Source organism: Vigna umbellata, chromosome 7 (genome assembly GCF_029865625.1).
Source record: "Vigna umbellata cultivar VRB3 chromosome 7, Vumbellata_1.0, whole genome shotgun sequence".
In the NCBI taxonomy this organism is placed as follows: Eukaryota; Viridiplantae; Streptophyta; class Magnoliopsida; order Fabales; family Fabaceae; genus Vigna; species Vigna umbellata.
In genome coordinates this window covers 36,584,804-36,656,892 of record NC_142171.1, presented here as the reverse complement: position 1 = coordinate 36,656,892, position 72,089 = coordinate 36,584,804, and the positions used below count along the sequence as shown (strand labels likewise).

The 72,089-nt window shown below is 37.5% G+C and overlaps 3 protein-coding genes and 1 pseudogene across 3 annotated transcripts; 1 reads left to right on the top strand and 3 right to left on the bottom strand.

The window, feature by feature from the left end:
• Window positions 1–12,142: 12,142 nt before the first annotated feature.
• Window positions 12,143–18,652, bottom strand: LOC148195868 (uncharacterized). The gene is made up of 8 exons (XM_088095310.1): window positions 17,947–18,652; window positions 17,485–17,901; window positions 16,814–17,175; window positions 15,994–16,426; window positions 15,653–15,714; window positions 15,014–15,244; window positions 14,128–14,941; window positions 12,143–12,147 (listed from the first exon to the last, which is right to left on the bottom strand). Exons 1-8 carry the CDS (start codon window positions 18,650–18,652, stop codon window positions 12,143–12,145), a joined length of 3,030 nt encoding a protein of 1,009 aa, XP_087951436.1.
• A 3,116-nt stretch (window positions 18,653–21,768) lies between these two features.
• LOC148195867 (methionine aminopeptidase 2B) lies at window positions 21,769–23,642 on the top strand. Its single transcript, XM_088094733.1, has 4 exons — window positions 21,769–21,828; window positions 22,746–22,889; window positions 22,988–23,205; window positions 23,475–23,642. The coding sequence occupies exons 1-4, from the start codon at window positions 21,786–21,788 to the stop codon at window positions 23,583–23,585; spliced, it is 516 nt and encodes a 171-aa protein (XP_087950859.1). The 5' UTR covers window positions 21,769–21,785; the 3' UTR covers window positions 23,586–23,642.
• A 37,113-nt stretch (window positions 23,643–60,755) lies between these two features.
• On the bottom strand, window positions 60,756–61,232 carry LOC148195866 (uncharacterized). The gene has a single exon (XM_088095309.1). The coding sequence runs from the start codon at window positions 61,230–61,232 to the stop codon at window positions 60,756–60,758; it is 477 nt and encodes a 158-aa protein (XP_087951435.1).
• A 3,892-nt stretch (window positions 61,233–65,124) lies between these two features.
• Window positions 65,125–66,875, bottom strand: LOC148195865 (uncharacterized; annotated as a pseudogene).
• Between the last annotated feature and the right edge of the window lie 5,214 nt (window positions 66,876–72,089).

Sequence of the window (72,089 nt, the reverse complement as noted above, 5' to 3'; positions counted from 1 at the left end):
TTTCGTGCACACTTCTCCATTCCCTCTTTGCTTCGTGCTTCACCATCTCTTCACACTACATTCTCTTTATCAACCCGTGAGCTGCTTCTCGGGCTTCTATGTTCTTCATAACCAATCACCCAACTTACCTCCTTAGCTCCACGTCCGTGCCTCACTTCCAGCCCCTTCCATCCAATCTCAATCACCGCTTCATATGCACACCACTCTTCCACCTAACACGCTCCTTCAAAATGGAAAGAAGAAAGTTCATTCACGGACGGAGCACTCCAGGACTGCTTCCAGCTCCTTCTCTCCATTCTAGCATCAGCGTGGCTACTGCTTACTTCCTTAGCTCCACATCCGTGCACACCATTCTGTTCCAGCTCAACAACGTGACTTTGCTGGACCGAAAACTTCAGTCAGAGATGCGCACAACCAACTAAAATGGGCACGAGAAATCAACAAAAACAATCAACGTTCTCTTCCTTCTTCAGTTGAAATTAGTGTTCCCAGCCAAAAACAAACAGAATCATTTTTTGTGTCCCGTGGACGTTCAAGGCCAAGGGCTAAAAACCAAAAAGAACGAGAGCTTCCCTAGGCACCGAATGTGTTTTCATAGTTCAAGAAGAAGAAAATTGTGTTCATTCATTATCAAAACAGTGTTTCCAATGTCAGGAATTCAAAATCCACCCCCTCCCCCAACAAGAACCGAGAGCAGAGAAAACTAAAAACAGTAGCCTCAAAACAAAGTGCCGAAAAAGTCCTCCCACTCAAGTGGCGGCTAGGGCTTTTCAAGAGCCGTGGGTCACCTTTAATAAGGGTGGGGTCCACACAAAAGAAAAACCTAGGTCTAAATCACTAACTTCTAATTTTTGGGTCTACTCTAATTTATCAAAAATTGACCCAAAATATAAGAGTTGATACAGAAATTTTAAACTACTGAATTACAATTTAATTAATTCAAAAATGTCTGTCTGGAGAGTCCTGAATTTATTTGGCATTCTTCCTGATGTCCCAAAATGTATTTCCGAAATTTTCCTGCATTTCAAAATTTGCACTTAATCAGCTCAGAAAATCCAAATTAGCACAATTACAAATTTCCGACCAAATTAAGCGGCATTCGAAAAACTGGGAAATAACAAACAATTAAACACAATTCCCTGGTTTATTTGAGTGCAATAAACTAAATCTAATTCAAGAAATAACGATTCATCAAAATAGACCACACTTAGTCTTTTGCACTCCTGGGCAAAACTAAAACGAAAACCAGGGAACTACTCAAACATCAGGGAGCTGACACAGACTCGAAAGACAGACAACAAAGACTCCAAAACAGAAACACAGTTGCACAATTCTCACAAAATTCTGGACGGTAAAAGGTATAGGCAGAATCCAACACAGAGTCAACAAAAGCAGATACTCAAAGAATCATCCAAACAATTCAGTACAAGGAAAGCAGTCAATCAGTTCAAGAGATGAATCAACAGCAACAGAGCCTCACAGATGCACACAATCAGTGTTTCTCTCAAGTGTTTAAGGTAATTCAATGTCACTCAATGCACTCAATGCACTCAAGAAAGCAAACAACAACAGACTTGGCAAGCCTCTAATATCAACACTCAAACACATATGCATGTTCAAATCAAAAGGTCTTTTCATGGTTGTAATGGGGCCAAGGACAAGGGAGGATATATCTAGATAAGAAGCTACAAACCATAAGGAACAGAGGAGCAATGGGGAACAAGTGTAAACACATACAAACACACCCACAACCTCTAATTCCATCCTCTTCTTGACTCCATTATTCACAATTATTCACATTTTTTTTTTCACTATTTTTCTGCTTTCTTTTTTTTTCATCCTGTCTCTTTTCTTTTCTCTCTTTTCAAAACAAAACTGTAAAAGACAAGATACACATATATTTACCAAAGCAAAACAAGAATAGAAACCAACTAGCCAACTCATCAGAAACCCCCAAGAGACCACACTTGTTCCCAAAACACTTCCAAAGCTCCAAAATTCCCTAAGGTTAAGGTAATCATGGTTTTTTCACTTAGGGCTAGTGTATGAGCATTCAAAACAAAGAAATGGGGGAAAGTATAGGCTCAAAAAAAAGGGTTTTCAAAGGATTAGAACAAGGTAAGCTTATTTGGCTAAAGAGGCTCAAAAACAAAGCTGCCTTTATCACTTCCAAACATGCATATCAATCAAGAGTTATCAACAAGAGTCAAACCAAGGCATATGTGCAAGCAATCAAGAGACATATCACACACAAGAAAGAACATCAAGTGGCTCAAATTCTCACACAGGGCATTTGTGTCACAATCAATTCAACTCTCAAACATCATGATCATCTTCCAAGCAAAGAAAAGCAAGGAATCCAAAATCTCAGAGTATCAATGAAGTGAAGGAAAACTGACAACCTAACCACAATCCAGAATTTACGAAAAGTATGCAAAACTGTACACAAGACACAACAAACTACATAAAAACCGAAACATGAACAAAGAAACAACCTCCCTTAATAGACCACACTTAAACGACACAATGTCCTCAGTGTGTCACAATCAGTAGATCAAACAATCAGAACAATCATCAGATATCGACAAAGTGCAATAAAAGTGAGGAGGGAAGGAGAAGAGAAACTCCCTGAGTCAGATGGGAGGATAGGTGGGGTGGACCAAAGACGTCTCCTCCACCACTACATCCACTAAAGAAGGGTTGCTGAGGAAAGGCTTCAGTCTATGCCCGTTCACCTTGAAGCTTTTAGCTGTAGATGGACCTTGGATCTCTACTGCACCATAAGGATAAACATTAGTCACAACAAAAGGTCCAGTCCATTTTGATCTCAACTTACCACCCATGAGGCCCAGTCTAGAGTTATACAACAAAACCTGTTGGCCAACCTCGAAGTCCTTTCTAACAATAGAACTATCATGAAACTTCTTTGTCCTTTCCTTGTAGAACTTCGAGTTCTCATATGCCTCCAATCGGATCTCATCCAATTCATTCAGTTGCAACTTTCTTTCCTCTCCAGCTTGGTCCATGGAGAAGTTGCAAATCTTCACAGCCCAATATGCCCGATGCTCAATCTCGACCGGTAGGTGACATGCTTTTCCGAAGACAACCCGGTAAGGAGACATCCCTATCGGTGCTTTGTAAGCTGTCCTGTGAGCCCAAAGAGCATCGTCCAACCTATTGCTCCAATCTTTCCTGTTGGGCTGGACAATCTTCTCCAAAATCCTCTTAATCTCCCTGTTGGAGATCTCAGCCTGCCCATTTGTTTGGGGGTGGTAAGGTGTAGAAACTCTGTGCGTCACCCCATATTTCTTGAGCAAGGCTTGCATGGATCTGTTGCAAAAATGGGTTCCTTGATCACTAACAATTGCTCTAGGCACTCCAAACCTGCAAAAGAGGTGAGATCTAACAAAATTTACAACAACCCGAGCATCATTAGTCCTGGTGGCTCTAGCTTCCACCCATTTTGAAACATAATCCACAGCAAGGAGAATATAACAGAAACCAAAAGAAACAGGAAAAGGACCCATGAAATCTACACCCCATACATCAAACACCTCACAGAACAACATAGGTTGTTGAGGCATCTCTTGTCTCTGTGAAATTGAGCCTCCTGCTCTCTGACAAGGCTCACAAGTGCTGCAGATCTTCTCCGCATCTTTGAAGATGGAAGGCCAATAAAAACCACAGTCTAGCACCCTGCGAGCTGTTCTCTGTATCCCCAGATGACCACCAGGTGAGGAGGCATGACAAAACTGCAGGACCGAGTCAATCTCATGGTCCGGAATGCATCTCCTAGTAACCTGGTCACCGCACAACTTCCACAGATATGGGTCATCCCAAACATAATACTTAGCATCACTCTTAATTTTAGCAATCTGAGCACGTGATGCTAAGGGAGGAAAAACAGAAGCAACCAAATAATTTACAATGTGTGCAAACCAAGGAGTGGGGTGAGAGTAAGAAATCATCAACAAACTCTCGTCAGGAAAGGTATCCTGTATGGGCAACACATCAGCTTCATTCCCAGCTTTTTCAATCCGGCTTAGGTGGTCTACAACCAAATTTCGTGCTCCACTCCGGTCTTCAATTTGCAAGTCAAACTCTTGGAGCAGTAGCATCCACCTGATCAATCTAGGCTTTGACTCCGCCTTTTTCAACAGAAACTTTAGAGCTGCATGGTCAGTATACACAATAACAGGTGATCCAAGCAAATATGACCTAAACTTATCAAGGGCAAAAACAATTGCCAACAACTCTTTTTCAGTGGTGGTATAATTTGCCTGGGCAACATCCAAAGTGCGTGAAGCATAGTAGATCACTCTCGGCAGCTTGTCAATTTTCTGTGTCAAGACAGCCCCTAATGCATAATTAGACGCATCACACATGAGCTCAAATGGGGCTGTCCAATCCGGTGCCTGAATGATAGGGGCGGTGGTCAAAGCTTCCTTCAGGCAATCAAACGCCTGCTTGCATCTGTCATCAAAAGAGAAGTCAATATCTTTCTGCAGCAGTCTGGACAAAGGAAGCGCCTTCTTGCTGAAATCTTTGATGAAGCGCCTGTAGAAACCTGCATGTCCAAGAAAAGATCGCACCTCTCGCACGCAAGAGGGGTAAGGCAACTGCGAAATCACAGATATCTTAGCAGGGTCTACCTCTATTCCCTTTTCAGAAATGATATGCCCTAGAACCAAACCTTGTCCAACCATGAAGTGACATTTCTCAAAATTGAGAACAAGGTTTGTTTCTATGCATCTTTTCAAAACTTTTTCCAGACTGTCTAAACATGCATCAAAGGAGGATCCGTACACAGTAAAATCATCCATAAACACCTCTATGCAATTCTCAAGAAAGTCGCTAAAAATGCTAAGCATGCACCGCTGGAAGGTACCAGGGGCATTGCATAGACCAAAGGGCATCCTCCTATAGGCAAAAGTGCCAAAGGGACAGGTGAATGTGGTTTTTTCTTGATCCTCAGGAGCAATATTTATTTGAAAGTAACCAGAAAAACCATCAAGAAAACAATAATGAGATTTACCTGCCAGGCGCTCCAGCATCTGATCAATGAATGGCAGGGGGAAATGATCTTTCCTGGTTGCTTGGTTGAGCCTCCTATAGTCAATGCAGACTCTCCAACTGTTCTGCACTCTAGTTGGGATGAGCTCATCCCTCTCATTCTTCACCACAGTGAGGCCAGTTTTCTTGGGCACAACATGAATGGGGCTAACCCACTGACTGTCTGAAATAGGGTAGATGATCCCAGCTTGCAAAAGCTTGGTCACCTCCTTCTTGATGACGTCCATCATCACGGGGTTTTGCCTTCTTTGTGGCTGTCTCACTGGCCTTGCCCCATCTTCCAAAAGAATTCTATGCATGCATGTGGATGGGCTAATACCAGGTATGTCAGCCAAACTCCAACCAATGGCCTTCTTGTGCTTCCTCAACACACCAAGCAACTTCTCCTCTTGAACAGAATCAAGGGAGGTGGAAATGATCACCGGTTTCTTCTCATCATCCTCCAAGTACACGTACTTGAGGTTATCTGGGAGCTGTTTCAACTCAGGAGTAGGTGCCTGCAAGTCAGATTCATTTGTACTTCCTACAAAGTGGTTAGTGCATTCTGACTCCAAAGAATTCACAGGTAAAGGCGGAACACCTATCTCATCAAGCTCCAAATCCATATCCATGACAATTACATTATCAACATCATCCATATCAAAAACATCATCAACATCATGGATATCAAAGTTCTCTTCAAAATCAACATCATTCTCAAATTCAGATTCAATGCATGTATGTAGAGAAGATAGAAAAGAATGCTCTTTCTTATGCAAAGAATCAAAATCATCAACAACATATTTATCAATAATGTCATCCAATGCATCGATCTTAAACAGAGAATGGTCCCCAGCTGGAAATTTCATTGCATCAAGGATATTAAAATGAACAACAATATCAGCAAATTCCATAGACAAAGTTCCAGCATACACATCAATCTTAGTTCGGGCAGTTTTCAAGAATGGCCTGCCTAAGATAATGGGAGCGGATCCATGAGAGAATCCCTCCTCCATTTCCAAAACATAAAAGTCAGCAGGAAAAATCAATTCACCAACCCTAACCAAGACATCCTCTATGAAACCTGCTGGGTGGGTAACACTCCTATTAGCCAACTGAATGACCACACCCGTGGTTTGCAAAGGACCCAGAGACAAAGAAGCATATATAGATAAAGGCATGACATTAACAGAAGCACCCAAATCAAGCATGGCATTTTCAAATTTATTGTTTCCAATCACACAAGGAATGCAAAATATACCTGGGTCCTTGCACTTTTCAGGGATGTGCGGGACCGACTTACCAATAAGCGCAGATACATTCCTTCCCATGCTAATTCTCTCATTTCCCTTCATCTTCCTCTTGTGTGTGCACAGCTCCTTCAAGAATTTGGCATACTTCGGTATCTGCTTGATGGCATCAAGTAGAGGTATGTTCACCTCTACCTTCCTGAAGGTCTCCAGAATTTCCTTATCCACATCTTCCATCTTTTTGCTAGGAAGTGCCCGTGAAGGGAATGGTAGAGGGATAGGTCGGTCAACCAATGGAGAAGGTGCGGCAGCGGTGGTGGTGGAAGAGGGAGAAGATCCACTTGAAGAAGAACCACCGGCTGGAGAAGAAGATTCACCCACCTCAAATGCCTTGCTCGGACCGTCATGGTCGTTCTTTCTAGGACAAGTAGCAGGCATGGGTGTAGGTGTAGAAGCGGGCTCTGAAGGCACAAAAATCTGCTTCCCTGATCTAAGGGTTATGGCACTCACATTCCTTGGGTTCTGCACAGTCTGGGATGGTAACTTATCTGAATTCTGAGACTGCGCCTGGTTTATCTGAGTAGCCATCTGACCCATCTGGTTAGTGAGACTCTGTATGGAAGCTCTAGTCTCCTGCTGAAACTGCAGGTTTTGCATAGTCATCTGTCTCACTAACTCTTCCAATGAAGGTTCAGACGAAGTGGAAGGTTGGGCAACTGGCTGGGTAGGTGCCTCTTGTTGCTGCTGTTGTTGTTGCCTCTGGTGTTGTTGCATTGGTGGAGGCACATATCTGTTAGGTGCTCCAGCATTCTAGAAAGGTGGTGCCTGCTGTTGATGCTGTGGCGCATTGTTCCATCTCAGATTGGGGTGATTCCTCCACCCTGGGTTGTACCTGTTGCTGGATAAGTCATGATTTTGCTGTTGTTGCTGCCTGTTGTTGTAGATGTTCGTAGCATAAGCCTGAGGCGCATCAGAGGCAGCAGAGTGCTGCAAAGAAGGACAAGCATCTGTATAGTGGTCACTGGAAGGACAAATAGCACATAGTCGTGCAACAGATGCAGACGAAGCTGCAGATCTCTGGTTGGTAGTCAACTGTGTCACCATCTTCGTAAGAGAGTCAATCTTTCCTTCCAACTTGCTTTCAACAGCTGATAAAGACTGGGCAACAACATCATGTACGCCCCTCACCACAATGGCATCATTCCTAGTGCTAAACTGCTGGGAGTTGGAGGCCATCTTCTCAATCAATTACCTGGCCTCAGCAGGTGTGGTGTCTCCAATAGCTCCACCACTGGCAGCATCAATCATACCACGGTCCATGTTGTTCAAACCCTCATAGAAATACTGGACAAGGAGATGCTCAGGTATCTGATGGTGGGGACAACTAGCACAAAGTGTCTTGAATCTCTCCCAATACTCATATAAGTTCTCTCCACCAAGCTGCCTAATCCCAGTTATGTCCTTTCTGATAGCTGTGGTCCGGGCTACTGGGAAAAATTTATCTAAGAACAACCTCTTCAGATCATCCCAGCTAGTGACGGATCTAGGCGCCAAACCATACAACCAATCCTTAGCAACATTTTCCAATGAATGAGGGAATGCTTTCAAGAAGATGTGCTCTTCAGGAACATCATGTGGTTTCATACTAGAACAGACAATGTGGAATTCCTTCAAATGCTTATGAGGACTGTCACCTGCAAGACCATGAAACTTGGGCAACAAATGGATCAGTCCAGTCTTGAGAACAAATGGAACGTCCTCATCAGGATATTGGATGCACAAGCTTTCGATATCGAAATCAGGTGCAGCCATCTCCCTAAAAGTCCTCTCGCGAGGTGGAGGTTGTGCCATATTGTTCTCAGTGTGAAAAACAACAGAATCAGAATCAGAATCACGTGCAGATGCAACAGATGCAGTAGATGCAGTATGCACAAAGTACTCAGCAGTGGGATGCACAGTATCCAATGGAACAGACTCAAAAACAGACTCTAAAGATAAATTTCTAGAATGCCTGGCTAACCTATGAAAAGTTCTATCAATCTCAGGATCAAAGGGTGGTATAGGCCCAGGGTTTCCCCTAGTCATGCACTAAGTCACAACACCCTAAAATCATGAAACGATATCACAAAAATTTTGAACACACAAAACAACCTAAACAAACAAATCACACACACTCAAACAAACAAGACAAAACACGACACACAAACAACACATTATCAACACAAAAGACCTAAAACTGAACCATTGGTCCCCGGCAACGGCGCCATTTTGATGAAAGGGTCGCACCTCCCAACAAAAGTTTTGCATATTAGAATGCAGTATAGTACTAGGAAGTGACTCCTAGGTCGTCTCTCAAGGACCAATTTGGGTTCAATCTCAGATCAACACGTAGGGGGGTTTGTGAAAAATGTTTTTGGTTGCGGATAAAATTAAATAAGACACTAATGCAAACGGAAACGTAAAAACGGTCTCAATCACAAAATTAAAGCGGTTGGTCACTTAAGCTAACATCATAATTAAATTTACACAACTGAACCTAATAGACAACATTAAAGTGAAAAGTGCTTCAACCAATTTAAAATGCAACATTGAGCTAAACAATTAAATGCACATCGAAAATAAAGTCACCAATTTGAAAGTTGAATGCCCCGCTCCATATCTCCCAAATTATTAAATCTCCAGATCAACGTGTGCACACTACATTCACCAACCCGTGAGCTCACCATGTGCCATTCTGCAAGGTATTAATTCCTACAATCAATGTGGGGTAGCCTTTCTCATCCAGCAGCACTTCAATTCAACTTTCTCCTCTTCCCAAAATCATATTACTCCCTTGCCTTTATCCACATCTCCGTGCACCTACTCCTATCAAATCAGCATCTCATTAAAATAAAATAAACTTGCATAAAAGCCTTTAAAGGTGCTACTCCAGATTTAAGCCTAATTTTTCCCACACGTCCACGTGCACACCAAGTGTTTCATTCTTAACTTGACACCACATTTTTTTTGCTCCATGAATTCCCTGGCACACCTCCAAGCCGTGACACCAAATCAAATCACCATGCACACCATTTTCTTTCCAACCGTGGCACTTCACTCCTCCAACACGTGAAAAGAATTCAGCTCTCTCTTCCAAACCGTGACAGCTCCACTTTTTCGTGCACACTTCTCCATTCCCTCTTTGCTTCGTGCTTCACCATCTCTTCACACTACATTCTCTTTATCAACCCGTGAGCTGCTTCTCGGGCTTCTATGTTCTTCATAACCAATCACCCAACTTACCTCCTTAGCTCCACGTCCGTGCCTCACTTCCAGCCCCTTCCATCCAATCTCAATCACCGCTTCATATGCACACCACTCTTCCACCTAACACGCTCCTTCAAAATGGAAAGAAGAAAGTTCATTCACGGACGGAGCACTCCAGGACTGCTTCCAGCTCCTTCTCTCCATTCTAGCATCAGCGTGGCTACTGCTTACTTCCTTAGCTCCACATCCGTGCACACCATTCTGTTCCAGCTCAACAACGTGACTTTGCTGGACCGAAAACTTCAGTCAGAGATGCGCACAACCAACTAAAATGGGCACGAGAAATCAACAAAAACAATCAACGTTCTCTTCCTTCTTCAGTTGAAATTAGTGTTCCCAGCCAAAAACAAACAGAATCATTTTTTGTGTCCCGTGGACGTTCAAGGCCAAGGGCTAAAAACCAAAAAGAACGAGAGCTTCCCTAGGCACCGAATGTGTTTTCATAGTTCAAGAAGAAGAAAATTGTGTTCATTCATTATCAAAACAGTGTTTCCAATGTCAGGAATTCAAAATCCACCCCCTCCCCCAACAAGAACCGAGAGCAGAGAAAACTAAAAACAGTAGCCTCAAAACAAAGTGCCGAAAAAGTCCTCCCACTCAAGTGGCGGCTAGGGCTTTTCAAGAGCCGTGGGTCACCTTTAATAAGGGTGGGGTCCACACAAAAGAAAAACCTAGGTCTAAATCACTAACTTCTAATTTTTGGGTCTACTCTAATTTATCAAAAATTGACCCAAAATATAAGAGTTGATACAGAAATTTTAAACTACTGAATTACAATTTAATTAATTCAAAAATGTCTGTCTGGAGAGTCCTGAATTTATTTGGCATTCTTCCTGATGTCCCAAAATGTATTTCCGAAATTTTCCTGCATTTCAAAATTTGCACTTAATCAGCTCAGAAAATCCAAATTAGCACAATTACAAATTTCCGACCAAATTAAGCGGCATTCGGAAAACTGGGAAATAACAAACAATTAAACACAATTCCCTGGTTTATTTGAGTGCAATAAACTAAATCTAATTCAAGAAATAACGATTCATCAAAGAGACACAGGGTAAGCTTATGTAATTTAATTCACACATTAAAGTATCAATTCAATCCAGTCAAACATACCAGAATGATTCAACATAAATAAATAAACAAATATCCAACAACTATTTCTAGACGGACCGTCCGGACTGTATGATCTGTGTAGCTACAGGCGTCCTTGCACCCGAGTGGTGTAGTAACTGGGATACACTCGACAGCTGCCACTCGAGGTTAGTCCGTTCTTACGTCGCCCATGTTAACTTATGGACTAAGGACCTCCTGCCATTCCCACACATGAACCACTCTCCTCTAAGTGAAGACGAGTGTCACGGAATATCAGGATGGACCAAGCCAGCATTAGCATGCCCACAGTCATACTTTACCAAAATTCCACATTCAACATATGTGAGTCGTTCCTCCCTGGAACGCTCGTACAACATTCATAAACGTTTAATCATCTCATATAATGTTCATCATTCAAAATCTTTCACTTTTATTTTCATTTTTGTCTTTCAGTCCGAGTATGTAAATAATCAAACTTTCAGCCCTCTTTATAACGAGGACAACCGTGAGGAACGAGACTGAAGAATTTACCCCGTTCCAAAATAAAGTAATACTGACTACCAGATAGATGAACGACCTGTATTAACACGGTGCTCGACACTGTCGGTCGATACAGATGAATGATCTGTATTACAAGGGGGTTCGACACTGTCGGTCGACACAGATGGACGATCTGTATTATCAAGGGTGCTCGACACTGTCGATCGACACAAATGAATGATCTGTATTTCAAGGATGCTCGACACTGTCGGTCGACACAGATGGACGATCTGTATTATCAAGGGTGCTCGACACTGTCGATCGACACAGATGAATGATCTGTATTTCAAGGATGCTCGACACTGTCGGTCGACACAAATGGATGATCTGTATAATCAAGGGTGCTCGACACTGTCGATCGACACAGATGAATGATCTGTATTTCAAGGATGCTCGACACTGTCGGTCGACACAGATGGATGATCTGTATAAGGGTGCTCGACACTGTTGATTTTAAGTTCTAAGTAAAAGACCTACCTAGCTCATGCTCGACCAGAATCCTTCCCAATGAAAGTATTCCAATTCAAAGAAGTTTACTAGAACACCAAACGGTCGAGAACCGTTTAATGTCGGACATACGTTATCATAGGGAAGTTGATATTCAAGTTTCACTTACATTCTCTCGTTCCTAAGCATGTATATTTCGTATTCATACACGTCACTCATATCATACATTTCAACCAACATATATCATATTCATTTAGTAAAGCAACGTTCGACCATGCATACTCAATCGACATACATCTCATACATTCAGTTCATATCATGTTTACATACAACATACAAGTATAAATTAAATTACTAAGCTTCCCTTACCTGGATAGCAGTGTACTCCCGAAAAGCAAGGTTTTGTTCGACCTCTAGCAGCGTTCTACCCTCAGGTTTCGCTCAACAACTTTCCCTTAATCTAAAACACCAGAAATCAGAAACAACTCAGACCTCTATGATGGACAAATTTGTAAGCACCAAAATATGATGTCACAAACTTGTTTCACAATCGGCAAGTATGACCGAATCGTTTCAAGTAATAAACTTGGTAAGACCAAGTATCGTTCTCCCAAAGGACTCACGGCCTAGTTTAGTTATGTGATTTGTTGATTAGCTAAGACTTAAGAACACAATAATTGAAGTTTAATATGCAAAGACGAAAATTAAATATGTATGCATGAATTGATCAATGACAAAGACAAAAGATAAACACTTTCAAGGAAATATATGAATGAATATGTTGTTGGGGGTCAATTTCATCTCATCCACTCTCATATATTTTAGGAATTCAACATTCAAATCATCATTGTTAATGCCACTCTCTAATGTACCATTCTAGATGGCTTCTCCCTAATCAAATAGTTCATACAATTCCTAGCATTCCTAATGATTAGTTCATGAGTGCAGGAGCTTAAAGGCAACCAATATAATATTGTCAGTATAATATTGGGAGAAATTCCCCGGCTCTAGATTTCCCCGTACGTGTCCGTATCAACAAAACCAATAATCATGCATTAGAATGAGTTAAACAATGCAAGCATTGAGCAAAGAGGAAAAACCCTAACTAATGATGAAAGAAAGCATATGTCTTAATTCAAAGATGTACTCAACAAATCCATATATGAGAGCTTCAAGAGATTACTTTGATTCCCCAACAAACATACAAGGTTTAGTTCACCATATTCATGGTGAACCTAGATGAACAATAATGAAAGAATGAAAGATAAAACCCTAGAAAGGTGAAGAGGTAGCCTGAGCATCCAAGATCCTCCTTCAAAGGGGTGGAAGAGAGAGTGTTTGCCTCGTTTCTGCTAAAGATGCCTAACTATAGGACGTGCAAGCCCTTATATACTAATCTAGAGTTACAAAAGATTACAAAAGTCCAAGCCCAAAAAGTGCCGCTCAGCGGTATTTACCGCTCAGCGGTGATTGCGCGTCTTCTTTCTTCCCCTCAGCGGCCATTTTGCCCCTCAGCGGTTCCAACGTCACCTCTTGAGTGCCGCTCAGCGGTAGTTTGCCGCTGAGCGGTGCCTTCGACTTCTCCTTTTTGCACTCTTTCTTGTCTTTTCTAATGTCCTCTCTCTTATTCTTCACTTCTTTCACCAAATTCACCTCAAAACCTGCACAAAAACACTTAAATCAAGCATAAACCTGTCCAGCTCTCTTATTTCTGAAAATATAAACAAAAGGCATGATTTCAAGCTAGTTTCTAAGTCTAAAGGTTGCTTTTAGTATCAACTTTAAGCATGAAAATAACAGTTTTTCAACTGTTATCACTCTACCCCATGCCTGCAACTGAATCTTAGTTTGCATGTACTACAGAACAAACGTTCAGATCAACGTCCAGAGTCGAGTGACTTACCGGTTACAGAACTAGGATTTGTTCGGTTCGGATTGAAGCTCACGGTGCCAGGAACGTTCCTACGGTTCTGAAACGTGATCGGAGAAGAAGGTGATGAGTTACAGTAAAGAGAAGGTGAGGGTTTCTAGAGAGAAGTTGGAGAAAACAAAAGGTTGGGTTCTGAGGAAGAAGATGAATGGTGCAGGTGAGAGAGAGTTTTCAAAAATTCTAAGTTGTGTTAAACTCACGTTCGTTCGAACGAACGTCTCCCAAGTTGACACCTGCACACCAACTCTGAAATGGGAAGCTTCTCCCGCGACAGGTTGCGTGTGTGCATGCAGTGTTTGGTACGTTTTTAATGTTTCAGAGAAATGATGGGCGTGGCTTTCCGTGTATGCCAGAGAGGGGGGATCAGATTAGGTAGTGGGTTTTAATGGCTGAGAAATAATGTGGCGTGCATTAATGGTGAGGATGTCAGAAATTATCTTTGCTAAATATCAAGGGTCTTACATTCTCCCTAACTACAAAAATTTTCGTCCTCGAAAATTAAAAACTTACCCGTAAACAAGTGTGGATACAAGTCCCTCATGGCGCTCTCCACTTCCCACGTTGAGTCACCAGTTCTTGCGTCCCATAACACTTTCACCATTCGAACAACTTTCTTCTTGTAATATCTAGTATTGCTTTCTTCAATTCGCACAGGCTGCAACTCCAACGTTCGATCTGGGCGCAATTGGACGTCTTCCAGCTCCAAAACATGAGAAGGATTGGGTATGTACTTCCGGAGTTGGGAAACGTGGAAGACAGGATGAAGATTCGAGAGTTGAGGAGGCAATGCTAGCTCGTACGCTACTGGGCCAATCTTCCTTAGTATTTGATAGGGTCCGACGAACTTCGGGGATAATTTCTTTGGCCGCATAGCTCTGCCGACTCCCGTGGTTGGATTCAGTCTAAGGAATACGTGATCGCCAGCTTGGAACTCTAACGGTCTCCTTCTCTTGTCGGCATAGGACTTCTGCCTGCTCCTCGACGTTTTCAACCTCTCCTGGATTAACTTCACTTTTTCTGTCATCTGCTGGATAAGTTCGGGTCCAGTTAGCACGTTCTCTCCTTCCTGGAACCAGCAAAGTGGTGTTCGACACTTCCTCCCATAAAGTGCTTCAAACGATGCCATTCCAATACTCGCCTGGAAACTGTTGTTGTACGTGAACTCCACTAGCGGCAGGACCTCATCCCAGGCGCCTAAGTGATCTAGGACGCACGTTCTCAGCAAATCTTCCAGCGTCTGGATGGTCCGTTCAGACTGGCCGTCCGTCTGAGGGTGATAAGCCGAACTCATTTGTAACTTACTACCGAGCTCGCTTTGAAGTGACTGCCAAAACCGTGAAGTGAACCTTGTGTCTCGGTCAGAAATTATGCTCGACGGCACTCCATGCAGACGAACAATTTCCTGAATGTAGAGCTTGGCTAGATTGGTCATCGACATCTTCAAATTTACTGCCAGGAAATGGGCGCTCTTCGTCAGTCGATCCACGATCACCCAAATTGAGTCATGATTTCTGATCGTACGTGGTAGGTGAGTCACGAAGTCCATGGATATGCTATCCCACTTCCATTCGGGAATCTCCAACTGCTGAAGTAAGCCGCCTGGTCGTTGGTGTTCAGCCTTTGCACGCTGGCAAGTTAAACATGATGCCACAAAACGAGCGACATCACTCTTCATTCCAGGCCACCAAAATGATTTCCGGAGGTCTTGATACATCTTGGTCATGCCAGGATGCATGTTAAGACGGCTGTGATGACCTTCCTCTAGAATAATTCTCTTCAGATCTCCATCATTCGGAATGCACGTCCGGCCCTGATAACGTAAGAAACCGTCCGTTCCAGTGTTAAACTCCTTGGCCTGATCCGTACCGAGGGCATTAAATATCTTCACTAACTCTTCATCCTCTCGTTGCTTCGTTCTGATCCGCTCAAACACGTCGCTGGATATTCTAAGGTTACAACACTTGATACTGTTCGACTCCAGCTCGAATTGTAACCTTAGGTCTCTAAAGCTTTCCACCAAACTCAGCTCGCGCACCATCATGGACGACACATGCACCACTTTTCTGCTTAGAGCGTCCGCTACCACGTTCGCCTTTCCTGGATGGTAGAGTAGCTCGAAATCATAATCCTTCAAGAACTCAAGCCACCTCCTCTGCCTCATATTCAACTCCTTCTGATCAAAGAGGTACTTGAGACTCTTGTGATCACTGAAAACTTGGAACGTAGGTCCGTACAAGTAATGTCTCCAAATCTTCAGTGCAAAAACGACCGCTGCTAACTCCAGGTCGTGCGTTGGGTAGTTCTTCTCGTGACTTTTCAATTGTCGAGAGGCGTACGCCACTGCTCGTCTCTCTTGCATCAGCACACAGCCCAAACCTTGATGAGAGGCATCGCAATAGACTTCGAATGGTTTGGTAGTGTCTGGAATCGCTAAAACCGGAGCGCTCGTCAACCTCCGCTTAAGCTCCTGGAAATTCTCTTCACACCGATCGGTCCAAGCGAACGGGTGATCCTTGCGCGTGAGCTGTGTTAGTGGTGCTACTATCTTGGAAAATCCTTCAATGAAGCGTCGATAGTAGCCCGCGAGACCAACGAAACTCCTTACTTCCGTGACCGAACGCGGACTTTCCCATTCCATAACTGCTAGTACCTTTGCCGGGTCCACAGAGATTCCTTCAGCCGACACAACGTGCCCCAAGAACTGTACGCTCTTCATCCAAAATTCACACTTTGATAACTTGGCGTACAGTTCCTTCTCCCTCAACACGCCAAGTACAAACCGCAAGTGTTCTTCATGCTCTTCATGGCTCTTGGAGTAAATCAGGATATCATCAATGAAGACCACTACAAACTTGTCCAGATATGGTCAGAATATCCTGTTCATGTAGTCCATGAAGATTGCTGGCGCGTTCGTCACACCAAACGGCATCACTACATATTCGTAGTGTCCATAACGAGACCTGAAAGCAGTCTTCTGGATGTCGCTCTCCTTCACCCTAATCTGATGATATCCCGAACGCAAATCAATCTTAGAAAACACCGTCGCCCCATGCAGTTGATCCAATAAATCATCTATCCTTGGCAGCGGGTACTTATTCTTGATGGTCAGCTTGTTCAATTGTCTGTAGTCTATACATAACCGAGAGCTGCCATCCTTCTTTTTCACCAAGAGCACAGGCGCTCCCCATGGTGATACGCTCGGCCTGATAAAGTTCTTCTCCATTAGCTCTTCAATCTGCTTTTTGAGTTCAACCAGTTCTGCAGGCGCCATCCGATATGGTTGAACAGAGATAGGTGCTGCTGTCGTCACCAAGTCAATAGTGAATTCAATTTCACGAACCGGAGGCAGTCCAGGGATATCTTCCGGAAAAACATCAGGGAATTCGTCCACTACCTTGGACGATCGTTCCTCATTCGCATTCACAACTCCACTGTCTTCGTGCGTCATGATGAGGAAACAGCTGGCGCCTTCCATAATATCTTCCTTCAGCTGACCGAACGTCACTGAAAGAACTTCCTCTACTTCACCAGGAAAGATTAATTTCTTCGCTCCACAATCTATGAGAATGCGATTGGTATTCAGCCAATCCATTCCCAAAATTACCTCTAATTCTTTTAGAGGCAAACATATGAGGTTCACCTTGTATCTATGCCCTTCTACCTCAATAGGACATCTAACACACACAGTAGATGTCCTGATCTCACCAGCTGCTGGGGTCGACACCACCAGATCAAACTGCATCTCGCTCTCAGCTATTCCCAACTTATCAACGCACGCCTTCGAGATGAAGGAGTGTGTCGCCCCCGAATCAAACAATACACAACATTACTTTCCATAAATCAAGCAGGTACTGGTGATGAGCGTACCTGAACTCGCTGCTTCCGCTCCGGTAATGGCATACACACGCCCGACAGCTTGGGCTCGACCACCTCTCCCTTGTTGGTTCCTTCCAGCGTTCGGCGGCCTCATAACAGCGCGTCCGCCCATATTGCATTCACTCTCCAAATGTCCATTTCTTCTACATCGAGTGCAGAATTTACCTCCTATCAGCTGTGGGCAGGAAGAACGGTAGTGTGGTCCCCCATACTGGAAACAAGTTACGTTCACCTGTCCAGACTGTCCGACAGGAACGATTGCTTGTGATCCGCCTGCATGAGATGGTTGACTAGGACGAGCGTACGGAGTCCTCCTCTGAACCATACCTCCCCTGGACACTATCGGTCCCCTACTCACTTGTTGTTGTTTCTTATGCCGTTCAGCTTCCGCCATGTTCTTCTCCAACACTTTGGCCCTCTCAACCATGGCAGGAAACGTTCTTATGCACAAACTTGAAATCATAACTTTCAAATCACTCCTCAGGCCGTTCTCAAACTTCCGACATTGCCACTCTTCACTGGTGGCCATAGTATTGAACCTCACCAAGTGCTTGAACTTATTTGTATATTCTGAAACCGACATTCCTCCTTGCACCAGTTGCAAAAATTCCACTTCTTTAGCAAAACGGACGCTATCCGGGAAGTACTCCTCATAGAATTTGCTTCTGAAAACTTCCCAAGTAACAGGTCTGTGAGCGTCCGTCAGTATAGCTTTCGCGTTCGACCACCAATGGCTTGCTTCTCCAGTAAGCAAATACTCCGTGAAAGCCAAACGATTCTCATCTGAACACCTCTTAGCATTGTAAATCCGTTCCATATCCTGCAGCCACTGATCCGCCTCATCCGGAAGACCCTTCCCACTAAACTTGGCCGGATGGTGTTGAAGAAAATTTTCCAAACTCCACTCGGTATGATGAACAGCATTGGAAGAGGACGCTCCCGGCGTACCTCTGGTGGCGGCAATGAGTTCCATTAATTGTCTCTGAGTAGCTTCGGAGTTCTCGCGTGCGGCCTCAAGACTTCTTAAAGCAGCTGTGTTCTGCTCCATTAGTGTAGCATTTTGTTGTTGCAACCGTTCGATCACGGTTTCCAACAATCTGGCACTGTCGGTCGTATCCGATCCATTGGGTGGTGGAGGAGGAGGAAGTTTAGGCGCCATTTGTTCTCTGAGCCAGAGAAAACGAACGTTAGTGATGTGTAAGAGTTAAAACAATAACTCACCAAACATATAATAAGCACACAGCAAAAACACAGTGCACTCATATCCTACAGTGTCCTTTTTATAGAACAAAACTGCTCTGATACCACTAATGTAACATCCCAAAATATAGTGATAACCATAATCAGAATTAATTACATTAATCATTAAAACAGTGCAGTCTTTACAAAAAGATAAGAGGTCTAAAACGTCGAACGTTTTAAAATACAAAAATGTAATGTAGCCGACGGTATCCAAATTCTAAGACTAACCAAAAATACTATCAGCTACTACATGTCGAGCACTCTAGGGCTCGACCTTAATCCCTACTTCAACCGGTCCAACATCTTCCGAAATTTCTTCTGCCAGCGCCTCTTCCAGCAGCTCACTTCCATTTGCTCCCATCCACATGGATGATCATCGCAAGGACAAGACGGACGTACAAAGACAATCGACAACACAAAGAAGAGACACAGGGTAAGCTTATGTAATTTAATTCACACATTAAAGTATCAATTCAATCCAGTCAAACATACCAGAATGATTCAACATAAATAAATAAACAAATATCCAACAACTATTTCTAGACGGACCGTCCGGACTGTATGATCTGTGTAGCTACAGGCGTCCTTGCACCCGAGTGGTGTAGTAACTGGGATACACTCGACAGCTGCCACTCGAGGTTAGTCCGTTCTTACGTCGCCCATGTTAACTTATGGACTAAGGACCTCCTGCCATTCCCACACATGAACCACTCTCCTCTAAGTGAAGACGAGTGTCACGGAATATCAGGATGGACCAAGCCAGCATTAGCATGCCCACAGTCATACTTTACCAAAATTCCACATTCAACATATGTGAGTCGTTCCTCCCTGGAACGCTCGTACAACATTCATAAACGTTTAATCATCTCATATAATGTTCATCATTCAAAATCTTTCACTTTTATTTTCATTTTTGTCTTTCAGTCCGAGTATGTAAATAATCAAACTTTCAGCCCTCTTTATAACGAGGACAACCGTGAGGAACGAGACTGAAGAATTTACCCCGTTCCAAAATAAAGTAATACTGACTACCAGATAGATGAACGACCTGTATTAACACGGTGCTCGACACTGTCGGTCGATACAGATGAATGATCTGTATTACAAGGGGGTTCGACACTGTCGGTCGACACAGATGGACGATCTGTATTATCAAGGGTGCTCGACACTGTCGATCGATACAAATGAATGATCTGTATTTCAAGGATGCTCGACACTGTCGGTCGACACAGATGGACGATCTGTATTATCAAGGGTGCTCGACACTGTCGATCGACACAGATGAATGATCTGTATTTCAAGGATGCTCGACACTGTCGGTCGACACAAATGGATGATCTGTATAATCAAGGGTGCTCGACACTGTCGATCGACACAGATGAATGATCTGTATTTCAAGGATGCTCGACACTGTCGGTCGACACAGATGGATGATCTGTATAAGGGTGCTCGACACTGTTGATTTTAAGTTCTAAGTAAAAGACCTACCTAGCTCATGCTCGACCAGAATCCTTCCCAATGAAAGTATTCCAATTCAAAGAAGTTTACTAGAACACCAAACGGTCGAGAACCGTTTAATGTCGGACATACGTTATCATAGGGAAGTTGATATTCAAGTTTCACTTACATTCTCTCGTTCCTAAGCATGTATATTTCGTATTCATACACGTCACTCATATCATACATTTCAACCAACATATATCATATTCATTTAGTAAAGCAACGTTCGACCATGCATACTCAATCGACATACATCTCATACATTCAGTTCATATCATGTTTACATACAACATACAAGTATAAATTAAATTACTAAGCTTCCCTTACCTGGATAGCAGTGTACTCCCGAAAAGCAAGGTTTTGTTCGACCTCTAGCAGCGTTCTACCCTCAGGTTTCGCTCAACAACTTTCCCTTAATCTAAAACACCAGAAATCAGAAACAACTCAGACCTCTACCCCATGCCTGCAACTAAATCTTAGTTTGCATGTACTACAGAACAAACGTTCAGATCAACGTCCAGAGTCGAGTGACTTACCGGTTACAGAACTAGGATCTGTTCGGTTCGGATTGAAGCTCACGGTGCCAGGAACGTTCCTACGGTTCTGAAACGTGATCGGAGAAGAAGGTGATGAGTTACAGTAAAGAGAAGGTGAGGGTTTCTAGAGAGAAGTTGGAGAAAACGAAAGGTTGGGTTCTGAGGAAGAAGATGAATGGTGCAGGTGAGAGAGAGTTTTCAAAAATTCTAAGTTGTGTTAAACTCACGTTCGTTCGAACGAACGTCTCCCAAGTTGACACCTGCACACCAACTCTGAAATGGGAAGCTTCTCCCGCGACAGGTTGCGTGTGTGCATGCAGTGTTTGGTACGTTTTTAATGTTTCAGAGAAATGATGGGCGTGGCTTTCCGTGTATGCCAGAGAGGGGGGATCAGATTAGGTAGTGGGTTTTAATGGCTGAGAAATAATGTGGCGTGCATTAATGGTGAGGATGTCAGAAATTATCTTTGCTAAATATCAAGGTCTTACAGTAAGCATTGCTAATAATTTATTCATGTATGAGTATTGTAAGATACTAGAAATCATTGTAATCATTATGCCAGGAGTAGAGTTCTCTCTGTATATATGTTTTCCTGTACTGATTTACACTGAATCAATTTAATCAAAAGACTTTTTTCTTCTCATATGGCATACTCATATCAATAAATATATATATATATATATATATATATATATATATATATATATATATATATATATATATATATATATAATAAGAAAAAATGTCAGAGTAGGAATACTCAAATGTGATTTGCACAGTTTCTCTATCTATAGAACTCTTTAATGGAAAAGCTTCATAAGCTTAACCTGAAAAATAACTTCTCTTCCTTATCCCCTCTACCATTCATTTTATTGTTTGCTCTGTGTTGTGATGTTTTGGTATGCACCAATTAAATCTTGTGGTTTACTGGTTCCTTTGAATGCTATGGTTGCCATCTAGGAAGCTGGAATCGATGTGCGCCTTTGTGACATTGGTGTCGCTATACAAGAGGTCATGGAATCTTATGAGGTTGAGATTAACGGAAAGGTGTATCAAGGTATATGATGCTTGTAATGTCCTTTTATTTGGATCATATCTTTCTCGCATTGTAGAAATGGAAGCATTATATATTAACATTTCATTATTATTTGTGAAGAATGGCTCAATAAAATTGTCTTAAGGTTCCTAGACTCTTTGCTGTGCTAGAGTGTCCAGTGTTTGATATATAGTTTCTATCATATTTGGTAGATGGTCTTAGTAATATGTATTTTATTGTCTTTTTATTTGGATCATATCTTTCTCATCGCATTGTAGAAATGGAAGCATTATGTATTAACATTTCATTATTATTTGTGAAGAATGGCTCAATAAAATTGTCTTAAGGTTCCTAGACTCTTTGCTGTGCTAGACTGTCCAATGCTTGATATGTAGTTTCTATCATATTTGGTAGATGGTCCTAGCAATATTAGTTGAATAATTTAATATTGGTTGATAATTTAAATAATTCATAATAATCTAATATATACATATATATATATATACATATATATATACATATACATATATATATATACATATACATATACATATATATATACATATACATATACATATATATATATATATATATACATATACATATATATATATACATATACATATACATATATATATATACATATACATATATATATATATACATATACATATACATATATATATATATATATATATATACATATATATATATACATATATATATATATATATATATATATTGGAAACAATATTGTTAACTTTCATTGATGCCTTAATTTATTAGTAGGTCAAGTTTTGAAAATGGCTAAAGGATGATTTTTCTCACAATCATATAATTTATAATATTTGTCTCCATATTTCTATAGTATATAATAATACCAGTATTGTGTTATCGTATAGAAAGTGATATATATTGTAATGGGAATGTTATTGCAGTGAAGAGTATACGGAATTTGAATGGGCATAGCATTGGTCGCTACCAAATCCATGCTGGAAAATCTGTTCCCATTGTGAAAGGCGGGGAGCAGACAAAGATGGAAGAGGGTGAATTTTTTGCTATTGAAACCTTCGCATCAACGGGTATTGTGGTTTCTTTGGGTTTTAGATTATTGTACTCTCTTCGAACAATACAGGACGTAAGTGTTCTTTAAATGTTATGTATGTTATATTATGCTCAGGAAAAGGATATGTACGAGAAGACCTGGAATGCAGCCACTACATGAAAAATTTTGATGTTGGTCATATCCCGCTGAGATTGCCTAGAGCAAAACAACTGTTAGCAAATATTAACAAGAACTTCTCTACTTTGGCCTTTTGTAGACGGTATTTAGATCGCCTGGGGGAGACTAAATACTTAATGGCATTAAAGAATTTGTGTGACGCTGGCATTGTTCAGGTATGCTTTTGTAGATATAAATATTTTTGCAACTTTTTAAAAATTTAATGCATATTTTAGTGGCTTCAATGAGAAGTAATACGTGTCTGAGGGAGATTTTGGTAACTCTGAACTGTGTCTAACAAAAGTGTTGTCAATTACAATGTTTTGCACCAACACGTGTCTGTTCTTTGATGCAACATGTCTTTTGATTTTGTATGTTGTTGTTTTCCTAATTCTAACTTTGAAATTATTTTCGTGAAGTGGTAACTTTTTGTTATTTTATGCAGCCGTATCCTCCTCTGTGTGATGTGAAAGGAAGTTATGTATCACAATTCGAACATACAATCTTACTCCGACCAACATGCAAAGAAGTTATATCAAGGGGTGATGACTACTAATGTGAAGTTGAAGTTTTTTTAATGTGATATTGTACCATTATATTTCTGAACTGTTGTCGTTGTACCATCAACATATCGGTTTTATAATTATATGTTTCTACAGAGGACGCAGTTACTCATTTAATAATTGGAATCTTCTTCAATAGTTAATATCATATTAAAATCATATGGTAAATACAATCCTAAATTCGAAAGTCCTAGCATGGTAGCGTTTGCTCGCCAAGACGCCTATTTAAGATTCCATAAAAAAAAAGATGCAAATGAGGTATTTTTGAAGATTCTTAGTGAAAAGTAAAGGTGTCAATTTAACCCATGTCTTATGGCTCAATTCTAATTCACTTTTATAAAAGTCTTGTTTTAGAAAGTCTTCCAAGTAGGGGTAAAAAAAATGTCTTTAACTCCTAGAATCTCCTTTTAAGGGGGTTAAAGATAAGATTAAGATGGGATTATTTTCAGTCTCACTACAGAATTTTATGATGTTACTAAATTGTAAATTTAGTTATAAAAACTATTAAAATTATAGTATATAACGTTCCGATAAAACATTAATTACAGCATATTTCAAAACTAATATATATACAGTATAAATGAAGAGCTATGAACAAGTCAACATTAAGGTAGACACGTCAATTTGACGTCTCTTGCATGGTTTGGTCCTAACCCATGTGGGTTGGGGTTAGAAAAATCCACAGGACCAAAAAGTCCTTTGTAGAAAAAGTCCACAAGGCCAAAATTTCTTTAAAAGTCCTGTAGGTCAGGGCTAACCCATGGGCCTTTTCTTTAGAAAAAAAGTTCATTTTGAATACAAGAAAAAATATAATTAATCTTAATTTGTTACAAAAATAGTTACTATAGAAAATAAATTGAAATTTTAATAGGAGGAGAGTTCTAGAATAAAAAAACAAAAGCAAAATGACAATATTTATTGAGTTAGATTATCTAAGTATATAATTAAAGGATCATTTTATAAATTTAAAATTTAAATATTTAATTTCGCTTTTTTTTTTAGGTTATAAGTTAGAAATTAACTTTCTATCTGAAATTATCTTAATTGAAATTTAAGAGAAGATTTTCTATAATTGAGACTCTTAATTTTAAAAAATATAAGGCTTCTTTATTTTCTTAGAAAGCTATTGAAAAAGAATTAAATATAAATGATTTTATTTTTGATTTTATACTCGACAAATCATGCTCATAACATAAATAATAAGTAAAAAGAAAAAACTCATAAACATTGTGCAAGCTACTGTTGTATTTGTCCACAGGATTCAATCTCCTCGTATTACTCACTCAAAATGTTTATATTTTAAATGTGATAAACATAAACATACATTTATGTTATGTGTTCTAATTGAAACTTAAAAATAAATTATTTAATGTGTTAGTTAAAGAATTGAAACACTGTAATATTGTCATTCTTTAGTACTTTATGTCTAATTAAAATTTTCTTTGTTTTATAAATTTTTCAGAAATTAATTTTCTTTTTATAATATATCTTATGGTGATTTTGAGAAAAGATTATCAAAGAGAAAAAAACAAAATAAAACATAAGTTCAATTTACACATAAAATATTAATATTATTTTTGATCCAAAAATTTTAGATAATAAATTTTTGAATTATTTTTAATTTTAAATAATTTAAAACCGATTGAGTGATATTTTAGAAGTCGAGAAAACAAAAGAGTGATTCTTTTTAAGAACTGTAAAAGCAGTCCAAATATTAAATTAATTTAACATGTTATTATCTCTCTTTGGGGTTATTTTGATATTACTAATTATATATAATTTTTTAATAATTGGTTTTTGCAATATAAGACATTATTGTATTAAAATTGACAACAAAATAAAACATCTTTATAATATTTTAGCAAAAAAAAAATTGTAATACTATTTAGTTGTATAAAATTAAGTGTGTGGTTTGCAATTGTTTTTAATTATTTGAAAAAGTAGTTATTTTGAATATTAAATATTCTATTATACTATAATTAATTAGTTTTATTTAATAATTTGAAATAAGAAATCAATTTCATGAATATAAAATTTAGTACTTTTATTATGAGAATGTTGAAATTTAGTTTCCAAAAATCTTTTAGTGGGCTAAACCCACCTTAGACCCTGACCCTAACCTCCTTAAGAGATGGCTTTTGGGGGTTGGGGCTTTTTTTTGGCCCCCATTTGAGGGGCTTCTTAAGAGGGAGCTTTTTCAAGAGTGAGTTAGGGCTAGCCCCGGGGTCATGGGTCAAATTGACAGCTCTACTTATTCATCTAAAACATACACATTTGAAGCAATCTCTTGCAGAAATGATGTCTTAATATCTTTAAGTAGCCTTCTGGAGTTCCTCTAAAGTTTTTCATTCAGCGCACAACTATCATGCTTTGAGCGAAAAGTCAACTTATGATGTCTTAACTAACTCCATTCGCTGAGCGAATGCGATTGATGCGCTAAGTGAATAATCTTCCTTGTAGCTGAGCACATGATTGGCTTAGCGAGAACTGTTGATAACACTCCAATGATGTATACAATTCTTGTACAAAGAACTACACCACTTTCCTACTAACTATTACATATTTGCTATGAGAAAAACACATATTTCATGAATAATCACAACTTTGAGCTAATGAGATAATTAATAAATATGAAAACAAGTATTTTTCACACTTATCAATTTTTATTATATATTTTTAACAAAATTAAATTCATTTATATTTATATTTTACATTGAATTATATTTAAAATTGTTTTAAAGTTGTTAATAGAAAGTAATGTTATCAAAATTTATTTTAACTAAAAAATATGTTAAACTTATTTATCAATTGCATTCCATAAAATAAAATAAATTCAATTCTTTTAAATCATTGTATATTTTTAAAATGTATAAAATTCAATCATTTTTATACAAATGTTTTAATTGATTTAAAAATAATTTTTTTATAAATTTAAATGTAAATTGTTAAAGGAATTTTAAATAAGTTTATAACATTTAAAAGAAATTAACTTAAAATTTAAAAATAATTTTAAATAAATTTTAATGTAAAATATAAATATGAATAAACTTAAATAATTTTGTAAAAAATATTTAATAAAACTATTTCTATAACATATATAGAAAAATTAAATTTCAGGGATAAAATTTTTACTTTTAAAAAAAATTGAGATTAGATTGAGACAAAACAGAAATAGAAAAAACAAATTGAAATTAAAACAAAAACTGTCACTGCCACATCACATTATCACTACCATATGATATTGACATTAGTTTGACATATGCAAAATTTTATTTAAAAAAAATAAAATAAAAATAATTAAAAATTATTTAAAAAACGAACAAAAAAAACCTTAACTAACATGTAATATCCCAAAAATATAGTAATCACTATATCATAGAATTAATTACATTTCATAATAAAACAGTGCAGTCTTTACATTAATACTACGCTCAAAAGCCGAACGACATTAAGTACAACTTTACGTACAATATAAGAGAAATGAGAAAGAGTCAGGAGCGAATGGTTTTTACAAAATTTAATACCGAACGTTCAATTACAACTCAAATAACATCTAATACTACTGAACGATCTACGGTTCGACTTTTACTTCAACGTCCACCAGGTTCTCCTCTTCCATCACTTCTTCCAACAGAGCGTCTCCTTCTGCTCACATCCACACGGATGATCATTGCAATGACAGGACGGATGTACAGATACAGGACAACACAAAGAAAGAACATAGGGTAAGCTTATGTAATTTAATTCATGCATCAACATACAAATTAAACATACCATCAATACAAGAAAAGCTCAACACATATAACCATCCAAAAACTCTCATTAGACAGACCGTCCGGACTGTATGAATCTGTGTATCTACAGGCGTTCGTGCACCCGGGTGATGTAGTAACTAGGAAACACTCAACAGCTACCACCCGAGGTTAGCCCTATCAGTCCCAAGTACTCCTAAGGACTAGGACCTCCTGCCGTTCCCACACATGACCTACCCTCCTCTACGTGAGGACGAGCACTCACGGAACATCAGGATGAACTGCCATCAGTAGCTTTACCACGTTCATACTATACAAATTTCCCATATTCAATGCATAGAGTCGTTCCTCCCTGGAACGCTCATTCAAAATCCACCATCATTTATTCATCTCATATACTGTTCATATTTTATAATATTTCACTTTATTTTCATTTTCGTCTTCCAATCCAAGTTCATAAAATAACGAGCGTTCAGTCCTCTTCATAACGAGGACGAACGTGGGGAAAGAGAACGAGAAACCTTCGTTCCAGAACAGAATAAATTTGACTACGAATACCCATTATATTTGACGAACGTCATTTACCATTTGAATCAGTTGAATGAACTGACTCTCGGAAGATTAGATCAATACTCAAAGAATAATTTAAGTACAAAGACTCTAGGCCGGATCCAATGGATAAAGCCACCGCAAGACGATTTCAGAACCATAACGAGAATAATTCTATTATAGAGACCGATTGCCAGTCTATGACCGAACGCGGTAAAAGGATTTTACTGAATTTGGACGTACGCTATTTCCACACGTTTGATAATTAAAGACGAATACGAGCGTTCGGTATAAGACCGAGCACTACTTAGGACGTACGCTAGGTGTAAGACCGAGCGCTACTTATTACGAACGCTGGGTTTAAGACCAAGGGCTACAAATCTTAAAGTACAAGGTGTATATATATATATATATATATATATATATATATATATATATATATATTACTTTATTTCGAATATCAGGATACGACTGTTCTAAGCCGAACGCTCCAAGATAGTATTTCCACATTAGGACGCTCGTTCTCGATCAGAGTTCTTTCCAAATGAAAGAATTCCATTTTTAACCAGTTTACGAGAAAACCGAACGGTAGAGGACTGTTCGATGACGAACGTACATAATCATAGTAAGAAGTTCATATTCAAATTTTTAACTATTTTCAACTTAAGTTTTCAACATACCAGTTCATACTTTATACTTCACATCAAATATCAATTTTCAGGCTTTATAGCATCCACATTACTAATTCATACTTCAAATTAATAACTCATTTTCACATTCATACACTTCATACATATCAACCATCATGCATCATACTCATACTGGATACATACATTCACTCCTTCAGCAACATGCATTCATTTTCAGCAAGCATACAACAACATACGAATTAAATTAATAAGCTTCCCTTACCTCTAATGTGAACGATCGTCCTAAGTTTGCAACTTGGCTTGCCAACTAAAATCCCTTCTACCCGTAACGCTTACTACTCTTCGAATCAACATCAACAACAGATGAAAAAGGGTTCAGCATTCAACTTAAGGACTCATGCACCCAGAGTTGGATGTGCATGTTCACAAGGACGAACAGTTGAAGGAAAGTGAACTTACCAGTTTCAGAAATCCAAACTGTTCGGTTCAGGTGGAAGCTCAAGACGTCGGGAATACTTCTACGGTGCTTGAACGGTGATCGGAGCAAAGAAGAGTGAGTTACAGTAGAGAGAAGGGAAAGGTTTTCTAGAGAGAAGGAGGAGAAAATGGAGGTCAGAGTTTGGAAGGAGAAGGTGCATGCAGAAGAGTGTGGGCAGGTTTTTCAGAAATCATTTTTGTTTGTCCCACGTCCAAACGGTCGTGCACTCTTCTGCTGACACCTGCACTCCACTTACTGACTTCCGAATCCTCCATCGTGACACTTGGCGTGAGCGCAGAGAGTATGGAAGTGCGTTTTTAATGCACCTGAGTAAGGATTTTTGGGAGTAATAATTAGAGTAAACAGGTGGGGTTGGGTTACATTTTCCGAGGTCTGACAGATTTCAATTTTCAAAATCAAAATTTATTAATATATATATATATATATATATATATATATATATATATATATATATTATATATAATAATTTTCAAATTTACCAATATAAATTTCAATTTTAGAATAATATTCAAATTAAAATAAATCGTTATTTTTATATTTTTAAAAGTTGAAAGAGTTTATTATTTTCAGTTTTTAATAATACACTTATTTTTATATTAATGAAATTATTATTTAAATTTAACATAAATATATTACAATTTTAACATAACTACTATTCACAATATTTTATTATTTAATTTATTTTTGATTTGTTAATGATGTCATTTATTAATTTACGTATTTTTAGTTAGTATTATTATTATTATTTGTCATTATTCACATATTTTATTAAATATTTTGAATTCTTCATATTTTAAATTTTGTCCCATATAAAATTTGAACGTTTAGGATAAGTTATATATATATATATATATATATATATATATATATATATATATATATATATATATATATATATATATATATATATATATGAAAAAGTTGTTTAAAAGTATTAAAAAAATGCATTAAGAAAACTAGTAATAAAATTATAAAATATGGGTATTACTCTATTGAACTTCGTATTGTAGTGACAAATTTCATCGATTAATTTTTTTGAATAAAAATATGTTTAAAATAGTTTTCAATGAGTGTAAATAGTTTTTTATACTTTATTTAAAAATATTCACACAATCTTTTCATACCAATTTAAAAATAAAATAATGATATTAAAAAGTAAAACATTCACTCATTACTTAAATGTAAGTTATTTTAAAAAAAATTAAAACATATTTTATTTATATTTAGTTTTACAATATATATATATATATATATATATATATATATATATATATATATATATAATAATAATAATAATAAAATCTAAAACAAGGTCAAAATACATCTCTTTATTTTTTATAATATTATATGAAGAAGGAAACTTAAAAAATCTTTGTTTCTTATCATATTTCATGAAGAAAACTTAAAGAATATGAATATTAGGAACACAATTTAAGAATAATTTAGTAAATTAAATAAATTGTAGTTTCATTTCAATTTTGTAGAATATTAAATTGGTTGAGCGAAGAAACCTCAATAGATGAAAGTCTGTATATGTAATTTCTATTTGTTTTATTATTTTCATATGTTTTGGGTTATAGACTTTATTTTAAGGTTTCTAGATTTTCTTCGACTAATGCGTCTATATTTAGAGGTATAAAAAAGTGATATAAAAACTTTGAATTATATTATATGCATTTGCATTTTTAAACGATAATTATCTTGGTTGTTGAATTATAATCCTGATTCTTATCATATCTTAACCCTTTTTTTATAGCTATTGAAAATTCAAATTAAAAAAATGATAAAATTTTCTCCTAATGATTGTTGTTAACTCATTGGCAAGTATACCAAATCGTTTAAGTAATATAAAATGGTAAGACCAAGTATCTTTTTTCAAGAAATTTGTGTAATACTAGTTAATTGCACTATTAACAACTCATATAGGCTCAAGAACAACATATTAATTGAAAAACAAGTGTAAAGAAGATAAAATTTCAACTATACAAGTCTGGACCTTTGGTGTTTGAAGACACTTATATATGGACTAGACTATAAATTGTATGAAATGACATTGTTAAGGTTAGTTTTCACCTATTCACTGTGCAAACACAATTTCATCTCCTCTCCATCAAATTACTAAAGTCAATCCACAAAATTACTCTAGCCTTAATTTCTTAGGTGAAAGCGCCTAGTTTGTTCCTATTAAACTCCAATTTCTTGGAAAATTTAACAAGTAAAACCCGAATTAATGAGCTAGAATCTTAAAACAACATGTGAATCATCTTCCATTTTTAGAATCAATGACCATAATGTTTCAATTCTAGGTTCCATCTTATGTCTCCATGACCCATGAAAACACAAAATCAAGTCATGAATATGTCCATTGCATGCAAGCTTTAAGAATGAAAATAAGAATACTAGCAATTGATAGAAAAGACATATATTGATGGACGAACGCCCGAGAAGCTGACGACCGAAGCTGTGCGAGCTCGATTCGGACTCCTCGAAGCTTCTCCGACGAGTGAAGACGCAGCGGAAATGGACAAAAACTCGAAGAAGAACAAAAACAGAAGATTAAACTCGAATAGAAAACCCTAAAATCATGAACGAACCCTAGAAAAGAGGGAAAACTCAAAATGAACCGATTAATCGGTTCAAACATAAGATTGGAGGAAAACAATCGGTGAAAAGTCTGGATCGAAGGTGAAACAAGGTTTTAATCGGTGGAAATCAAAAGAAATGGTGAAGATGAGGTGCAAATATGGAAGGAGATGTATATTCATGAAGAGGAATGAAACTTACGGAGGAAGAGACGTGGATCTGTGAAGATAGAAATGGAGTAGAGGCTTACTGTGATGATGATGCGTTTGAGAGGGAGAAACCCTAGCAGATGAGGTTTCTTCGAAATGGAAAATGAGAGAAATGTGGATGCAAAAGTGGGAAAATGGAAAGTGATGCGTTCGACAGAGAACGCGTGGCTGAAGAGCGCTGATGCAAGGAAGCTGGAGACGTACTGGCAGCTGACGCGTGCCAGATGTGGCAGTGGAGGATCAGCGTGGAAATGAAAGAGAAGCACCGTGAAGTTTGAAGAAATGAAAGAATGAGAGTGTGCTTGGAAGGTGGCTAGAGGGAGTCTTTGGACTCTCTAGCCTGACTTTCAAGAGAGAATTGTTTCTATTTCAGAAAACTTAATTCTCATTAATCTCAAAAGTGACAATACAATAAAGGAGCTGGGTATTTATAGTAACCCATGCTCCTTAAGAGCTAAACTATAAAAAGTAAAAATACAAAAGGAGGACTACGTCAAGTACGATTCCATCATACCCTCCCTCTTAAAAAAAAGATTTGTCCTCAAATCTGACAATCGCCTTATGAAGAAACTCCACACAATCTTTGGGAGCATGGCCATCTTCGAGTGGCCTTATTCTTTTAGATCTAGTTTTCTTCCTCCTGGATCAAACACAAATCTGCAATACACATCAAATATATCTTCGGTTAATATCAATCCAAGAAAGAATTTTTCTTTAAAAACAAGAGAATAAGAACTTCTAATACTTTGATTAGTAATCTTTGAAATTTTTAGAAGTCCAAATTCAATTTTATCTTGAGTTAATTGTTTTCTTAAAAATAAGAATAACTCAAGATTTGAATTGTCAATTTTTGAAAATGTTTTCATGACAATTGGTTTGAAAGAGAAGTCAAAAATTGAAAAGTGATCAATTATTGGAAAAGAAGTAAAGATTTGGAAACCTTCCCTTTTAGGTTCCACCGTCTTTGAAAGAATAGGATTTGTCATCAGTAACAAATTCTCCTTTTCTTTCTTCTCTTTTTCTTGCCTTTCTCTCTTTTCTTCTTTTCTCTCTTCTTCTCTTCTTAATTCCTCTCTTCTTCTCTCTTCTCTTTTCTCTATTTGTTCTCTCTCTCTCTTCTCTTCTTCTTTCTTTTCTTTCTTTTCTTTTCTCTCAATCTCTCGTTCTCTTTTCTTATCCTTGATCTCCTTAAGTGTTGCCCCAAATTCTAATTCTCTACGAAGAAACCCATGATCATTTAAACTCTCAAGAAATAATTTTCCATTATTAATGCAATCCCTAATTAGTTCTAGGTTTCTTTTAATGCTTGAAGGCACAAACTTTCTTCTCATGCAAGCTTTTAAATCATGCCAATCACGTATGGAGGACTTTCTACCTTTCCTAACATGATATTGTCTTTCATCCCACCACTCACTTGCATGCACTTCTAACTTAGAGAGATATATACTAAGAACATAATATTCACTCTCTTCACAAAACCAAGGATTTATTTTATCAATTTCTTTTTCCCAAGCTAGGTATGTTAATGCACCTATGTCTTTACCAAATGATGGAAGATTCCTAGCTTGTTTAAACATTTCATCAACTTTATCTAACCTAGAAGACCTATATGAACTATAAGAAAACATCTTTGTTTTTAAAAGTTTTCTTAATCTAAAGGGTTCAAAACTTTCACTTAGACAAGTCCCAGGTAAGAGAGGTGAGCTAAAGAGCTGCTTAAGTACCAAGTCTTGCCTTGCCAGAAATGTCTTAGGCTACTAACTAATTACCCCTTAAACTAAAATCACCTTTAGAAACAAAGTACACAACTCAAACAATTAAGCACAAATAAAAGACTAGACTCTCGGACTCTAATGTGAAAAGGCTTAGAGTTTAATCCCTTTTAGCCTAAATCACCCCTAAACGTAAAACTCAAAACAAATCAATATAAACAAAACACTAAGAATCCAGCGGACTCTAATGACCCCTACGAGAAACACAATTCAAATCAATATTAAAGTCTACTCCTATAGTGAAGCTTGTAGCTTTGGCTAACAAGACACATTCACCTGTCTAGCTATGCTAAAAAAATAAAAGCAAATAAAGTTGCCAAGAGTTTGAAAGAGCACCAAGGACTCTTCCTAAACACTTGGACTTTATAAAAGGCCCTTTTACAAAACAAAAACTAAAACTAACAGTGGGCAAACACAAACCCAGTACAAATACAAACAAAAATTGAAATCCTATGCTACGGTGCTCTTGGTACCCACATTCACGTAATCCACTTTGCTTCGTGTCAATCTCAGTCCTGTCCAATTAGAGATGTTGCTGCTGCCACGATCTGACCCAAACACCTTGTTCAAATGAAGATCCACGTGCTCAACTTAGTACTGCTGCTATCAAATCTTCTTGGTTTCTATTGATCAAGTTCTACAAACACATATGCCGAAACTGATGTGAGGATTCACTTAATTAAAACAAATGGCAGACAAAGATATAGGGTAGTAAACTTCCCTTTCTCTCGGTACAGTTGATGCAGATTCCTTTTGCTCTCAACTTGAAATCTGCATTCACGAGATACTATGATTTCAAGGCTATACTGCAAGAAAATCACCCAATTCAGCAAATCACAACATCCAACAAATTGCAAGCTATAACACAAACAGTTTAAACAAACAAAAGCAATATAGCTAAGCAACTTCCCTAATTAATGCTATTTCTAGTTGTTGGCTTTAGTGGACTTTGTTGTAGGTTCTTCCTTGTGCTCAACTAATCAGCAGATTCATTCTTCACTTTCTCCCTGCACTGATTCGGTTCAGATCTGCTTACAGAAATTGCACCAAATCCAGCAAAATACACAAGGACATGGATATTAAACCAGATGCAATGGGTGTAATTCAAAGCTGAACTAAACTGATTTAAACAACCATTCAATTCTAATTTAAATTCTGATCAATCCAATGGGTAAAAAGAATTATGTGCTTAATTCAACCACAACGTCAGAATTGGAAAATAAGTGCTTTAGTCACTTCTTCAAATGGAATGATGCTTTGGCAGTTAAAACAAGTTCATGCACAAGCCTAATTACTCCAAGCAAATCAATTCATGCATAAATCAGTCCATGAACAACTAACTAGGTGGCATGCAAGGGTATGCAATCAATCAATCTGAACAAAACTGAAATCTGCATGTGATTAATACCAGGAAAATATTTTCTATATGCATTTGGGAAAAATGATCTCAACAAAGAAAGAGTGATGGTGCTAATAAGTATTCAACAGATTTCAACAATTGTAAGCAAACCATGAAATCAGTAATCACATTCAGACATATAATATCTCAATGATTTCAGCAAGCAGTTTATAATCCAAAATGAATGCAATGTCAGTTTAAGCAAATCACAACTGCTCCAATCTAATTGATCCAATTTCTTTTCCTGCACAATGAACAATCACAAAACAGTTAGATTAACAATGAATTCTCTATTTCAAAGTGCCAAGGAATTAGGCCAAATCAGCCTTACAAAACTCACAACACTCAGGCTTCTTTTTAAAAGCTTAAAGCACTCAAAATGGAAAGGTTTGGAAGGGAGATTCTCCCTTGGCAGTTCAAGACTTGAGAGTCTTTTAGACCACCACCACCTAAGATGCTACCAAGCACACAAACCTTCTTTCAATTTCCAGAAACCAGAGTGTAACAACTTCTCAAACAGGCAGAGGCTAGACAATGCAAAGTGATATGCAGAACATAGTAAGACAGCCACAAAACAATGACAGCACAGCAGATCTATTGCTTAAGACAACTCTAGATCAGATGAATAAAGCAAGTAAAAGCTTCAAATTAAGATCAGCAGAATAGATTGCACATGTGATAGACAAAACCAGAGTTATCAACCAAGACAAGCAAGAAACAAAGCTTTGAATAATGTGAGCACTCAAATAGAACCTAAGGAATAGAACTAGAACAGATTAGTAAAGCAAGAAAAGGGACTTAAGTTGAACCAATACTGAACAGATTTGATTTATAAATTGGCATACCAAACTGTTTGACATTGTGCCTCAGAGAAACTTGTTTTATTTCTCATATTTGATGTTCCGAATTAGAGGCAGCTATTGTGAATTGCACTAAGTCCTTCAACTCTTTTTTTTTTTTTAACAGTAGGATTAATCCTTAATTGCTTCAAATGTTATTGACTTACAACTCTTGCTACAATCCACAATAGACTAAGATCAATGCAGCTTACAAATCAGCACTTGACTTGTATCAGATTAATGGTTCAACTTAATAAAAAGAAAAGACATAATTGGTTTCATTGATAACTTTTGACTCTAGCATCAAATTTCACTTTTAACCAAAACTGTAGAAATTGAACTTGAATAACAAAACAGCAAACACAAATGACTCTTGAATATGATTGAACTAGAAGCTTAGCAATGAACTTATACCAAGCAGAACAAACACACACTCAAAACATTAACACAGACTTCAAAGAAAAACCAATTCGGTGTAGCTGGCCAAATCACAAATCTGTTGATTAATCAATGTGCAACCGAGCTAGGCTGAGCCTTTCATTGCTCACTTGGTATGCACTTGTTATTGATTAGGCAGAAACCAAGCAAAGCTATCATTAAACAGATTCAAGAACATGAGATTCATTATCTCTACCACTGAAATCTGCCACCAAGCTCATTTATCTAAATGTCATAGCTTATATACGGTGAACAGAACTTACTCAGTGCAAGCAACACAAATGAATCACAAAACACAAGCATCAGCTAGTTAAACTCGAATTAAACTGACAATTAAAAACAATGCACAAGACTAGAACATGACAGAAATGTGATTTTCAAATGAAAAGACTCAAACCAATACTTGCACCGAAATAAAATGATAATAAGACTAAAAAATAATGACTCAAGCACAGATTAAACACACAGATGCACCGAATCACAATATAGAACTCAAAACAAGACAAAAACAAGATGAATCAACATAAGACATACCGAAACAACGCAAGACAGTTAAACGCATGTGTTGAACAACGCGGAAGAAGAAGAAAATTCAACATAGACGCGAAACAGTGAGAACAAAATCGAAACAACACAAACAATGAATAAAATAGGGAGGCGAAACAAACTTAACTCAGAAATTGAAGGAAACTCAGAACAGAAACAATGAACGAAACATAAACGCTAAAATGAAAGAAGTTAAACGCACAGCGTTAAACCAGAACACAAAGACAAACACAGATTACAACAAATCAACACAAAATACTCAGAATCAAGACAAAGCGAAAAGACGCAAGGAAAGTGATACTTATCTTCGAAGCGTGTTCGACCTTGCTCTGAATACCACTTGATGGACGAACGCCCGAGAAGCTGACGACCGAAGCTGTGCGAGCTCGATTCGGACTCCTCGAAGCTTCTCCGACGAGTGAAGACGCAGCGGAAATGGACAAAAACTCGAAGAAGAACAAAAACAGAAGATTAAACTCGAATAGAAAACCCTAAAATCATGAACGAACCCTAGAAAAGAGGGAAAACTCAAAATGAACCGATTAATCGGTTCAAACATAAGATTGGAGGAAAACAATCGGTGAAAAGTCTGGATCGAAGGTGAAACAAGGTTTTAATCGGTGGAAATCAAAAGAAATGGTGAAGATGAGGTGCAAATATGGAAGGAGATGTATATTCATGAAGAGGAATGAAACTTACGGAGGAAGAGACGTGGATCTGTGAAGATAGAAATGGAGTAGAGGCTTACTGTGATGATGATGCGTTTGAGAGGGAGAAACCCTAGCAGATGAGGTTTCTTCGAAATGGAAAATGAGAGAAATGTGGATGCAAAAGTGGGAAAATGGAAAGTGATGCGTTCGACAGAGAACGCGTGGCTGAAGAGCGCTGATGCAAGGAAGCTGGAGACGTACTGGCAGCTGACGCGTGCCAGATGTGGCAGTGGAGGATCAGCGTGGAAATGAAAGAGAAGCACCGTGAAGTTTGAAGAAATGAAAGAATGAGAGTGTGCTTGGAAGGTGGCTAGAGGGAGTCTTTGGACTCTCTAGCCTGACTTTCAAGAGAGAATTGTTTCTATTTCAGAAAACTTAATTCTCATTAATCTCAAAAGTGACAATACAATAAAGGAGCTGGGTATTTATAGTAACCCATGCTCCTTAAGAGCTAAACTATAAAAAGTAAAAATACAAAAGGAGGACTACGTCAAGTACGATTCCATCATATATGTAATCAAATCATTCAACAAATACACAAAGGCTACAACTAACCCGAACAAGATGGGTTTGTCTCTCCATTTCCATGGAGAGCCTTTAAGCTTACAAAATGGCCATGAAAGAAGAAGAAGAACCCAAAGAGGAAGAAGAAAGTGTTCCCACAAACCCTAGCAGCACTTCAAGCTCTCCTCTGAGTGAAATTGCACCTCCAAAAAACCAAAGACCCAAACCCCTTCGCGTTTTAGGTTTAAATAAGCTCAAACTGCCACATCAGCGAAGGTGGCGCTCTACGCCCCTAGAGGGGGTGCCCAGGTGAGAAATTCTTACAGCAAAATGGCGCTCAGCGCCCTCTGCTAAGGGGCGCTCAACACCCTCTGCTAAGGGGCGCTCAGTGCAAGCACACCAGAAATCAACTTTTGTTCAATTTGTGAAGGTGGCGCTCAACGCCCCTGACCCAAGGGCCCTCAGCCTGACTCTGCTGCACTGATTCCAAGACTTTGTTCTGGGTCATTTTATTTCATAATTGCATTTGGATCAAAAGAATGAACAATACCAAACATAGATGAATGATAGCTGACGGCTTGAGCTGAATCCGGAGACGTCGTGAAATCTGGACTTGATCGAGCTGAAGAACCGGAAAACAACGGAAGAAGCAGATTTGACCGGGAATCCTCAGATTCTGCCAAGGAGAAACAGATGAGGCAGCGGAAGAACTAGGATTGGAGGTTTGTTCGGTGGAAAACCTAGGGTTTGGTGCGGAAGCGGATTTGGAACGGTGGAGAAGTGTTTTAGGCGGTGAGAAAGGATCTAATCGGTGGAGAATGGTCGTGAAGCAGAGATGAAGATGTGGTTCGGAGGGATCTATCAGACGTGAGAAGTTTGAGATTCGGAGGTGACGAATCTCATGAGGAAAAGGATTCGGAGGCTTCGCTGATGAAATCTCGTGAGGGAATAAGGCACGCGTGGCATTAGATATGAAGCAAGCCCCGAGGAAGCTTTCAATTGATGAGAGTGGCGTGAGATAGATGCTACGGAGGAGAGAGAATCTGATAATGGAAAATGAGAGAATGGATGTGTGAATGGAATGTGGCTAGAGGAGATCCTTTGGGATTCTCTAGCTTTGACTTTCAAGGTAGAATTGATCTGGAGTGTTCTCAACAGAATAACAATTCATTATGCTCAAAAGTACCTTACAAGAGGTGGTGGCATGTCTATATATATAGGACTAAAAGTCCCTCCTATCTAGCACATGCCTAACACCTTTTACACATGTTTTTAATAAAAGTAAAAGAAATACTATACTAAACTAATTGGCCTTGGGCCCCGTGTATCATCCCCTCCCCCTTGGAAAGGATTTGTCCTCAAATCTGATGGTGCTTTTGAAGACTTATTTTTGTTAGCTTCATAAGGGTTCCTCCTGGGTCAAATATCCATCTGCAATAAGCATCAAACATATCTCTAATGAGTTTTCTTTGACCCAATAAAATATATAAAATAATATGTGTAGAAGGGTTCCAAATTTTGAAATTTTTAATTTTATTATAACAAAGAAACCTTTCTTCATTTGAAATTTTATTTGTATCTTGAGTTATTGGTAACCATAAAGGTAACCATAACCCACGTTGGAACTTTGCATGTGTTGAAAGTGATAACATTTTTAAAGATGGAGTGGTCAATTCTTTGAAAGAAAAGTGAAATTTTGAAATTTCAAATATAAATGGAGAAAAGTGATAGGATAGAAAACCTCCCCTTAAGAGTCTAGCTTCTAGGATAGGAGGAGATGTGACCCTTAGTTGCTTTTTCTTTTCTTCCATTTCTATTCTTTCAACTTCTTCCTTTTCTCTTCTTTGTGCTTCTTTTCTCTCTTTCTCTCTTCTTTTCTCTTCTTCGCTTCTTTCTCTTCTTTCTCTTTCTTCTTCTCTTCTCTCTCTTCTCTCTTTTTCTTCCTCTTCTCTTCTATTTCGTTCTGCCTCTTCTCTTCTTTCTTTTTCTCTTTTTAATCTCTCAATTCTATATTTACTTGTCTCTTCCCATAGCCTCTTAAGTTTTTCTAGAAACTCACTTTCCCTACGAGAGAACCCACTTAAATTTTGAATGAATGACTCACCTTCTCTAATAAGCTCTCTCATAAGTTCTAAGTTTCTTTCAATTTCTCGAGGCACAAACTTTCTTCTCATACAAGCTTTCAATTCATTCCAATCATAAATGGGATATTTTCTACCTATCTTAACATGATATTGCCTATCATCCCACCACTCTCTTGCATGCTTTTTAAAACTAGAAGTGTAAAGATTAAGAATATAAGATTCATCATCTTTAGAATAGAAGGATTCATATTTACTTTTTCTCACCATGAATGAATGCATGTCATTAATTTCCTTTTCCCAAGCTAGGTATGTTAATGCACCAATATCATTACCAAAGAATGGAATATTTTCACTAGCTTTTTTATACAAATCATCTTCAATCCTATCAAATTCATAAGATGAACAAGACTTCCTTCTAGCTTTATCATGTTCTCTTTTGATTCCTTTGTAACTAAGTTGCTTATCAAAATTAAAATTCCTAGAAGACTTGTATGAATAACAAAACATCTTTGTTTCTAAAAGTTTTTCTAGTGTAAAAGATATACAAGATTCACACTTAGACAAGTCCCAGGTAAGAGAGGTGAGTCATGAAGACTGCTTAAGTACCAAGTCTTGCCTTGCCAGAAATGTCTTAGGTTACTACTAGTTATCTTTTAAACAAAAATCACTTTTAAAATCAAAGAACACAACTCACAAACAATCACAACAATTAAACAGTAAAAGACGAGACTTTGCGGACTCTAATGTGACAAGGCTTAGAGTTTAATCCCTTTTAGCCTAAGTCACCCTAAACGTAAGACACTAAAAAAATTAAACACCAACAAGAAAAGTTTTGCCAAGAGTTGAAAGAGTACCAAGGACTCTTCCAAGACACTTGGACTTTGAATGGCCTTTTACAATGAATTTAAGAAAACTAACACAAAAAACCTATTACACATAGACATGAAGAAAACAATTACAGAAGATGCAAACAGCTGTCACGGTCTGGTACTGGTTCAGCTACAGTTCACTTTTGATGTCAAGTCCTTGTGCTAAAATTCGTACATTGATGTTACTGTTTCGGCAGCTTTGACCCCCTTTTCTGGCTTCGGAATTCCACTCTATGGATCTGATTCACCAGTTCTTTTCTTGCTTCTGGACAACGTTGGAGTCTCCTAGCTCTTGGTTTCAACTCTGCAATCACAAATATACAAAGCTGGATCAGAGAGCTGTTATCGAACATATTGGAAGAGGGAAGTTACACTTAAATGAGCCTTCCCTTTCTCGGTTTGTACACTTGATGCAGAGAAAGGTTCCTACTGCCACTTCTTCATCTTGTACGAAATCTTCCAGAGGCCAAATATTCCTTTCAATTCTCGGCCTAATTCAAGAAACTATCTTGTCCACTCCTTTTCTTTTAGCTGCACAAGCTTTCCAAACTTTCCACTAAGATTATGCTGCTGTTCAATTAACCTCCTGCACAAACTGAATTCCAACCCAATCAACAATTAAACAATTTTAATCCTAACGATTGCAGGCCATACTAAACAATTTAAGCATATCAAAAACAGTTTGAGATAAAAGAAACTCCCTTTAGTTCAGATGGTTGCAACTGTCTTCATTGAAACAGCTCACAATGTACAATCTGCCACAGTACACTCAATATTGCTTTTCCCAAACTACACAGAAAATTCACACTAAATCAGCAGTTCATGCAATCCATAATGAACAATTTTAAACCAAAACAATGTAAACAATCAGAAGCAATTAAAGTAAATAACTCCCTTCAGTTCAACCCTCCCACAAGAAGGGTTTCTGCCTCTGGTTTCCTCAGTGATATTCTGATCACGTAAGGATTCATTCACATCAGCTCTGCACACATAAATCCAATAAAATCCAGCAACAGAATCCAGCAAGAGCAAATGAACAGTGACTTAAATTCAGATTGGATGTAATTCAATGCAGAAACTAACCACCTAATTAATTCAATCACCAAGTCAGAACTGAAAGTTATGTGCTTTAATCACTTTTTAAAACTGGAGGATGCATTGGCAATTAAAACAGTTTGATGCACAATTGATTATGACAAGAGCAGCCTTTTCAGAAAAATTAATGAATTACAGTGGACATAAACACTTAACCAAACTAGTCACGAACAATGTTCTAAAGATCAGTGGACCATGCTAATCAAATAAATGAACAAAGAGTAATGTGAGGCAAATCAGAAATTGGCAGTTTTTAAAACAGTGTTGTTGCACCAGAAATGCTCATAAAACACTCAGCACATTATTTGCAAATCCTATACATCTACCAAGTTCCCATAGGTCTTTATCAAATCAGAATCAACATTCAACATGCCCAATTAAACCATAAAATCAACAATTCACTTTCAAAACAGTGAGTATATCAATTAATTCAGCAGGCAATGTTTGACAATAAAGTGAGTGCAATGACAGTTTAAACATTCACAAGCACAATTAGCATCACTAGCAAATCAGCAATCACATTCAAGCATTTAATATCTCACTGACTTCATCAAACAGTTTATGAACTAAATTGATTTCAATAACTTCTTAAACAGACACAACTCTCCACTATGATCATCTCATTTTCGTTTCCTGCACAATGAACAATCAACAATTGGTTAAATGAAATTGAACTCTCTTGCAAATGCCAAGGAATTTTAGGCTAAATTAGCCTTACTAAGCTCACAGCACTGAGGTTTCTCTTTAAAAATTTAAAACACTCAAATGAAAGGTTGAAAAGAGAATTTTCAGTTTAGGCCAGAGAATCCTGTGGATCACCACCACCTAATATGCTACCATTCACACTTACCTTATTTCAAATCCCAAAAACCAGGATGGAATCAGATTTCTCAATCAGGAAAATGGCTAGGCTAAACAAGGTAAAGTGAAGGTCAAAACAACTCATAAGGTAATGGAAATGACAGCAGATTAAACTCTTCTCAAGGAAACTCTAGACCAGATGAAATAAGCAATGAAAAGCATCAATTAAAGATGGCAGAATAGATTGCACATGCATTGCAGACAAAACTAGATAACCAACAAAGACAAACAAGAAACAAAGCTTTTGATCAAAGTGAGCACTCAAACTGAACCTATGATTGGCACTAGAACAGATTTTAAAAGCAAGAAGAACAAACAAGCAAGTTAGAGCAGAAACAATTAAGTGACTCCAGTACTGAATTTTACAAATGCGTTTGATACAATGCCCCAACAAAATTAGTTCATAATTGATAATGTTTTCAGTTTCTGATTTTGGAGCTTCACTTATTTGGATTGTACAAGGTCTGAATGCTTTTTAAACTTGTATAGATATTCTTTTTCACCTGTTTTGATTTCATTCAACAGACCCTAGCTCTTACTACAATCCAACTGAATCATAAACTCACAAATCAAAATTTCAGTACTGCACTATACTTGCTTTATAAAAAATTTGACTTAAAATGGTGGTTTCAAAGGTGAAAAACGCACAAGGCTGATATAACTCGAATTAACTATCTCAACATGTTTAAAACTTCAAAACCAACTTGTTTTGCATTGAAATTGGATGCAGAACATAGTAATTCGAAAATTGAACTTGCAATAGCCAATTATGCAATCAAACAGGTCAACCACACCACCAGTTTTAAGTTTCATTGAGTCAATGGACAAATTATTGATGACTTTAAAACAGCAATGGGAATCTTGAACATGACACGAGGAAGTTAATGTAAGATTTCCAGCAAGATCTATATGCCAGAACAGATTTTAAAACAAAAATTAGACTCAAACAAGACAATGCAGTTCGGCCTACTGCTTGCAAGTAATCTCTGCTGTGATTTTCACACTAACAACCAAGCTAATGCTGAGCATATCACGGCTTTTCTGGTTGGCACTTTGTTACTAATCATCTCAGCATTCCAGCTCAATTTTAAAAGTGCAGAATAGCTTCAATGTTCAGACTCAACAGCTTATTAAAACCAAAATTTCACAACAGAAAATTCAAATCAGATCTGCTGCTCATTTCATGCATCCGAGCTCTCAGTATTGAATGTCATAGCTCATACGGTATGCACATTGAACATACAATCAGATCACCACAAACACAACTCAATTAAGAATTACAACTTGAAGTTATGAACAAGAAAAATCAACTAACATGACAACTATGACAAAACAGAATTGATGCTCAAATAAAATGACTCAAACAAAATTTGGACCGATTAAGATGATGAAAGACACAACCCAAAACAAGGTTAGCATACAAGAAATGACTCAAGCAGAAACCTAATGAACAGATCAAGACCAAAACCACATGATACATGAATCAACACAAGACAGAGAAGGAATCATAATGAACAACACGAATATTGAAGAGATTCAACACGAATGAATAAGACGAAGTAAAAATACTCAAGACATTGCACGAATGATAATCAACAACACCAAAAAACTTGAAAACAAGCAAACGCACAAATTGAATCTCAAGAACAGAGAACAGATCGAGACAGAAATTTTGAGAATCGACGAAGAGTAACTCAGATCAGAGAGAAACGAGATACTTAGCTCAAGCGGACGCGCCTAACCAGGCTCTGATACCACTTGATAGCTGACGGCTTGAGCTGAATCCGGAGACGTCGTGAAATCTGGACTTGATCGAGCTGAAGAACCGGAAAACAACGGAAGAAGCAGATTTGACCGGGAATCCTCAGATTCTGCCAAGGAGAAACAGATGAGGCAGCGGAAGAACTAGGATTGGAGGTTTGTTCGGTGGAAAACCTAGGGTTTGGTGCGGAAGCGGATTTGGAACGGTGGAGAAGTGTTTTAGGCGGTGAGAAAGGATCTAATCGGTGGAGAATGGTCGTGAAGCAGAGATGAAGATGTGGTTCGGAGGGATCTATCAGACGTGAGAAGTTTGAGATTCGGAGGTGACGAATCTCATGAGGAAAAGGATTCGGAGGCTTCGCTGATGAAATCTCGTGAGGGAATAAGGCACGCGTGGCATTAGATATGAAGCAAGCCCCGAGGAAGCTTTCAATTGATGAGAGTGGCGTGAGATAGATGCTACGGAGGAGAGAGAATCTGATAATGGAAAATGAGAGAATGGATGTGTGAATGGAATGTGGCTAGAGGAGATCCTTTGGGATTCTCTAGCTTTGACTTTCAAGGTAGAATTGATCTGGAGTGTTCTCAACAGAATAACAATTCATTATGCTCAAAAGTACCTTACAAGAGGTGGTGGCATGTCTATATATATAGGACTAAAAGTCCCTCCTATCTAGCACATGCCTAACACCTTTTACACATGTTTTTAATAAAAGTAAAAGAAATACTATACTAAACTAATTGGCCTTGGGCCCCGTGTATCATGAATCATCCAGAAATCACTTTGTCATGGACATGCAAATGAAATCACTATATTCTTCACACATGAGTTGACCTTTTTGAATTCCCAAGAAAATCAAATATGAAAGATAACACTCAAGTCAGAATGTATCTATTTCTCTCCAACTCTCTCAAGTGTCTTTGGCTTGTGTTTACGCTCAAAATACCCATGTAAGTAGACACCCTTGATATTTAGCAAGTCTCTAACATTCACATATGTCAGAAAACATGCAATTATTGATCATGAGAGCTTTTTAAAGGTTATATTGAGGCCAAGGCAAACGTAGGAATATTTTTGGAATTTCTGAGTTTTTGAAATTGATAGAGAAAGAGTAACGTCACTTGATTCCAAAAACAACTTTATTATTTGTTGCTCTTTTAAGGAAAATTTTTTTTCTTTCTCTTTTTTTCTTTTCTTTTTGCCTATTTTTTTTTCAAAACTCTGACTTTTCATCTTCCTTTTTGCCAATCTTATTATTTTGTGGGTGAAGTACTCATCCACACACTTATTCACCACTTACTTATAACACAATCCATTACTCCTTCTTCTTTTCTAAGGTAAGGAACATATGATTTTTCTTTTCTTATTTGACAATGACTTAAAACAAGGAAAATAATTTTAAGGCTCAAAGGTTTTTCCAATGGATTAATGTTAGGAAAGGTTTATTTGGTCAAGTAGCTAAAATAAGGAATGCCTCAATCATATCAAATCATGCATATTCACCTCATTCATAAAAAAAAGAATCAAGCTAAATATTAGAATATCATCAAAATATGAGTAAATCACTCAAGAAATATAGGTATGACATAAGGTGGTCCATCCTTAACATTAGGCCCAAAACTCACATGGTTCAAATTCCTTTCACAAAAACTAAATTATGTGCCCCACTTCTGTCCTGAATAAGACTCAACTTGTCCTTCTTGTTCTTGACCATTGTGATTCCATATTTCTTGGGAACCGATGTATAAGGCTCACCCAAGTGCTATCAGAATTAGGGTATATAATACCTGTGTGTAGCAACTTGGTGTCCTCTTTCTTTACAACCTCCATTAATTGAGGATTCAATCTTCTTTGAGGTTGTCTCACTAGTTTAGCATCCTCCTCCAAAACTATTCTATGCATGCAAAAAGAAGGGCTAATACCAGGAATATTTGCTAATACCTATAATAGCTATTTTTCATGCTCATCATTAAGCAGTGCATATATAATAACGGGGAGTTTCCCATCCTTCTCAAGATAAGCATATTTCAAATGAGATGGTAAGGGTTTCAACACCAAAATGGGTGGCTGTACCACAAATGGCAACATTTTACTATCTAAGATAATCCCAGCCACCTCAACATCACACTTGGACGCCACAAAGGTATCAGCTATTGACATCGCGTCCTTAATAAAACTTGATAAGTCAATACAAAAAGGAATGATCTTTAATCGGGTGCCTCCCAACTTCCAACACGTTAAAGCACACTTTCTCGTCTCCAATCTCCATTGTCAAAGATCCTACATACACATCTATCTTTGTCTGTGCTGTCATCATGAAGGTCTTCCCAAGATAATAGTTGTTAGACTGATTCCTTCATCATCCTTCATATCCAAGATATAGAAATCTACAGGAAAAATTAACTTGTCTACTCGGACAAGCATGTCCTTAAGCACACCTATAGGGTTAACTGTGCTGCAATTGTCCAATTGAATGACCGCACCAATAGTCTTAAGAGGTCCCAAAGATAGGGAAGTAAACATTGATAAAGGCATTACATTTATGGAAGCCCTTAAATCTAGCATGACATTGTCAAAATTTGAATTTCCAATAACACAAGGAACAAAAAACATACCTGGATCCTTGCATTTTCGCGGTATTTCCATATGCTTCTTAATCAAGCTTAACACACTTCTTCCTAAATTCACAATCTCATTATCCCTACAACGCCTTCTATAATTTCTTTTAAAAACTTGGCATATTTAGGGATTTTCTTAACAACATCTAGCAAGGGAATGTTGGTCTCCACCTTTTTGAAAGTATTTAAGATCTCTTGGTCTAATTCCTCGATTTTTTTGTTTCTCGGCTTCAACCGATTTGGATATGGAGGAGGTGGTATATAAGATGAAGAAGAATCTTTAGAAGAAGAGTTGGAGGATACTAAACTGGATTTATCAGTGGTAGTCTTATGTGATGGTTCACTTGGTCCTCCATTGTCATCAATATGTGTGTCTTCTTTCTCCTTATATACATTTTCTTGGACTTCCTTAGAGCCTTGTACTTACTTACCCGTTCTTAAAGTAATAGCACTTACATTTCGCGGTTTGATCACTGTTTGTGCAGGAAGTTTATTTGACTCCTTATCCTATACCTTTTCCATCCTCTGAGTCAACTCTATAATTGATTTCTTGATTTTTAAATTTTGTTCAAGTATTGTCTTAATGAAATCTTGAAATGACATTTCAGGTTGAGATTGTTGCCTTTGTTGACGTGGAACATAAGATTGCCTGTTTGTTAACACTCCAGTAAGTGTACCGAATCACATCAAGTAATAATAATTGGTAAGACCAAGTATCGTTACCCAAGAGACTCACGACCTAGACATTCATGTGGTTTCTTGATTAATTAAGACTTGTAAACAAAATCATGGTGTTTATAATGCAGAAAATAAATATGAATGCAAGTGTTCATCAGTTGACTTGAAGAATGCACAGGTGATTGGTGTATAAAATATGGAATGATTATGTTGTTGAGGTTTCCAACTTATCCTATCCATTCTCATGTATTTATGAATTCATCTTCTTCATTAATTTTAATGCCACTTTCTAATTTAACTTAAACCCGATGTCTCGGTGAAGAAAGCCTACTCTTAATTACTAGATCACAATGTCTTGTATCCCCAACAATTAATTATGCATTACATTCGCACAGAAGCTTAAAGGCAACCAACCCTCCTATCCCTATGTCTAGGTAATATTTCGTTTGGGAGAATTTCTCCAGATCTAGATTTCCCCATATGTTCCCATATCGACGAAAAAATCAATAATCATGCAATTGAATGAGTTAAACAAAGCATGCATAGCTCGTAGAGGAAAAACCCTAACAATTAATGAAGTAAAACATTTATAATATAAATCAATTCAATACATGAGAGTTTCAAAGGATTACATCATTTACCCAACAACAATGGAGGTTTAGTTCACCATAGACATGGTGAAACTAGATGAAAATATGGAAAAGAATGAAAGATAAAACCCTAAAAGTTAAAGATCGGAGCTTCCGCATCCAAAATCCACCTCCGAGGGATGAAAAAAGTGTTTCTGCGCCTCTGTTTGTCCAAAGATACTAACCCTAGGACGTCCAAATCCTTAAATAGAGTATAGAAAAAGCCCAAGCCCACGTCGTCGGCGCTCAACGCCCCAAAAGGGTGCCCAGCGGTAGCTGCGACACTAGATTAACGCTCAACATTGGAGCTCAGGTGTGAAACAGTGGTTGCAGCACTAAATTGGCGCTCAGCGGTGGCGCTCAGGCGTTAAACAGTGGTTGCAGCTTTAAATTGGCGCTCAAAGGTGGCGCTCAGGCGTGAAACAGTGATTGCACCACTAAATTGACGCTCAGCGCTATCTGCGATTCGTCTATGTGCTACTTTTCCTGCCTATTCCTGACTCCAATTCCTGTCAAAACAATGAAAACCAAGCATAAAACCAATAATACCACCTTCAACTCTCTTATTCTCACAACTTAAGCAAAACATGATTTCAAGCTAGTGTCTAAGTCATCAAGGGTGTTTTTAATGTCCAAATTAAGTATAAAAATAACGGTATTTCAACCATTATCACTGTTCTGTTAATAGTTGTTGGAGGATGAATCATGATAATTCTGGTATGGTCTATTTCCTTCAAACATGTTTCCAACAAAAGCTTGATATGGCTTTTCCATAGTAGTTTCCACCAAGCTAGAACATTCATTAGTATAATAGTCAGTTGAAATGCAAATTCCACATTTCTTAGCAATTTGTGGAGTTGAGGTTTTAAACAAGCTTGCAATCTTGTCGAGTTCGCTCTCTAGCTTATTCAATCTTTCATCTATGATCTTTCCATCAACTGCACCATTTTGAATTTCATGTACTCCTTTCAACAAAGTTACCGAATTTTCTCTTGTTCCATACTATTGATTATCTACTGCCTTCCGTTCTATTAGATCTATACCATCTTCTGGTGACCTGTCTAAGAAGGATCCTCCGCTTGTAGCATCTGCACATGGCTTATCTGTTGGACTTAAGCCTTCATAAAAGCTTAGAATGAAATCTTCCATTTGGAGTTGAGGACATGAAGCACATAGTTTCTTGAATCTTTCCCAATATTCATAAGATTCTCTCTATCTCTCTGTCTCATATCTCGAATTTCTCTGCGGAGAGCTATTAAGATGTCGACAAGTGTACCGAATCATATCAAGTAATAATAAATGGTAAGACCAAGTATCGTTTCCCAAGAGACTCACGACACTAGACAATCATGTAATTACTTAACTAATTAATACTTGGAAGAACAATTTAGGATTTTTGAATGCAAAAACAAGAAAGTAAATATGAATGCACTTTTGATCAAATGAACAAAAACACAAAGGTGAATGAATGATATTGAAATTATGAGATGAGTATGTTGTTGGGGTTTAGATTTCACTTAGTTTACTCTCATGCATATACAAATTTGTCTTCTTCATTCAATTGTCAAGGTCACTTTCTAAAATACTTAAAACCCGATCCCTCGACGAAGAAAGCGTATCCTTAATTACTAGACCACAATCCCTTGCATCCCCAATAATTAATTCTGCATTACGATTATAAGCTTAAGACGACCAATCCTCCTATCCCCATCCTTAGGCAATATTGCTCTTGGGAGAAATTCTCCAGATCGTGGTTTCTAGGTATTTTCCAATAAGAAAGAAGACCATTAAATCATGCCATGAACGATCAAAACATAACAAGCATAAAACAAAGGAGAAAATCCCTAACAATTGATGAAAGAAGCATATATAATTAAAACCAATTCAAATACATGAGAGTTCACAAGGTTACATGATCCCCCAACAACAAATTGAATTTAGTTACCCCTTGTCATGAGGAAACTAGATGAATAATCGAATGAGAATGAAAGATAAACCCTAAAAATTGAAGAGGAGAGCTTCCACATCCACTTCTGCCTCTAGAAAGTTGGAGAAAATCTAAATTTGTGTCAATTTTGTCAAAAGATACTCCATTTAGGTCGAGCAAATCCTTAAATAGGGCTGAATTGGATCATGGGCCAACGTTGACACCGCCCAGCTCCCCTACTTAGGGCACCCAGGCGAGCTTGTGAGAAAACTGGCGCTCAGCGCCCTTACAAGGATGCTCAAGTTTTGTGCGATACATGAAACTGGCGCTCAGCCCCAGCGGTAGCATTCCAAAACTCACTTTTTTTGTTGTTTTTCTTGCTTTTATGGCTGATTCAGCTCTATACATTGTTAGAGATTCTTCCAGGCACATTATTAGCTACAAAATAAAGGAAATTTAGTGATAAAATCATAAAGTATAATCTCTACTCACTTATTCTCAAAACTAAAGAAAAACATGAGTTCAATCAAGTTTCTAAGTCGAAAATGGTGCGTTTAGTATCAAAATTATATCACAGATAACAATATTTTTAACCGTTATCACACCCCTAAACTTGAAACTTTGCTTGTCCTTAAGCAAAATGTAACTTGGCTTAAACAAAATAATCATACTGCAATGGTCTAGCACACCAAAAAGCATTTTCCTCTAGGACAAGTAAATCACTCATGTCTGCTCATCATAGAAAAATTAGTCAAGATCTAATGATGCTTTAGCCAATCAAGCTTCAACTATGGTGCTCACATAACCAATACATACAAAACAGATGCAAACCACATGAATAATCAACAACCAAGCAAGAATGTTATCATAAAGTCATGGAACAATTCCTCACCAAAGACAATGTTTCATTCAAGCACTCAAAAGTGTTTCACTCAAGCACTCAAAAGTGTTTCACTCAAACTCAAAGGTGTATAGTGAGGTGGTCGTCACAATGTCACATGAATCAACTTTGCCTTTCATTTAACCACATATTAAACACACTCACAAGCAAGTTATCATCACAAGGACTTTTCAAGGTTTGTAACATGGTTGGGTGATGGACAAATTTATGAACACCAAATTATGATGTCACAAACTTGTTTTCAATCGGCAAGTATGACCGAATCGTTCAAGTAATAAACTTGGTTAGACCAAGTATCGTTCTTCCCAAAGGACTCACGGCCTAGTTTAGTTATGTGGTTTCTTGATTAACTAAGACTTACAAACGAAATATTTGGGGTTTAAAATGCAAGACAGAAAATAAACATGTATGCATGAATTTTGATCAATGGCAAAAATCAAAAGATAAACACTTTCAATGAAATATAGATATGAATATGTTGTTGGGGGTCAATTTCATCTTATCCACTCTCATATATTTTAGGAATTCAACAGTCAAATCATCATTGTTAATGTCACTCTCTAATGTACCTTTCTAGAAGGCTTCTCCCTAATCACGAGTTCATACAATTCCTAGCATTCCTAATGATCAGTTCATAAGTGCAGGAGCTTAACGACAACCAATATCATATTGGGAGAAATTCCCCGGATCTAGACTTCCCCGTACGTGCCCGTATCGACAAAACCAATAATCATGCATCGAATGAGTTAAACAATGCAAGCATTAAGCAAAGAGGAAAAACCCTAACTAATGATGAAAGAAAGCATAAGTCTTAATTAAAAGATGTAAAAACAGATTCCATATATGAGAGTTTCACAAGATTACATTGATTCCCCAACAAACATACAGAGTTTAGTTCACCATATTCATGGTGAACCTAGATGAATTACAATGAAAGAATGAAAGAATAAACCCTAAAAAGGTGAAGAGGAAGCCTCAGCATCCAAGATCCTCCTTCAAAGGGGTGGAAGAGAGAGTGTTTGCTTCGTTCCAGCCAGAGATACCTAACCCTAGGAAACCCTAAAGCTTATATATCATTCGTAAATTACAAAAAGTCAAATCCAAGCCCATTAAAGTGCCGCTCAGCGGTGAGTGCGTGACTTGTTTTCTCCCCTCAGCGGCCATTTTGCCCCTCAGCGGACCTCCCGCAAGCTCCTGAGTGCCGCTCAGCGGTAAACTGCCGCTGAGCGGTGACTTCGGCTTCTCCTTTTTGCACTTTTTGTTGTCTTTTCTGATTTCATCTCTCTCCTTCTTCACTTCTTTCACCAAATTCACCTTAAAACCTGCACAAAAACACTGAAATCAAGCATAAACCTGTCCAGCTCTCTTATTTCCAAAAAATATAAAGAAAAGCATGATTTCAAGCTAGTTTCTAAGTGTAAAGGTTGCTTTTAATGTCAATTTTAATCATAAAAATAACAGTTTTTCAACTGTTATCAGAACCCCAAACTTAAAACTTTGCTTGTCCTCAAGCAAATAAGATGTAACTCAATCTTCAACCAATTCATATGATGGTTCACTCATTCTAAAAATCCTCTTTTCAAGATAAGTAAAAACATTAATCACTTATGATCAAGATTTCAATCAAGATGTGCACATGCTTTAGTGTTTCACAAAATCAGTTAATACCCAACAAATGCTCTTTTTCATGAATAACCAATCAATTAAGCATGGATGTTCATGTGCTAATGGAATATTTCCTCACTAGGTAAAGTGTTTCACTCACACACAAGTGTATAAGAGGTAATCACTCATTCACTCTACCATCACAATGTCACATGAATCAATTTTGCCTTTCATTTTACCACAATCAAAAACATTCACTAGCATGCATCATCACAAGGACTTTTTAATGGCTTATAATGTGGCTGGGCTAACAAGAAAATTGGTTTTTCTGGATCACAAAATCCTTGAGTTAATAGAATCATAACAACACAATCATCTTATTCATTCCCAACTTTCTTTTTTGCCTTTGCATTGAGCTTTACTTCTTTTTCTTTTCTTTTCTTTTTCTTTGCATATTCTTACTTTTTAGCTCTTAGCTCAATGCTTTTCATGTTTTCCCAACAACCCCAAACTTGAACATTTAACAATACCACACAAGATCTTCTACTTAACTCAAGGTAAAGATTTTCAATCAAGGGTTTTCAGTGTATATTCAAGGCTAAGGGTTCAAAGGATAGAACACAAAGTGTTCTTTTTTAGTGGGCTAATTTTATGAATTTGGCCAATAAAAAAGGTTTTCAACAAATGGCCTTGATCATGTGATGCAAAACAAGCAATTGATTCAATCATAGAAAACCTGGGCAAAATCATTCATGCTTTCAAAGTAATAGCATTCAACAATAACAACTCTGGAGCTCAAAATCTCACATATAAGCTCATTCACATTTGACATACACATCCTGCTTAATTTCACAATCACAATCATGATATCATGCATTTGTTCACAAAGCTTGTGAATCATCTGTATAAGCATTTTAATGTGCACATCATCTCAACATCAATCAATCATAAGCATCATTCCGCATTACTTATCACACAATCACAGTTAATAGCAAACCATCACAAGAAACCAGGTTTCAAATAGAGTACATCAAACCCTAATCTAAAAACAAAAACAAATAAGTTCAGAAAACTTAAACCACAAAACATAAGCACATGATAGCATTCATCAGTAAATGCTATCTCAGCTCCTCATCAGTCTGAGCTGTCCTCTGTATCTTCCTCTTCCTCCTCATCTTCATCATCTTCAAATGCATCATCCTCATCAGCTTCATCTTCTTCCATATCTCTAGCTGAAGCTTCAGCTGCTCCAGCTCCTCCTCCATGCACTGGCTCCTCTGGCCAAGCTACCACATTATGGAATTCATCCATAGTCCACCTGTGGGTTGGAGGTGTATCATACATCCCCACAATCATCTCAGCAGTGGCCACCTGCCCTCTGTGAATGGACTGCAACTGAGCACCTATAAGAGACATGTACATGTCCCTCATCTGGAATGGTTCTGCTTCATGTGTCTCAGCAGATGTCTGGCTCTGTGCTGGCCCTCTCTCTCTACGAGCACGGCGTGGTGGAACTGGCTGAGCTGCATCATCACCTCCACAGTACTGTCTATAGTAGGCCTCATCAATAGCTTTTCTTGGCCTCTCAAAAGGTGGAGCAGAAGTGTCCACCCTAGCTATCTTGCAAAGGTGTGTGATCAAAGAAGGATGTCCTAGTGGTGCTTTGTTGTTTGAAGTATTGGCGCACACACTAATCTCATCAGCTATCACCTGCCCAATATTAACATTCAAGTTTCTGATAGCACAGTAGATGAAGAATGCCCTGCTGAGAGTAATATCTGACACATGTGAACATGGCTGAATGTTGGCATGAGAAAACGCCATCCAATACTTTGCAAGAGGAGTCAAATCTGTCCTCCTAATGTTAACCACTGAGCCAGATCTATTCCTTTGGAAGTGTCCTCCAGGTATACACAATACTCTCTCCACATCCTCATAATCAGCACCTTCCTCCATGCAAAGAGCAAACTGGCACTGCTCACCAGCCCACACAGTATCCAAGAAGTTATTGATAGAATCAGGATCATACCTGATAGCATGGCCTCTGACATAGCCCAAATAATTCTCAGCTGGATAATCACCAATCTTCTTAGCATTGGCGTAAAATTCCTTCACCACAGCTATGTTGGCAGGTGCAGGATAAGTGGCTAGCTTCCCCCAGTCATTCCCTAAAACTTGCTCTCCAAATTGAGGAGCAAGGTTAGGTATCATTCCAACCTTTCTCTCCATCAAAAGTCTTCTGTCCTGAACCACCCTAAAGTGCTTCTCATGTTTTCTAGAGAGGAACCTGCTAGAGTGATGTTGCTCTGGTTCCTTTTCCTTTCTCTTAGTTGCCATGGTTTTCAATCTTTTTCCTGATGAGGATGCCATTCCTACATTTAGAACACAAACAAAACCACAGAACATGATGTTAATCATTAGTAAAACATAGAACATAACTCCTTTCGAAGCTAAACCACCGCTGAGGGCCAGAATTCCCCCTCAGCGCCACCAGTACCACATTCCAGATCACACAAAACCAGAAAAATCAAATCTGGCAGAGTGCCGCTCAGCGGCAGTTTACCCCTCAGCGGTAACTCTGCAGATTTTTGAAAAACCTGTTTTAAAGCTTTCCTAACTCCACCCAAATGCAATTTTCAGTTTTCCAGTTCATAATCATGCAGTTTAATCGGTTCAAACATCAAATATATCATCAAATCATGCCAAGAAATCAAAACCCCTAAATCTTCATGCTTTGACCATCATATTCAAAATCAAAACCCTAGAATGAACAAAATGCATTTTACTTACTTGGGTGGAGATACTAGATGCAATGAGAATGCTTCCAAGCTAGAATGCTCTCTTCCAACCCCAAACTTTGATGGCACACTAGTGAAAAAGTGAGTGGAAGAGAAATTTTCTTAAGAGGGAAGAGTGAAAAGATGTGGAAAACCTTGGAGGAGGTATGTGGGAGTGTTTGTGCAAAGAAAAGTCTAAAAGTGTGAAAGAATGCGCAGCTTAGGGTTTAAAAATACCCTAATGGGCTCGGGTCCCGCTAAGGGGAATTAAAACCCTATTCTGCGAGAGTACCGCTCAGCGGCACTTTCGTGAAGTGCTCTTCTCCTTCTTTTCTTAACCTACGTGCCTCCCATATGTGCCCCTCACTGGTTCCCTGCAATTCAATGTTCAAAATGCTTATGCAAACCCTAACTAAAATAAACAAACAGAAATATTCAATCAACTGGGTTGCCTCCCAGGTAGCGCTTGTTTAACGTCACGAGCCTGACCCAAAATCCACCAACACCCTTCAGTAGGTGTTAAATTTTCTTACCAACACCCATCAGTAGGTGTTACAGCCATAGTATCCTTCAGTAGATACTTAACCACCTAGCATCCTTCAGTAGATGCTATCTCCAACAAAATAATTACAAAAATAATGTTCACAAATTAAAAATTACAAAACCAAATCAAAAGTTTTTAAATCCACTGGGTTGCCTCCCAGCAAGCGCTCTTTTAACGTCATTAGCTTGACCCAAGCTCAAGTTCCTTCTTCTTTTTCTTCTTTCTACTGAACTTCTTCAGAAATTTGATCAAACCAGGAACCTGTTGCAATGTCTCAATCATAGGAACTTTAATCTCCAATTTCTTGAAGATTTCCATAAAGCACTTAAATTTCTTTTCCTTCCTATGATTCTTCTTTAGATGAGGATGTGATTTTTCATGTGATTTCTTCTTCTTTCCTCTCATCTTCTTTTTCTTCCTTTTTCTCTCCCTAAATTTTCTCTTTTTCTCTTCTTTTATTTTTTTCTTCCTTTCTCTTTTTCTCCTCAACTTCTTTATCTTCACACAAATTTTCTTTCTCTCTTCTCTCTCAACCAATTCTTTTTCTTTTTCTTCATCGTTATCTTTCTCACTCAACTCTTCTTTCTCTTTTCTCTCTACCCTTTCCTCATCTCCCTCTAATTTTTCCTCATCAAGAATCTTGTCACTTTCAGTGATAATGACTTGCCCTTCCTCCTTAAGGTTAACTTCAGTATTAACATCATCATTTAATCTCTAACTAATGTGACGAAGTTGCATCTCCATTCTTTTACATGATTCTTCAATGCTTTTCTGAGTAGATTCGGAATTTTTCAAAAATCGTTGAAGGGTGTCCTCCAACCTATCCAAACTTCCTGATAGAAAGGGTTGTTGCTGCCATTGTTGTTGTGGTTGGTTCTCAAATTGTCCAGCAGCTTGCCAAAATTGGCTTTGATCCATGCTTGAGTGAGGTTCCCACCATTGGTTGAGATTACTTTGGTAGAATTGAGTGCCCCTATAGTTAAACTCTTGACCAAATTGCATTCTGCAGACATTAGGTACAAAACCCTAAAAACAATTGTTAGCACAAAAAGATATAAAAGAAGATACAAGATCAGAGATAAGAAAATGAAATAAAAACAGAAAACAGAAAAATAAAAATAGAAACAGAAAATAAAACAAAATAAAATAAAATACAAACAGAAAAATATAAACAAAAAATAAAAAATTTGAAATTAATAAAAAAAATAAAAATAAAAACAGAAAAATAAAATAAAATAAAATCAAATAAAATACAAAATAAAAAATATAAATAGAAAAATAAAATAAAATAAAAAAATTCGAAATTTAAAAATAAAATAAAAAAATAAGTCAAAGATAATCAATAATCACACAAATTAACAAGTTAAACCACGAGTCCCCGGCAGCGGCGCCAAAAACTTGATGGACAAATTTATGAACACCAAATTATGATGTCACAAACTTGTTTTCAATCGGCAAGTATGACCGAATCGTTCAAGTAATAAACTTGGTTAGACCAAGTATCGTTCTTCCCAAAGGACTCACGGCCTAGTTTAGTTATGTGGTTTCTTGATTAACTAAGACTTACAAACGAAATATTTGGGGTTTAAAATGCAAGACAGAAAATAAACATGTATGCATGAATTTTGATCAATGGCAAAAATCAAAAGATAAACACTTTCAATGAAATATAGATATGAATATGTTGTTGGGGGTCAATTTCATCTTATCCACTCTCATATATTTTAGGAATTCAACAGTCAAATCATCATTGTTAATGCCACTCTCTAATGTACCTTTCTAGAAGGCTTCTCCCTAATCACGAGTTCATACAATTCCTAGCATTCCTAATGATCAGTTCATAAGTGCAGGAGCTTAACGACAACCAATATCATATTGGGAGAAATTCCCCGGATCTAGACTTCCCCGTACGTGCCCGTATCGACAAAACCAATAATCATGCATCGAATGAGTTAAACAATGCAAGCATTAAGCAAAGAGGAAAAACCCTAACTAATGATGAAAGAAAGCATAAGTCTTAATTAAAAGATGTAAAAACAGATTCCATATATGAGAGTTTCACAAGATTACATTGATTCCCCAACAAACATACAGAGTTTAGTTCACCATATTCATGGTGAACCTAGATGAATTACAATGAAAGAATGAAAGAATAAACCCTAAAAAGGTGAAGAGGAAGCCTCAGCATCCAAGATCCTCCTTCAAAGGGGTGGAAGAGAGAGTGTTTGCTTCGTTCCAGCCAGAGATACCTAACCCTAGGAAACCCTAAAGCTTATATATCATTCGTAAATTACAAAAAGTCAAATCCAAGCCCATTAAAGTGCCGCTCAGCGGTAAAATACCGCTCAGCGGTGAGTGCATGACTTGTTTTCTCCCCTCAGCGGCCATTTTGCCCCTCAGCGGACCTCCCGCAAGCTCCTGAGTGCCGCTCAGCGGTAAACTGCCGCTGAGCGGTGATTTCGGCTTCTCCTTTTTGCACTTTTTGTTGTCTTTTCTGATTTCATCTCTCTCCTTCTTCACTTCTTTCACCAAATTCACCTTAAAACCTGCACAAAAACACTGAAATCAAGCATAAACCTGTCCAGCTCTCTTATTTCCAAAAAATATAAAGAAAAGCATGATTTCAAGCTAGTTTCTAAGTGTAAAGGTTGCTTTTAATGTCAATTTTAATCATAAAAATAACAGTTTTTCAACTGTTATCATTGGGCTAAGAAGAAAATTGGTTTTTCTAGACAACAAAATCCTTGAGTTAAGAGAGTGCATAATTCATTTATTCACATTTATAATAATCTCTCTTTCTTCTTTTATGTGAGAAACCAATATTAAACTCATTCCCAACTTTCCTTTCATTGAGCTTAAACTTTTCTTTTCTTTCTTTTCTTTCTTTTCTTTTCTTTTCTTTTTCTTTTTCTTTTTGCTTTTGCTCAATGCTCTTTAATGAATTTCACAAAGTTCTTTTCGGTTTCTCACAACCCCAAACTTAAACCATTCTCCATTACCATATAAACATACTCTACTTAACTCAAGGTAATGATTTCAAAAAGGGTTTTTCAACTTTCAACTTTAGGCTCAAGGTTTAAAGGTTAAAGAGAAACATCGTTCTTTGTTGGGTTCACCTACTAGCATTGGCTCTAAGAAAACAAGGCCTTGATCATGTGTAACAAGCAAACAAGTGGTTCAATCATATAAAATTAGGCAAAATCAATCATGCTTCCAAAGCAACAACATTCAATCAATCAAAAATTTTGGAGCCCAATCTCTCACAGGCTAAATCAAGTTCCACAATTTAATAACATCTTGCCCAACTGAAATCATGCATCTGTTTTTAACAAAAACTTTGAGCAACCACCATCTATGCTTAAAAGCCTCACCAATCATTAACCCAACATGCATCATAAAACAATAGAGCAAACATAAGAATATTACTCATCACAAACAACAATTTATCATACCAAACCATTGCAGCACAATTCATTAAACCAAGTACATAAGCAAGCTAAAATAAAAACAAAATAAGTATAAACATAAAAATTCTGATCCAACAGCATCCATCAGTAGATATTTTCATCTCATCAGCATCCATCAGTAGATGTTGATCTTTCTCATCTACATCGGCATCCATCAGTAGATGTCGTCAGTAGCATCCATCAGTAGATGCTTAATCACATAGCATCCATCAATACATGCTCTCATCTGAATCTTCATCATCATAGCATCCATTAGTAGATGCTTTAATCTAATAGCATCCATTAGTAGATGCTTTAATCTAATAGCATCCATCAGTAAATTCTGTCATTACTGCAAAGCAAAATCAAATCCAAACCACATAAATAATCAATTAGAAAGAAAACGTCAGAAATTGGGTTGCCTCCCAATAAGCGCTTGTTTAACGTCACGAGCTTGACACCATTAAACTCAATCTAGATCTTGAATGTTGGCGTTCCTCCTTCCTTCATGACACCAACAAAAACTCAACAATTTTCTTGTCACCAACTTGACTCTCCTAGAGTAAGGAGCCTCAATCTCAAAAACATCCTTTGCTTTAATATCCTTGATAACTCATAACTTGTTCTTGAATTTCACTAGTGTGCTAGGTTTTGGTTCATCACTTTTCACATCAGGGTGTTGGTGAACCAGTCTTTCTTCCGTCTCTTCGTCCTTTCCTTCCACTTTTATAGAGAAACAACTAAGGCCCTTTTTGACCAACATAGAAACTTTATCAAGTAGACTAGTCACTGATAAAACTTCATCTATTGTTTTAAGACTAGTCTGCTTTCTTGAAAGTTACCTCTCTTTCTTGGTCCTTCAATGTTAAGACTCCATCATCTACATGAATGACAACCTTAGCTGTCTTCATGAATGGTCATCCAAGGATGAGTGATACCTCTGCATTTTCCTCCATCTCCATCACTACAAAGTCCACCGGGAACTGGAGTTTATCAATCTTCACCACCACGTCTTCTACCACACCATAAGGGTATTTGACGGACCTATCTGCCAACTGAAGCATCATTCTTGTAGGCTTGACTTCAAGACCACCAATCTTTTTAAGCATAGATAGGGGCATTAGGTTGATGCTAGCCCCTAAATCAATAAGAATCTTCCCTATATCATGGTTTCCAATGGTACAAGGAATGGTGAAACTCCCCGGATCTTTAAATTTTGGAGGGAGAGTCTTCTGCATAATAGCACTACAATTGCCCTGCACTTCAATTGTTTCCTCATCTAGATATTTCTTCTTCTTATTGAGGAGTTGCTTCATGTGCTTCGCATAAGCAGGAATTTGCTGCAGTGCTTCAGTCAAGGGCATAGTAATCTCCAATTGCCTGAAGATCTCCATGAGACGCCAAAATTGTTTCTCTTTTTCAGTCTTTGAAAACTTTTTGGATAAGGACGGGGCTTCTCAATTATTTTCTCTTTTTTTCTCTCATCCTCTTCTCCTTTCCTTTTCCTCTCATCTTTCTCAACTTCTTTTCTCTCATCTTCTTCTTTTCTCTCTTCATTCATCTCTTCTTTTTCACTCAACTCAGCTTTTTCTTTTATCTCAACTTTTCTCTCATCTAACATCAATGCCACTTCTAGTCATAATGGTATTGCACACCTCCTCAGGGTTAACTTCAGTATTAGCCCCAAAACTCTTGTTAGGCATCTCCTCCAACTTCTTAGCTAATTGACCAACCTGTATCTCTAAATTTCTAATGGCAACTTCAGTGCTTTTGTGATTAGAGATTGATACTTGCATGAACTGTTGGAATGTCTCCTCTAGCTTTGTAGTCCAATCAAATAAGGAGGGTTGTGGCTGCCATTGCTGCTGTGGTGGTCTATTGAATTGTCCAACTTGCCCTTGCCCCATGCTTGGGTGAGGTTTCCACCCTGGTTGTAGTTACCTTGGCGGCCTTGATTACCCATAAAATTGACTTTTTCTTGGATACTAGCTTGCATGACGCATTGTCCATTGATATGATCTCCACCACACAACTAACAAAGTTGATCTTGAGCTTGAGAAACATTATGCAATTCCTTTGGCAATTGAGAGATTTTCTTCATTAGAGTCTCTAATTGTTGAGTCATAATCTTATTCTGTGCCAGTAGAGCATCTTGAGATTGTAGTTGTAGAACTCCTTTTTGTTGAAGTTGAGTTCTTTCACTATGCATCTCATTATCATTTGTAGCCATATTTTCAATCAAATCATAAGCTTCCTCTAGAGTCTTGCACTTGATATTACCTCCAGTTGAGGCATCTAACATCAATTTAGTTTGTGCGCTTAGACCTCCAAGGAATATAATGACTACTGTGAATTCATCAAAACCATGAGTGGGCGTCTTTCTCAACAAGCCTTTAAATCGGTCCCATGCTTGACCTAATGTTTTATCCATGCCCTGCCTGAAAGAAGAAATTTCCTGCTTACCTTTGTTCACCTTTGACTGTGGGAAGTATTTGTTTTGAAACTTTGCAACCACATCTTCTCACTCAGTAAAACTATTCTTTGGAAAAGAGTTCAACCACATCTTAGCATTGCCTCTCAAAGATAAAGGAAACAAGCTCAATCTAATAGGTTCATCTGGCACACCATTGATCTTAACAATATTGCATATCTCATTGAATGTGGTCAGATGCTCATATGGATTTTCATATGATAATCCATTGAATTGGTTTCTCTCAACTAATTGAATCAAAGCAGGCTTCATATCCATATTTGCAGCATTAACCCTCAGCCTTGCAATGCTATTAAAAAGATGAAGGCTAATGACTGTTGCATAATCTGCCAGGGTACGTCTAGCATTTTGCTCTTCAACCATATTTTTTGTTTCCTAGTCAGATCTTTGAGGTGAAGGCTGTAAAAGATCTAGACGTCCTGCAAGAAGAGGTTCATAGACTTTTGTGCTTCTAATCCGAATTGTACCCTGCATACACTAGAGAACAAAAACACTAGAGCACCAAATTAGCACTAACAAATAGAAAAGATAAAATTAAAGATAAAAAGATAAAAGGATAAAAAGATAAAAATAAAAGATAAAAAGATAAAATTGAAGATAAAGTCTAATCGGTTAAGAATTACACAAAAGTATAGTTTCAACCACGAGTCCCCGACAACAGTGCCAAAAACTTGTTAAGATATCGGCAAGTGTACCGAATCGTATCAAATAATAATAAATGGTAAGACCAAGTATCGTTTCCCAAGAGACTCACGACACTAAACAATCATGTGATTACTCAAGTAATTAAGACTTTTTGAAAAACAATAGAGGATTTTGAATGCAAAAACAAGAAAATAAATATGAATGCACTTTTGATCAATTGAGGAAAAATACAAAGGTGAATGAATGATATTGAATTTATTAGATGAGAATGTTGTTGGGGTTTAGATCTCACATATTTTACTCTTATGTATTTAAGAATTCATCTTCTTCATGCAATTGTTAACATCACTTTCTAAATTACTTAAAACCCGATCCCTCGGTGAAGAAAGCCCATCCTTAATTACTAGACCACAATCCCTTGCATCCCTAATAATTAATTATGCATTATGATTAGAAGATTAAGATGACCAAAACTCATACCCCCATCCCTGAGCAATACGACTTTTGGGAGAAATTCTCTAGGTCGTGGTTTCTAGGTATTTCCCAATAACAAAGAAAACCATAATATCATGCCATGAGAGACCAAAACATAACAAGCATAGAGCAAAGGAGAAAATCCCTAACAATTGATGAAAGAAGCATATATAATTAAAACAAATTCAAATACATGAGAGTTCAGAAGGTTACATCAACAAATTAAATTTAGTTCCCTCTTGTCATGGAGGAACTAGATGAACAATGGAATGAGAATGAAATATAAATCCTAAAAACTGAAGAAATAGGAGTTTGTGTCAATTATGTCAAAAGATGCTCTCTCTAGGTCGAGCAAATCCTTAAATAGGGATGAATTGGATCATGGGCCAACATTGACATCGCTCAGCGCCCCACTTAGGATGCCCAAGAGAACAAGCAAGTTTCTAAGTCAAAAAAGGGTTCTTTTATTATCAAAATTTACTCTCAAATAACGATGAAATCAACCGTTATCACTCAGTACTTAGAGTGCCCAGGTGAGCTTGCGAGAAAACTGGCGCTCAGCGCCCCTAAAAGGGCGCTCAAGCTTTGTGCGATACATGAAACTAACGCTCATCCCCCCTTTTTGGCGCTCAGCCCCAGCGATAGCATTCCAAAACTCACATTTTTTGCTGTTTTGCCTGCTTTATGGCTGATTTAGCTCTATACATTGTTAGAGATTCTTCCAGGCACATTATTAGCTATAAAATAAAGGAAATTTAGTGATAAAATCATAAAGTATAACCTCTACCACTACAGGAAAAACGCAATTTACAGACGGGCTTTTACCGAAGGCTTTGAAGCCCTCGGTACTGAGTTAATTACCGAAGGCTTGTAAGCCGTCGGTATCGTCCTGGGTAATTTAAGTCCCAATTTATGTTTTTCGATCCCCAATCTAATTCTCTTGTGCTTCGTCGCTTTCGTGCTTTCTTCACACAATCCCCTCCCTTTCTTCACCCGTCAGTTTCTCGGTCAGTCACCGGTGGTGGTCCGTCAAGGTGGTAAGTGGTGTGTTGATCAGTCGTCGTTGACGGTGCGTGGTGGTTTTCGGAGTGTTGGACTAGGGTTCGTCATCGGTCTGTTGCTTCGTTGAGGGGTGGTGGTGTGGAGGTTGAGGGAGTTGGAGGGGCCGCTGTGGGGTGCTGTCGTTGTCGTGGTCGTGAAGCGATATTCTGATAAAGGTAAGTTCCACAAAATTTCGTTCACACCGTCATGTTCATATTGCTGCCTTCATCTACTTTTCATTCACTTGTTCATTCACTTGTTAGTATATGGTTGAAGGAACTTGGTTGAGGGAGTTGGCTGGAGTGGCCGTTGTGGGGTTGCGTCTCTATCGTGGTGCATAAAGGTTGCCATCGTGAAGGGCTATCTCGGTTGAGGTAAGTTGTGCATTTAAAAATTCATTATGAGTTACAATGCTCTCTTGAATCTGTTTGATGTTAGTGTATGTTGTTGTTTGATTGAGAAAGATTGGTTTTTAATTGGAATAAGGGGCAAGGCACTGGCATGCCAGTGAGAAGGTTTAAATAACCTTAACTGTAGTTTAGGAAAAATAAAAGCAAACGAGTTGGTGAAGATTGAGCAACAGTGCGAATTGTTGTAACTGTTGCGTTTGTTTCTAATGCCTGCAAGTGTGTGCTCTAAGTACGCCAAACTTCAACCGTGAACCTTTCAACCTCTAATTTCCCCTTGATTTGCTTCCAATGAACGTAGAGATACTTAGCTTCTCCCTTGTGCTTCTGCACAAGATTTTGTGTATCAAAGTACCAATATGTGTCCTAATTGTGATGAACATGATCTCTGAGATGAGGATATCCTTGGTACAAGTATTTCAATGGATTGAAAACAGGAACTTCTCTCTCAAATTTATGCAGAAATCTGCTTCCATGTCTGTAATCTACAGGATTGTACAGTGGAGACTATTTCTTTGACATGAAATTTGGTCGAAAACACTTCTCTATAACCTTAGCCTCCTCCTTCAACATTTCTCTCATGTCTTTAATATTTCTCTGAACTTTGTAAGATCGTGTCGACCCATTAGAATTGCAAGGCACAGGGACTTTTTTAGATGTATATGGAATTCTATTGCTCTCAAAGCAGAAATTTGTAGATCTTTTTGAGTGAAAACCTTTCCTTTTTTCAGCATCACACAGACACATATATGCCTACAGAAATTATCCAATTAACGTTTAATTAACTTGTTTAGTGAAGAACACTGTGTGTCAGAAACTCACCTCAGATATAAGTTTGAAAGCAATTTCAGCCTTTTTATGTTTGTTCTTCTCCGGATGAAGTTGCAGGGGTGAATAAAAAGCAACGGTTGTTGTTATAGAAGAGAAAGAAACCATGAAAAAAAGAAGAAAAAAAAAGGAGTTAAGCCTACCAAGTTTATGGTATTGCTGGCGGATGGTGAGCAACCCTACATTTTCTTCCACCTATGAGAACCCAATATGGAGAGATTAATTAGCATGATCATATAAAATAAGAGAGAAAAGTGGTAGTATAGTATGTATGAAATATTCACTCCAAGAATGCAATACCAATCTATGAAAGGTGGCTTAGAAGGGTTTGAGACAAGTGTATGAATACAGCCAAGTGACCTCAACAGTATGAATAGCAGGGGTTCAGTTTTAATTTAAGAAAATTAGGTCAAAGGCTAAGTTTAGAAGAGACCTCAACAGCTAAAGCATAACAACCGTGGAAAAAACTTAGAAACCCATATTAGGAATATAGGTATGATGAAAATATATATAGGTCCCTACCTTTATATGAAACTTTTGGTTGTAGGTAGATGTCTATATTGCTTTTTACTGTTTGATTAATTTGAGAAATGAGACTCACTAAATGAAAAATAAAAACCCTATTAAAGAGATTTATAAATTTTTAAATTTTTAACTTAAACTAGCAACAACAAAAGTTTATAAAGGTAGCACCATAGGCACAAATAGTCACGAAACCCACTTAGATTCCTGAGCTGGCAGCTGATAATTGCAAAAAGAAAAAGAAAAGCAAGTAAAAGTAATTTGTATAAATGACTACTATGTATATTAAGACAATGCTTTATGAAATAAGAAAAGAGTCCCCTTATATATGTTATCTTGTTCCCAACATCGGAGGCATCAATGTGTTGTATGAGCTTTGGAAGCAGAGCAGGCATGATGGTTTTCATTGAAACAAAAAGTTTGGCCACATCGCTTCTGTCATCCTGAGGGTCCAAACCATGAGGGAGAGTGACCATTTTTACCAGTGCCTCCTCCTTGTTAACATTGTTATTCATCTTGCAATTCACCAAATTAACATTGTTATTGATCTTTGATGGGTATGTCTGTTGAGCAGAAGCTGAATCTTGGTATAAATGGCACTTTAGAATAGCTGTAGGAGCATACACCATTAGCATGTTTGAACCATTATATTGATCCCTTCAAAACAACCAATAAAAAAAGGTTGGTTCAAGAAAAATAAAGACAAGAGGAAGAAAATAAGGAAAAGGGATTTGGAGAGGGAGAGTAATACCTGGTGGAGGGTAAGCATAAACTTCACTGAAACACCAAAAAATAGAAATAGAAAATGAGAAGAGAGAATTTAGAAAAAATATATCATTTTCCTGGTCAGCTCATGAGTGCTAAAATTATGTTAAATTAAGATTTTTTTTAAATAATCAATAAATGTTGTATAAAGTTTTCTACAGTCTAATATAAGGACACGAACTTTCCAAATAAGATACTAATAAAACTAATTATTAAAATGAGACTTGCATTATATAAATTGGTCTTATTATTTTTAATATTTTTAATGGATATGAGTATGTCGATTGGACCACTCACTAACGATGTGGTATTATCGACAGAGTATGTCGATTTGAGAAGAGGAACCTCTGACCTCTCTCTCGTTCTCAGCCACCAACACCTGTTTTTTTGTTATTCTTTTTCTTCCTTTAAATATTTATAATTGTATCTTATATTATTTATGTCCAAGTCCAACAGATAAGCCTCCCTCTTCTTTCTTACACACACTGCGCACCTTTTCTCTTCTCTGTTGCTTCGTTTTTGTCAACAATTCCTTACACATTACAAACCAATCTCTGTCATGTCAGTGCTCTCACTTCTCTTTTTTCTCTATTTCATATTTTACCAATTAGCTTCATAATAATATCGTATTGATCCGTATATTTAGTTACTCACTCTCGTAATCTCGAAATTGGCATTTAGATCTAGAAAATGTAGCCGTATTGTCTTTATTTTCAACTGTGGACTTCTATTTGATTTAAATTATGATTTGTATGGTAAAAGGGCAGTGAATCAGCCCTATCACAACATGTTGTCAATTTTGCAGTGCTGGTCCATCAATGTTTTGTCATATTTACGTTAAATATTATACTACTTTAATCCCTCAAACATTAAAATATAGATTGAACTTATGTATTATTGTTTATCTCACATATTATATACATTATTTTCCAGTGCTGGTCCATCCAAAGTGTTACTAAAAAACACCTTGGCAGTTCCCAGTTTTGACTGAATTTTGATGGTTTAGTATACTATTATGCACTTAGACCATTATATCAGCAATTGAACTATGCTACCAACTTTTATAGATCACTTTAGACTTGCTCAAAGTGTGACACAACATAGAAATGGTAGATTTCGAAATCTGACTTTGTTATGGCCAAAACTGCAGAATAATCACTCCCTCACACCACCAAAAGTGAGTTTATAACATTCAATTAACTAGGCAATGTTAAAAGTCACTGTAGAATGTATAAGTGCATAAGACCAACCCGGAAAACAGCAACAAGGTGGAGTTAAACAGAAATTACATGAAATACCTAAAAATCACTACTCAAAACTGAAAAATTTGTACTAATTTTGCAAACTGCACTAAACTAGGAAAATATACTACAAATAAACTATCCTAACAAGTTAAGAATGGTAGAACGTTGCTATTTAAGCACTGCCAGTACATAAAACCCCTAAAACTCAAAATTTGTCAACTTAGAAACCTAAAAGTAGTACCTAAAATACACTACAAGTGCAAAGACCGAAAAGTATATTAAAGTAGTCACGAAAACAGTAAACTAACTATCTACACCACTTTTAAAAGATAAAAGAAAGATAAAATTGAAGTGTCAATTGAGAAATAAAAAGAAAAACACAATTTGACTATTGAACACCTATAAATAGACTAAAGTAGGTGAGAATTTTATTTCCTTGGACAAATTTGTTATCAAACCTGCATTTAGACCACCAGTGAATGTTCATATATATGTTGTATGTTGATGTATATATTGTATGCTCCTGTATATTGTATGTTCATTTATTAGGCTACTCCTTGATTCAATTAAGTAGTCATTTAAAGTCGTATGTTACTAAAAGCATTCTCAATAGAATGAGAAGGGTAATAATACCTTAAACACTTACAATGAACAAAATATGTGAAAGTACTCTATAAAAGAGAACTTTAGTAATGTTAGATTATTGACTCCCCAAAGTTGTATACACAACCACTTAGGATGTCAAAGACATTTCAATACTGAGGACCTCTCTTTGGATGCCCTTATTGAATGCCTATGACAATAGTGTTGAAATTGCCTTCAATGTTTGACTTGAGTAGTAATAGGTTTATTACTTATGTCACATGGAGTGTTGCTGTTTTGGCTAAGTTTTTTTTTGTTTGGCTTGTCACAGAACATGGCCCATTTTCCCAACCATCGTGGATGGATGTACGACCGTTGTTATAGTGGAAGGAGAGGTTTGAAGGAATCTTTTGTCATCGGAGTTGAAGAGTTCGTGGAGACGGCCCGACGATATCAATATTATGCCCTTGATGGAGGGATTCGATGTCCATGCATCAAGTGCGAATGTACAAGTATTTTGAAAGATGAAGTCGTCAAAGTTCACCTTTACCAAAAAGGGTTCATGCCTAATTACACGGTTTGGACATTTCATGGTGAAGAAATTCCTTCGACCTCCACTGCAACTGAAAAACGGCTTGCATCAGGTTCGAATACTATTGTACATACATCTGAGATAGATCAATTTGCCTATATGCAAGAGATGGTCAACAATGCTCTTCGTCAGCATGCTGAAGAAGCACACGATAGTCATGATGAAGAGCCTCCAAGTGAAACGACGCAGAGGTTTTACAATTTACTGACAGAGGCAAATCTACCTGTATTTGAAGGTTCATCTGAGTCAAAATTGTCAGTGTGCATTAGACTCATGGCTGGGAAATCTAATTGGAACGTTCCCATTCAAGCAGTGGACTTCTATACAAAATTGATGTTAGATTTGACACCACCAAACAATTTCATGCCGAAGAACTATTACCAAGCCAAAAAATGTGTTTCAAAGTTGGGATTGGATGTCAAGAAGATTGATTGTTGTGTTAATGGATGTATGTTATTCTATGACAATGACAGTGGCAAAAATGATGCATTATTGGTTGAATGCAAGTTTTGTGGCTCACCTCGATATCAGACAATGCATGCTGGACGGAGGCAAAAAAGACCAATTCCATTAAAGTCCATGTTCTACTTGCCTATAATTCCAAGATTACAAAGATTGTTTACTTCAATGCAAACATCAGTACACATGACATGGCATGATGGTAACAAAACTCCGGGATTTTTGCGTCATCCTTCTGATGGTGAAGCTTGGAAGCACTTCAATCGTAAACATCCATCCTTTGCTAGTGAATCACGTAACGTCAGACTTGGTCTATGCTCTGATGGGTTTACCCCATACATTCAGGCGTCTGCAACACCGTATTCATGCTGGCCCGTGATAGTTACCCCATACAATCTACCACCTAAGATGTGCATGACAAAGCCTTACATGTTTTTATCGTGTATAATACCAGGTCCATCTAATCCCAAATCATTGATTGATGTATATTTGAAACCTTTGATTGATGATTTGAAGACGTTATGGAATGGTGTTTGGACATATGACGTTTCAAGGAGGCAAAATTTCCTTATGAGGGCAGCCTTGATGTGGACTATTAATGACTTCCTAGCGTACGGCATGTTATCTGGTTGGAGCACACATGGTCGATTAGCTTGTCCACATTGCATGGAACATACAAAGTCATTCCAATTGAGTCATGGCCGGAAAAGTAGTTGGTTTGACTGCCATCGACGGTTCTTGCCCATTGATCACCCATTTAGAAGAAACAAAAAGGCATTTCGCAAAGGACAAGTTGAAACGGATATGCCTCCGCCAAAGTTGAGTGGATCACACGTGTGGAGAAAAGTGAAAGACTATCCAAAAGTCACTGAAGCTGGTCAGAATAGGCTAGAAGGGTTTGGGGAATGGCATAATTGGACTAAAAGAAGCATATTCTGGGAACTTCCCTATTGGAAGGACAACTTGCTAAGACACAACATCGATGTCATGCACACAGAAAAAATTTCTTTGACAATGTCTTCAACACAGTTATGAATGTTAAAGGTAAGACAAAAGATAATGAGAAAGCAAGAAAAGATTTACCTTTGTATTGTGGACGAAAAGACTTAGAGTTGAAGGCACAAGGTAACGGCCGATTATTTAAACCAAAAGCAAATTACACCATGTCAAAAGACGAGACAAGAATAGTGTGTGGATGGATGAAGGAGCTTAGAATGCCAGATGGATATGCTTCTAACTTGTCCAGATGTGCCAATGTTCAGAATGGTACTGTCATGTATTTATGGAGACTTTCATCCCTCTTGCGTTCAGTTGTTTGCCAATGCACGTGTTAAATCCACTGATAGAAATCAGTAACTTCTTTAAAGATTTGTGTTGCACGACACTAAAGGAAGAATCCCTTAAAAAGATGGATGAAAATATCCCGATTATTCTCTGCAAATTGGAAAGAATATTCCCTCCTGCATTCTTTGATTCAATGGAGCACATTCCAATTCATCTTGCATATGAAGCTTGGCTTGGGGGACCCGTGTAGTACAGGTGGATGTATCCCTTTGAAAGGTTTATGGGAGAATCCAAACGGTCAGTTAAAAATAAAGCTAGAGTGGAAGACTCAATTTGTGCAGCTTACTTGCACAGAGAGACAACTTATTTTTGTTCACATTATTTCAAGAACTTCATGTTGTCCCCCACTCATGTCAGAAATGAAATGCAATGGCAAGTTGAACCACGTCAAGGTGCATTATCAGTTTTCCGACAATCAGGCCGTCACGCAGGGAAAGAATTCACTCATTGGTTAACTGATGCTGAATTCAACTCTGCTCATGTCCATGTCTTGATCAATTGCAGTGAAGTCAAGCCGTACCTTGAGTATGTCATCATCCATCTCTAATCTATCAAACGGTTTAATTGTTATACACTAATGAATTTCATTTGTACCAGCTCATTTGTTGTGGCTGAGCAAGTCGCATAAGGAAATGCTTCTGCTAGAATACACTCAGAGTTTCCCCATTGGTTTAGAAATCAGGTCCGTAGTTTTTCCTACGTTTAGAGGAAGGTTAATTTGACTATTGATTTTATAATTTTGTTAGTACCTTTGTAGGTTTTTAATCAGACATTAACTCCCACGGTTCAAGAGTTAAGACATCTCTCCAATTGGCCAATGAGATGTGTCAAAGAATGGCACACTTACTTCATCAATG

What these genes read in the sequence shown, in the direction of transcription:
- LOC148195867 (XM_088094733.1), top strand. Translation starts at nt 21,786, where the DNA reads ATGGAATCTTATGAGGTTGAGATTAACGGAAAGGTGTATCAAG. An exon ending in TGAAACCTTCGCATCAACGG is followed by an intron (nt 22,890 to 22,987) that starts GTATTGTGGTTT and finishes TATTATGCTCAG; the next exon opens with GAAAAGGATATGTACGAGAA. An exon ending in GTGACGCTGGCATTGTTCAG is followed by an intron (nt 23,206 to 23,474) that starts GTATGCTTTTGT and finishes TATTTTATGCAG; the next exon opens with CCGTATCCTCCTCTGTGTGA.
- LOC148195866 (XM_088095309.1), bottom strand. Translation starts at nt 61,232, where the DNA reads ATGGAGATCTTCAGGCAATTGGAGATTACTATGCCCTTGACTGAAGCA.
- LOC148195868 (XM_088095310.1), bottom strand. Translation starts at nt 18,652, where the DNA reads ATGGCGCCTAAACTTCCTCCTCCTCCACCACCCAATGGATCGGATACG. An exon ending in AGCGGAAGCAGCGAGTTCAG is followed by an intron (nt 17,176 to 17,484) that starts GTACGCTCATCA and finishes GCATTCTCATAG; the next exon opens with ATTGTGGAGCGAAGAAATTA. An exon ending in TTGCGATGCCTCTCATCAAG is followed by an intron (nt 15,715 to 15,993) that starts GTTTGGGCTGTG and finishes TCTACCATCCAG; the next exon opens with GAAAGGCGAACGTGGTAGCG.